General features: G+C 39.7%; 4 protein-coding genes and 1 pseudogene across 4 annotated transcripts; all 5 read left to right on the forward strand.

The window, feature by feature from the left end:
- The first annotated feature begins 19,786 nt into the window (after positions 1-19,786).
- On the forward strand, positions 19,787-20,541 carry LOC110607619 (MLP-like protein 28). Its single transcript, XM_021746768.2, has 2 exons — positions 19,787-20,038; positions 20,119-20,541. Exons 1-2 carry the CDS (start codon positions 19,852-19,854, stop codon positions 20,394-20,396), a joined length of 465 nt encoding a protein of 154 aa, XP_021602460.1. The 5' UTR covers positions 19,787-19,851; the 3' UTR covers positions 20,397-20,541.
- A 5,970-nt stretch (positions 20,542-26,511) lies between these two features.
- On the forward strand, positions 26,512-27,259 carry LOC110607620 (MLP-like protein 28). The gene is made up of 2 exons (XM_021746769.2): positions 26,512-26,756; positions 26,837-27,259. The coding sequence occupies exons 1-2, from the start codon at positions 26,570-26,572 to the stop codon at positions 27,112-27,114; spliced, it is 465 nt and encodes a 154-aa protein (XP_021602461.1). The 5' UTR covers positions 26,512-26,569; the 3' UTR covers positions 27,115-27,259.
- Positions 27,260-41,859: 14,600 nt separating this feature from the next.
- Positions 41,860-43,034, forward strand: LOC122722244 (MLP-like protein 28). Its single transcript, XM_043952440.1, has 3 exons — positions 41,860-41,965; positions 42,543-42,638; positions 42,757-43,034. Exons 1-3 carry the CDS (start codon positions 41,860-41,862, stop codon positions 43,032-43,034), a joined length of 480 nt encoding a protein of 159 aa, XP_043808375.1.
- A 955-nt stretch (positions 43,035-43,989) lies between these two features.
- Positions 43,990-44,575, forward strand: LOC122722245 (annotated as a pseudogene).
- A 2,245-nt stretch (positions 44,576-46,820) lies between these two features.
- LOC110607618 (MLP-like protein 28) lies at positions 46,821-47,607 on the forward strand. The gene is made up of 2 exons (XM_021746764.2): positions 46,821-47,055; positions 47,139-47,607. The coding sequence occupies exons 1-2, from the start codon at positions 46,869-46,871 to the stop codon at positions 47,414-47,416; spliced, it is 465 nt and encodes a 154-aa protein (XP_021602456.1). The 5' UTR covers positions 46,821-46,868; the 3' UTR covers positions 47,417-47,607.
- The last annotated feature ends 24,482 nt before the right edge of the window (positions 47,608-72,089 follow it).

Here is a 72,089-nt window from a genome sequence, read left to right on the forward strand (position 1 = left end):
GGACCCTTTGAGGTGTTGCAGAAGATCGGAAATGTGTCGTATAAGCTGAATTTACCTGCTTCGATGGAGAGGATTCACCCGGTATTTCATGTTTCTATGCTACGACAGTTTGTGTCAGATCCGAATCAGGTTCTGAGTGAGCCTGAGGTGGAGATTCATACAGATCTCACCTATATAGAGCAGCCGGTGCGGATTGTGGACACACAGATCAGACAGCTAAGGAACAAGGAGATTCCGATGGTGAAAGTTTTATGGAACCACCATAATCTAGAAGAGTGCACATGGGAGACGCGGGAGTCTATGCTCCAGCAGTATCCATATATGTTTTGAGGTTAGTTTCCTCCTTGTGTTTTTATTTTGTGTTTAGGACATCCGAGGACGAATGTTCTTAAGGAGGGGAGAATGTAATACCCGGCTAGAATCCGGCACCGGAATTCCTATTATCTGGCGGAATCCGGGGTGTTGGGATTCTATCTAAGGGTAGGAGTTATGTGTTACTAAGGGTTATGATGTGTTTACATGTTTTAAGGTTAAGGGAAGTGAGTTTTGAGTTGAAATGACCTAAGGCAGTTGAGCCAAGTTCGGCCGCCGAAAGTAAGTTCGGCCGCCGAAAGTGTTTGGCTTCCGAAGGGAAGTTCGGCCCCCGAATGTTGCATGGTCTTGCTTGTCATTGGGCAGCCGACGATGAGTTGGCCAGCCAGCTGAGTCATGGCTTTTGACAGATGTTGGCCTCAGATTCTTGCCATGAATTAGCCACGTCTTCTATGACTCATCTGCAAGTGTTTAGAGCAGCTCATGCAGGAGTTTGCTCATTCACCAAGTTTTGAGAGTTTTAGCAAAAAGTGAGTTTGAGAGAGTTTGAGAGTGTGAGAGGAGGTGATCCGTTTTTCCCTTGTTCAGAGTGTGTAGCTTCTTATTACAGGAGGTAAGTGATGTTCGTGAATATGTTTTCTAAAGGTTTTAGGGGGATTTGTGGAAGGAGATGCATGTTTAGGTTTTTTAATGATAGTTTTGATGAGTTATGCATGAATACATGTTTATATGTTATGTTTGTTTTGTTGTTTGGGGTTATTAGCTAGTTTTGGACCCCTGTGATCATATACATGAGTATATGTATGTTGAGGAGGTGAAGTTTGCATGGTTTGAGAAGTTGAAGGAAAGAAGGAGATGGTTTGCCGTTGAAACTGAGTTCTGGATGAACTCAGGTTCGGCAGCCGAAAGGTCATTCGGCCGCCGAACCTCTTGCATGGTGGCTTAGTTGCCACAGCTTGCCCCCGAGTATTTTTGCATGTTCGGCTCTGTTTGGGGGATTCGGCCGCCGAAGGTGCCGCCGAAGGTGCTTGAGTTTCGTCTCTGGAGAGGACATTCGGCCGCCGAACCTGCCGCCGAAAGTGTTCTGTCCAGCTTTTCTTTTGCATGCTTTGCATGATTAGTTAAGTGAGTTTCAGGGGATTCTTGGGGAGTTTAATAGAAGTATTGATAAGTTAGTTTGGTCCCTCATTTGAGTCCATCTGTATAGGTACAGACCAGAGGAACCAGAGAGAGCAGCAGTGAGTACTGCTCCAGAGTTTCAGAGCCTGCAGAGTCAGTCAGTCCAGGTAGCCAGAGGTGAGTGGAACTAAACTTATGACTTTTAATTGAATCACAAACTGCTTTTAGCATATCTCATGCATCATGTTTATGCCATAGGTTGATTGCATTAGTATTCACGAATATGTTGCATTGCATTGTTATTTGATGATGTGAGTAAATGCTGAATGATCCAATAGTCACAGACAGGAAGACCAGGAGCCTTTGACTACGCCCTGGCACGTATAGCAAAGACCAGGAGCCTTTGACTACGCCCTGGCAGGTATAGCAAAGTCCAGGAGCCTTTGACTACGCCCTGGCAATGGTAAGTTCACAGGTGTTATATACACATATACATATATGACAGGAAGACCAGGTGCTCGATTCTACGCCCTGGCACAGAGTTACTGGGACTATGTGGTGACAGGTTTACTCTTGATGTGGCTTGTCTGTGATATGGTGCATTCCATGAGATCATATTTTACTGAGATGTTTTACTGTTCTACTCACTGGGCTATAGAGCTCATCCCACTCCCTTAACCCCAGTTTTGCAGGTTCAGTGTTCAGTGTACAGTGTACAGGGACAGTTCAGCAGAGTACAGGAAGAGTAAAGAGATCTGTAATAGCTTAGAATGGACATGTACTATGGAAGAGATGTAATAGTTGTTGCTTGACCTAGTGATGTATATGTTGTACATAATCTGTATATGTATATATGTTTTCCTATATGTGAAAACCAGGCTTAACAGGTATGAGTTAACCCATCTAGAGCAAGCTCTAGTCAGGGATACAGAGTACAGAGTACATGAGTACAGAGTACAGAGATAGTGCATGCACAGGTTAAGCCTTGGTTCAGAAAAGAGTTTTATTTTCATTGAACATGTATGATCATGTATGAGATTTACAGGTACACAGAGAGTATAGCAGGCTTGCTACGGGTTCTGGCGGCCTTAAGCCGACCTGAATCCTAGCGCCGGTGACGGTCCGTTTTTGGGGTCGTTACAAGGATGTTCTGCTGATGTGCCATGAGTTATGCATGTGCATGTTTTTGATGTGTTGTTGATGTGTTATGTGATTTGTTGTTTTCCAGAGAGTGAAGATGCGAGGAACTCGTCGATCCGCGAGATTGACTGGAGTCCCACCTGTAAGTGAGGGTACAGCTGCTCGTCCACCTGCCTTGCCAAGGGCAAGATCTCACAGGTCAAGCAGGGAAGGAACGTCACGAGACCCTAGAAGGTCTTCTGACGAGAGCAGGAGAGGAGTAAGCAGAGGGGGAAGGTCAGTAGAAGAAAGAGGTGTGATGGAAGAGGATCAGAGTAGAGATGTAAGCATGGGTGTAGGAAGGTCAGAAGAAGGTATGGGGGAGTCCCAGGGAGGCATGCAGGCCTCGGGGTTTGGCCATCCACCCTTTCCTCAGGGCCCAGAGTATCCGATGGGAGGCACGTCGGATTACTCCAGCTTTGCTCCATATCCACCCTACATGCCATATATGCCCTATCCTTCCTTTTATCCACCATATCACATGTATCCACCCCCACCTGTTCATCCAAGTCCAGTACAGCCTGAAGTGAGGGAACCAGTGCCTCCACCACCACCTCCTGAACCAGTAGCCCCTGTTGTGGAAGCACAGCAACCCAGTTCTTCAGGGGGAAGTAAGGTGAAGATGACCGAGTACTTAAAGTTGGATGCTCCTAAATTCAATACAGGAGATGATCCCTTTGAGTATCTAAGTGCAGTCAGAATGATAACAAGTGAGTTGGGAGCTGATGATGGTAGAGCCATTGAGATGGCAGGGTTCACGTTAAAGTGCAAGAAAGCTAGAGAATGGTTCAAGAACTATGTGGACCCGAGACTTGAGAGTATGACGTGGGAAGAGTTCGCCAACGAATTTGCTGGATGGGCTTTTCCTGACAGTTCCAGGGAACTAAAGGTTGTGGAGTTTGAACAGTTGAGACAGCTGGAGGAGATGAGCGTTGATGAATATACAGATAAGTTCCTGGAATTGTTGCCATATGTCGGTCAGGCATATGATACAGATCAGAAGAAGGCAAAGAGATATGCCACAAGGCTTCATCCCAGGTATTTCTCTTTGATTCTTCATGCGGAGAAGGAAAGTTTCCACTCTATTGTGGATGCTGCTAGAAAGATGGAGGCCAGTGCCATAAGTCAAGGTGTAGTCAAGGCACAGTCTTCTGGTGTTAAACCCGGTTCCTCCTCACAGGGTACAGCAAGTGCAAGTAAGAAGAGATGGGAGAAATTCAGAGGAAAGAGAGGCAAGTTCTGGAACAGGCTTAAGTCGGGTCTGGGAATGAGTAGTGGCTCCAGTTCTGGCGCAGATTTTCCAGTGTGCAAGAGGTGTGGCAAACAGCATAGAGGAGCTTGTCAGTTGGGATCCACAGCCTGCTATAGATGTGGGCAAGAGGGACATTATGCACGAGAATGTCCTCAGGCGACTTTGGTTGCACCATCCCAGCAGATGAGTGCGGGCAGTGTAGTACAGCCAGTAGCTTCAACCCTACCACCAAGCAGTGGCAGAGGAAGAGGAAGAGGGGCAGCCTCTTCATCAGGGATGGGTTCCCGAGGTGCAGGTCCGTCAGCCCCAGCACGGATTTTCACCCTGACTCAGCAGGAGGCAGACACGTCGAACACGGTAGTGTCAGGTAATCTCATCATTAGGTGTTCCGAGGTGTATGCTTTAATGGACCCCGGTGCTTCTCACTCTTTCATTTCTTCTAGAGCTGCAGAGAGGTTGGGTCTGATGGTGTCTGAGTTAGAGTGTCCTCTATGGGTCAGTGGACCCAAATGTGATCCATCTTTGGCAGAGTTAGTCTGTCGGTTCAGTCCAGTGTGCATAGAGGGTAGATACCTTCCAGCTGACCTGGTGGTTCTAGAGTTGACAGATTTTGATGTCATTCTAGGGATGGACTGGTTATCTACGTATGATGCTACCCTGAACTGTAGAGACAAGGTAGTCAGTGTTAGAGACCAGGATGGGTCAGAGTGTGTCTTCAGAGGAGACAGGAGAGGGACACCTAGGGGTTTGATATCAGCCCTCCAGGCTCGTAGGATGTTAAGGAAGGGGTGTCAGGGGTTCCTAGCTTATGTGAGAGAGCTAGACAGTCAGGTTAGGGAACCATCCTCAGTACCAGTGGTTAGAGACTTCCCAGATTTGTTTCCTGAAGAACTTCCAGGACTACCACCGGATAGGGAAATAGAGTTCGAGATTGAGTTGATGCCCAATGCCAGACCGATCTCTATTCCTCCCTACAGGATGGCACCAGCAGAGTTGCGAGAGTTGAAAGAGCAGTTACAGGATTTGGTAGCTAAGGGTTTCATCCGCCCGAGTACCTCACCCTGGGGTGCTCCAGTATTATTTGTCAGAAAGAAGGATGGACCTCTTAGACTTTGTGTCGACTACAGACAGTTGAACAAAGTCACTATTAAAAACAAGTATCCGTTACCCAGGATCGATGATCTATTCGACCAGCTGGCAGGAGCAGGTTGTTTTTCGAAAATAGATCTAAGATCCGGATACCATCAGTTGAAGATCAGGGAAGGAGATGTATCCAAGACTGCTTTCAGAACCAGATATGGGCATTATGAGTTCCTTGTGATGCCGTTCGGGTTGACTAACGCCCCTGCAGCATTCATGGATCTCATGAACAGGGTTTTCAGGGAGTACTTGGATCGTTTTGTGATCGTCTTTATTGATGATATTTTGGTGTACTCCAGGAATGCAGAAGACCATGCCCAGCATCTGCGGATAGTGCTGCAAACCTTGAGAGAGCATGGCTTGTATGCCAAGTTCTCCAAGTGCGAGTTCTGGCTAAGGAGCATTTCCTTTTTGGGACATGTTGTATCAGAGGACGGTATAGCAGTAGATCCCAAAAAGGTAGAGGCAGTAGCCAACTGGCCTACACCCACGACAGTGACAGAGATCAAGAGTTTTTTGGGTTTGGCAGGCTACTATCGGAGGTTCATTCAGAACTTCTCGAAGATAGCTACTCCTATGACCAGACTGACCAGAAAGAATCAGAAGTTCATGTGGTCAGAGGAATGTGAGGTGAGTTTTGCAGAGTTGAAGAGACTGTTAACTTCAGCACCGGTGTTAGCTCTGCCGATCAGTGATGAAGATTTCACAGTGTTCTGTGATGCATCCCGAGTGGGATTAGGTTGTGTGTTGATGCAGAATGACAGAGTGATAGCTTATGCTTCTAGACAGCTGAAGAAGCACGAGCTAAATTACCCGACACACGATCTGGAGATGGCAGCTGTTATCTTTGCACTTAAGATGTGGAGGCATTACCTCTATGGGGTTAAGTGTGAGATCTATACGGATCATAAGAGCCTGCAGCACATCTTAAGTCAGAGAGAGTTAAACTTGAGGCAGAGACGGTGGGTAGAATTGCTCAGTGATTATGATTGTAAGATCCAGTATCATCCGGGCAAGGCGAATGTTGTAGCTGACGCCTTAAGCCGAAAGTCACTTGGCAGTTTATCCCACATTGCAGTAGAGAGAAGACCGGTGGTGAAGGATTTCTACAAGCTCGTGGAAGAAGGGTTACAGTTGCAGTTATCTGGTACAGGTGCTTTGATCGCACAGATGAGAGTGACACCAGTGTTTCTAGAGCAAGTGGCTCTGAAATAGCACGAAGACCCCGAGTTAGTGAAGATTGCCAGGACTGTTCAGTCTGGCAACAGTGCAGAGTTCAGATTTGACAGTGAGGGGATTCTTCGGCACGGTAAGAGGTTATGTGTACCAGATGATAGCAGTTTGAAGGCAGACATTATGAGGGAAGCTCATAATACGCGGTATAGCATTCACCCGGGAGCCACCAAGATGTATCAAGATCTGAGAAGGGTGTATTGGTGGCCAGCAATGAAGAGAGAAGTGGCACAGTTCGTGTCAGCTTGCGAGACATGTCAAAGGGTGAAGCTAGAGCACCAGAAGCCGGCTGGAACGCTTAACCCACTGCCGATTCCAGAATGGAAATGGGAGAACATAGCGATGGATTTTGTAGTGGGGTTACCGGCGACGTCTAACAAACTAGACTCCATATGGGTGATTGTGGATAGACTCACTAAATCTGCTCACTTCATTCCAGTCAGGAGTAACTACTCTGTGGACAAGTTGGCGCAGGTGTATGTAGACGAGATAGTAAGGTTGCATGGAGTTCCAGTGTCGATAGTATCAGATCGAGGACCTCAGTTCACCTCCAGGTTTTGGCGGAGTCTACAGAATGAAATGGGCACAAGGTTGGATTTCAGCACTGCTTTCCATCCACAGACAGACGGTCAGTCAGAGAGGACCATCCAGACCATTGAAGATATGCTGAGAATGTGTGTGTTAGACTTTGGCGGTTCTTGGAGGCAGCATCTACCTCTGGTGGAGTTTGCCTACAACAACAGCCATCATGCTAGCATAGGGATGGCTCCTTATGAAGCTCTGTATGGGAGGAAGTGCCGAACACCTGTTTGCTGGGAAGAGGTAGGAGAGAAAACTCTTGCAGGGCCAGAGTTAGTTGAGATAACCAGCAAGTTAGTGCCTATCATCAGAGAGAGGATTAGAACAGCTGTAAGCAGACAGAAAAGCTATGCAGACATCCGTAGAAAGCAGATAGAGTTCCAGGAGGGGGATATGGTATTGCTCAAGGTGTCTCCGATGAAGGGAGTGGTTCGGTTTGGAAAGAAAGGTAAACTAGCCCCACGGTACATTGGTCCCTTTGAGATCTTGCAGAAGATCGGGCCTGTGTCATATAAGCTAGATTTACCGGCTTCGATGGAAAGAATTCACCCGGTATTCCATGTTTCTATGTTGAGAAAGTTTGTGTCAGATCCAGAGAAGGTTCTTCTTGAACCTGAGGTGGAAATCTTAAGTGATCTCACCTATGTAGAGCAGCCAGTGCGGATCCTTGACACCCAGATCAGAAAGCTGAGAAACAAGGAGATACCAATGGTGAAAGTTCTGTGGAACCACCACAACCTAGAAGAGTGCACTTGGGAGACTCGGGAGTCCATGCTCCAGCAATACCCATATCTGTTTTAAGGTTAGTTTTTCCCCTTTTCTATGTGTTTATGTGGTGTTAGTGACATTCGGGGACGAATGTTCTTAAGGGGGGGAGAATGTAATACTCGGCTCGAGTCCGGCATCGGCATTCCTGTCGTCCGGTGGAATCTCGGGTGTCGGAACCCTCGAGAAGGGTAATGCATATGTTTTCCAAGGTATTTTCACTTGTTTTCATGTTTTGAAGTGTTACAAGACTTGAGTTTTGAAAGAAAAGCAACAAGGGAGAAATGCAAAGGTTCGGCCGCCGAAGGTCACTTTCGGCCGCCGAACATTGCATGGTTGCGGCTTCACGTTCGGCTGCCGAAGGTGGTCTGGCCAGCCACCTATAAAAGGGCCAAAGGTCGGTGAGAGGAGGGTATTTTCTCCTCCACTTGCAGCCAGAGGTGAGTTTCAGCCTCTCCACGTTGACTTTCATGTTTTCCATGATTTTCATCAAATCTTTCAAGAGTTTTAAGAGTTTTGGTGACTTGTGAAGGTTTTGAGCAAAAGAACCAAGTTTTGAAGCTTGGAGCTTTGGAAGAGCTTTTCTTCATATCTCCACGTTAGGATCCTTCATCCTCAAGTTGTGTAAGAGGTAAGTGAAGATCCTGAGCTTCTTTGATGATTTTGAAAGGTTTTATGAAGTTTGTATGGGTAGTATGCATGTTTAGGTTTAGGTGAGGTTTTTGGTGATTTGTGGTGTTCACACATGTTTAAGTGTTATGTGCTATGTTTGTTTGGGGTTTTAGGCTAGGTTTAGACCCCTTTGTGCATATCTATGTGTATATGCTAGTTGGGAGTAGTTGCTATGCAGGTTTGTAGGTTTTTGGGCAAAGTTTGCATGAAACAGAGCAGGGTTCTGTCCTTCGGGCAAAACCAGGTTCGGCCGCCGAACCCCTTGTGGAGGCAGTTCGGCTGCCAAAGGTTGCCCCCGAAAGCTAGGCTTCGGTGTAGACAGAGACTTTCGACCGCCGAAAGAGGGAGTTAGGCCGCCAAAAGTGTGTGAGTTTCGTCTCTGGACGAGACCTTCGGCCGCCGAAGGTGCCGCCGAACATGCATGAGTTTCGTCTCTGGAGTGGGGTTTCGGCCGCCGAACCTGCCGCCGAAAGTGCCCTGTCCAGCTTTCTTTTGCATGTTTATGTATTGGTTTTAGGATTGGTTAGAGGGGTTTTGGGGAGTTTCTTAGAGATGTTCTTGAGTGAGTTTGGTCCCTCATTTGAGTCCACCTGTGTAGGTACGGACCAGAGGAATCAGGGAAGTCAGCAGTGAGTCCAGTGTCAGAACCTGCAGAGTCAGTTCAGAGATAACTACAGGTGAGTGGAATTTAACTTAATGTTTTAATATGAGAACTGAATATTTTATCATGCTTCATGCATCATGAATATGCTATAGGGTGAGTGCATTAGTGTACACAAAGATGATGCATTGCATTTATCCTTGTACTTGGCACTGCTCCTTGTACATTGCTTATGTGAGACGGCACGGACTTCGTGAGGATTCATTAGCCCTCAGAGGAAAGACCTGGAACAGCCCTACGGGGACCAGGCACATGGTACTCCGGTACCCCAGATGAGATAGAGGGAGTTTTGATCCGTCCGGCCGAGGTGATGTGATTATGTGTTGCATTCCATGAGAGCATGTTTTATCACCTGTGTTTTTATTACTATTCTACTCACTGGGCTATAGTAGCTCATCCCTCTCCCCTAACTCCAGTTGTGCAGGTTCAGAGGTCAGAGAGAACTCAGCAGGGTACAGGAAGAGTACAGAGTATTGTAATAGCTAGTGTGGACATGTAACTGTATAGAGATAGTGTATATGTACAGTGGCTAGCATAGTGCTTGATTTATAAGCCTTGTAATCCTTTTGTGGAGACACATGATCAGTTTATGTATGTTTCTTTATTCTTGTATGCTTATGAGCAAAACCAGGCTTAACATTATGAGTTTGATCCGCCTAGAGCCATGAGGAGCTCTAGTAGGGATTAGTAGAGCACAGAGAGAGTGCATGCACAGGTTAAGCCTTGGAAATGAAGAAAAGTTTTATGTTTTTCCAGAAATGTATGATCATGTGTGGGATTTCACAGGTCTACAGACAGGATAGCAGGCTTACTACGGGTCCCGGCGACCTTAAGTCGATCTGGATCCTAGTGCCGGTGGCAGTTCGGTTTCCGGGCTGTTACAAGATGGGTCTGCTAAAGTGGCTAAGCAAGTAATTGAAACCATAGATGATGTGAATTTGTTAACCGTCTTCAAAATGATCGAAGGAGATCTGATGAAGGAATATAAGAGTTTTAAGTTTACTGTTCAAGCTACGCCTAAAGGAGAGGGCAGTGTGGTGCGTTGGACCTTAGAATATGAGAAGATCCATGAGAATATACAAGATCCTTACTCCTTGCTAGAGTTTATTGTCCAATTTAGTAAGGATGTTTCTGCTCATCTCGTGAAATGTCCGAAGAAATGATCATGAACATATTATGCTTTAATATAAGATTTGCATAATAAATAAATAAGTGCTCTATAATGAAGCACCAATGACAAACATATTTGTGTGTGAACTTATATCTACAATGTATTAAATCTTAAAACTATGTTTGTGTTTTTTTTAATGATTACGCTTCCTTTATTAACATCTATCTAAATTTTTAATGTCCGATTGATGTTGATTCGACTTGATTTAAATCTACTTCTTTAATTTTTTATTATAAAAAATTAAAAATTCAAAGCGAGCTCTAACAACTTAAAATTTAATATAGAATGAAAAATACTCATGAAAACTTATCGACATAAATTATGATATTTATATTCAGAAATCTCTTCGCCGGTCGTTTTTTCTATTTCAAACAATGATCATTAATATTGATCAAATCTAATTTTCCTAGAATTTTCAATCAATTTTAAGTTTATCAAGATGTATTGAAAAATAATTAAGTATGATACGTAAAATTAAAAGACTATCATCTTATCAAGGCACACTGATATATATCATAATTTAGAGGATGTAGCCTTTGTTTATAAAGAATAAAATTTTTAAAAATATTTATTATGAAAAATATTTTTTAAGAATAAAAATAATTTTTAAGAAAATTTTTATTTATTATTTATATTAATATAAAAAAATAAAAATATGCAGCAATCGCACAGATATATATATATATATATATATATATATAATAAAAGAAGAAAATATAAATTCATTTTTATTAGAATGAGATATATAATTATTTAAGGCATTGTAACATTTTCCATCCCATAACACAAACCCTAATTGAAATCACTCACAATAACCTCATGTTCGGCCGCCGAACATGGTGCGGTTGCGGAAGCTCCTTTGCCCCTCGAAGGTGGTCTGACCAGCCACCTATAAAAGGCTCCCTATCCGAAAATAGGCGAGTTTTCTCTCTCCATTTTCAGGTATAGGTGAGGTTCTGCCCTTCCATGGTTGATTTTATATTTTCCTTCAAGATTTTTTATAAGTTTTTGCTTTGTTTTGAAGTTTTTAAGCTTAAATCAAATTTTTTAAGCTTGGAGACCTTCGGAGACCATTTTCTCCTCATCTCCGAGTTCGGATCACATCTACTCTCAATCTTCAAGAGGTAAGTGTAGATCCTCATCTATTCTTATGTTTTAAGTAAGTTTTAAAAGGGGTTAAGGGTATATAATGCATGTTTTTTAGTAGGATATTATGTTAGGGTTTATGTTAGCTTTATGCTTAATGTGATGTTTATGTGTTGTTTGTTGGGGTTTAGACTAGTTTTATACCCCTTATGCATGTTGAAATGTGTATGCATATTTTAGAATAGTTGGATGTATGTTTTGGTGAGTTTTAGTGGCTTGGGCATGGTGGCAGAATCGGGTTCTGTCACCCAGGAAGACCCAAGTTCGGCCGCCGAAGCAAGGATCGGCCTCCGAACCTGCTAGGGGAGGCAGCTTTGGCCGCCTAAACTCGCCCCCGAAAGATGGACTTTTGGATCTGTGGGGGCCCCCGAAGGTTAGTGACTTTCGGATCTGTGAAGGCCTTCGGTCGCCGAACCTGCCCCCGAAAGTGCCTGACTTTCGGATCTGTAGGGGTTTTCGGCCGCCGAACCTGCCGCCGAAAGTCCTCTGTCCAGCCTTACTTTGCTTATTTTCTATGCATGTTTTATGATATTTTAGGGGGTTTTTGGGGAGATGTTTAGTGTCATGTTAGAGTTGGTTCGGTCCCTCATTTGAGTCCACCTGTATAGGATAGGACCCGAGGAACCAAGGAGGCCAGCAGTGAGTTAGCTGTTCCAGAGTCAGCTAGAGGTGAGTAGAACTGAACTATGTTTTAAAGTAACTAAATTTTTAAGCATGTTCATGCATCATGAATGCTATGTTATGTATTAGACTGTTTTGCATTAGAATTCACTAATATGATGCATTGCATTTTTACTGTTGATGTGGATGGATATTGGATGACTTACTAGCCCTCGAGATGATATAATATGATATGATACGAGAGTTCAGGTCGAGACCCATTCTACGCCCCTGGCACGATGTAAGAGAAAGTCCAGGTCGAAGCCCATTCTAAGCCCTTGGCACAATTGGACATGTTATGTTATATTTAAGAAGAAGTTCTGAATAGCTCCGTCGAGAGCCAGGCATTATTTGGATATGTATAGGGTTACTGGTGACAAGTCCATCCGTGATGTGAATTGTTTGTGTTGTGGTGCATTTCATAAAAGCCTATATTTATTAAATTGTTTTATTGTTCTGCTCATTGGATTTTAGTAGCTCACCCCTTTCCTCCTAACCCCCAGATTTGCAGGTCAGAGATAGCACAGGAGGTCGGCAAGGGTGATGTTTATGTTGATGTAATAGATAGTAGTGGACATGTAATATGTAATGGTTAGATTTGTGCTTTGCCCTAGTTTATGTTTTTGTAAAAAATAAATTTTTATCTTTAAAAATAATTTAATATTTTTATCAGTAAAATAATTTTTATTAATCATTTCTTTTGAATATTCTAAACATAAAAAAATTGAAAGATATTTTAGCCGCGTAATTTCCTCTGTGAAATTCATTCAAGCTAGAAGTAGCAGCACTTTTAGATTATCGTATATATTCACATTTTCATTTATTAATTATATATATATATATATAAATTAAATATGGGATTTACTATAATTTAAAATAATATATTATTTATTTATGTGTCAGATTTATATATTAAAATTTCCATGACACCCTCTTCGAGTAGCTAGAAATCTTGAGATTATAGGAAGAAAATTGTTTTTATTTTCTTGCCTCTTGTGTAGTAAGTTACAGAGTTTATATAGTACATAATATGAACAATTAGACCTTTGATTGTGCCCTCAATTATGTCCTAGAATCATGCTATGCTAAACATGGTAAGATATGATCACTGATTGATTTACAATCATGACAGAGGATTCTTTCCAACACACTGATTGATTTCCAATCATGGCAGAGGATTCTTTCCAACACTCCCCCTCAAGTTGGTTCATGTGGATCTAGCATACCCAACTTGCCCAAAACCTCATGGAATATTCGTCCAGCTACTGCTTTGGTTAGAATGTTCGCCCATTGATCCTCTGATCGAACAAACGGTAAAGATATCAGACCACTGTCCAACTTTTCTTTAATGAAATGTCGGTCTATTTCAAAATGTTTTGTTCAATCATGCTGAACTGGATTTTCAGAAATGCTTATTGCCGCCTTGTTGTCACAACGAAGTTCAGCTGCATCCTTTGATGGGAATCCAAGCTAAAACATCAACTTTCTGATCCATAGGAGTTCTGCCAGTCCTTTTGCTATTCCCCTGAATTCTGCTTCAGCACTTGACAATGCCACCACCTTTTGTTTCTTACTTTTCCACGTTACCAAATTTCCTCCAACAAAGGTGAAGTATCCTGAGGTAGATCGTCTGTCGGAGAGATCTCCTGCCCAACTTGCGTCCGTATATCCACTGATACTGAAATGACCATTCTTTTTGAACAGCATGCCCATCCCAGTTGTTCCTTTCAGATATCGAACGATTCTCAATGCTGCCTCCATATGGTCTTGTTTTGGATCATGCATGAACTGACTTACCAAACTCACAGCATATGCCACGTCTGGTCTGGTGTGTGATAAATAAATCAGTTTTCCTACCAGTCTCTAGTACCTCCCCCTGTCTGTGGGTCCTTCTTTTGAGTCCTTACTCAACTCGTGATTGACCATTACCGGAGTATCGACTGGTTTGCAATCTATCATTCCTGTTTCAGTTAACAGATCAAGAATGTACTTTCTCTGTGATATCAAAATTCCCTGGTCTGACCTGAGAACTTCGATTCCAAGAAAATATTTTAACATCCCCAGGTCTTTCATCTCAAATTCTTGGAATAAGTTGTCTCTCAGTTGTTTCATTTCGTCTACATCGTCTCCATTTATAATCATGTCATCCATGTATATAATCAAACACGTGACCTTCCTTCCTTGCCTCTTCAAGAATAGAGTGTGATCGGAGTTACTCTGCCGATATCCATTTTTCTTCATTGCTTGAGTAAATCTCCCAAACCATGCTCTGGGTGACTGTTTCAACCCATACAAGGCTCGCCTCAATCGACACACTTCTCCCCTTCTATATCCACTCATGAACCCTGGTGGGGCATCCATGTATACTTCCTCTTCTAGATCACCATGCAAGAAAGCATTTTTCACATCAAATTGGTGAAGTGGCCAGTCTAGGTTTGCAGCTAGAGAGAATAGGACCCGTATTGTATCAATTTTTGCTACTGGAGAGAATGTTTCAGAATAGTCAACTCCATAAGTTTGAGTATATCCTTTTGCTACAAGTTTAGCTTTATATCTGTCCACCGTTCCGTTTGACTTATACTTTATGGTAAACACCCATTTGCATCCCACTGGTCGTTTTCCCTTGGGTAGCCAGCATTTTTCCCAGGTCTTGTTTTTCTCCAAGGCATCCATCTCAGTCTCCATCGCCTCAACCCATCTTTTGTCCTTCTGGGCCTCTGTGGCATCCTTTGGTATCCATTCTGAGCAAATGTTTTTCTGTAGGTTGACCAACTGAGGTGATAGTCTTTCTCCTCTGGTAACATTTGCCACAGGGTATCTCGAATTTTGGATCATATCTCCTGGGTGGAATTCCTCTATTATTCCGAGGGGGTAGAACATATTGGCCTGTTTCAGGAACCTCAAGGGAAATGGGTTCAGTGGTGAGGTTATTAGGAACAGGGGAAAGTTCAGATTCACATACCTCAGTTGTGTGTTCCTCAGGATATTCTACGGTGTCAGGTTCTGGTTGTGACGTTGAGGCCGAGGACTGTACTAGATGGTCAGTGTCTCCCAGTTCTGGTGTAGACTCAGGAAGGGAAGAGTGATCAAGTTCTGGCCCCTCCTGACTAAGCCAATTTGGCAGTGGTGGTGATTGTGCAGCTGTCTCCCCCTCACTTCTAGTTGGCGAGGGAAAAAAATATTCCTCTTCCAGAAAGGTGCAGTCCATGGTGGTGAAGATCCGTTTAGAGATTGGGTCAAAACACTGATAGCCCTTTTTATGGACACCATAACCAAAGAAAACACATTTAAGAGCACATGGATCAAGTTTAGTGCGATGTGTTTTAGGAATGTGAACATAAACTGTGCAGCCAAAAATTTTAGGTGGAAGGTTGAGATGGGAAGGGATGGTGTGATGAGAGGACAAGGTATGCAAGGGAGATTGAAAATTAAGGGCGCGAGACGGAAGTCGATTGATGAGGTAAATAGACGTGGCAACTGCTTCAGACCAAAACTTAAGAGGAACTTGGGCTTCAAACAATAAGGCTCGGGCAGTCTCAAGGATATGTCGATTTTTCCTTTCAGCAACTCCATTTTGCTGTGGTGTATAAGGGCAAGTAGTTTGGTGAAGGATCCCATTATCCCGGAAAAAGGTTTAGAGATGGTTATTGACAAATTCCCTCCCATTATCAGATCGGAGGACTTGAATGGTCCTGTGAAATTGGGTTTTAATCATGCGAAAAAAATCACAGAATTTCTCAGCCACTTCGTATTTTTGTTTTAACAGGTAAATCCAAGTAACAAGAGTGCAGTCATCAATAAAAGTCAAAAAGTATCTATAATCAGGAGAGACAGTTTCCGGGGCAGGCCCCCATACATCAGAGTGTATTATTGAGAAGGGAGTATCAGATTTATTTGTGGATATATGATAAGTACTCTTATGACTCTTAGCAAGCACGCATGAAGTACAAACTGGAATGTCAATGGATCTAAACTCAAGAAACAAAGTACGAAGATAATCACTTGAGGGATGGCCAAAGCGCCGGTGCCAGAGCCATAACTGTCGAGTTGGGGACCCTTGAGCTAAATGAGCTGACCCAGTACTTGAGACCTCCTCCACATAGTACAGTCCATCTTTCTCAGTACCACGGCCCAGTACCGTGCCCGTATGAATATCCTGCAAAACACAAAAATGAGGATACATGAGTACTTTGCAATTTAACTGTTTGGTGATCTGACTGACAGAGAGTAATTTGCAAGATAAGAAAGGTACATAGAGGCTGTTGGAGACATTTAAAGTGGGGGTTATAGAAACGGTACCACCACCGATGACTGGGAAGGAGCCACCGGTAGCGTTTAGAATATTGGATTTTGAGGGTGGGGCTGACACAACAAAATCTGAAGAATCATTAGTCATAGTGTCTGTGGCTCCTGAATCAAATATCCACCCACTAGCATTTTGTACCTTGTGAGCATGACCGATAGAATTAAGGGCTAGCGATTCAGTTTTGAGATTACAAACAGACTTATCTAAAACATCCGGGACCAGGGATTTAATTTTACAAGAATTAAAACAAGCAGGGGCACATTTAGATTTATTTAAAGAGACAGGGATAGAAAGGTCATTGTCCCTCCTTTCTAACCCTAAAATACCTCCTTCCCGATCATAAGGGACACCCGTGCCTCCTCCTTTCTCGGCTCCTTGTAGCGCCGCTGCAACCCCTGAGCTCTGTCCGTTGCCCGAGTTTCCTCCGTTTGTCTGATCAGGTTGTTGCCGCAGGCAGCCTTTTGGGTGCCGCTGGTAGTGACTGCGGCCGTATTCCCTGCGCCTTGTCCCTTTCCTTTCTTCTTACGGATCTTGTTTTCCTCCCACCACTCTGGATACCCTATGATCTTAAAGCATCCATCCCGGGTATGTCGAGATCCGCCGCAATGGGTGCATTTTAAGCCTGATTTATCATCCTGGAGTGATGACTTGTCTGTGTCTGACCGGTTTTTAGCCAATAGACCGGCCCCCAAGAGGTCGAAACCTGTTGTCGCTGGTGATGGAAGAGGAAGGTGGATGGCACGGCGCAACTTCTCACCTCGGAGCCGAGAGTAGGCATTGTCCAAGGTCGGCAATGGCTCCTCGTTGAGAATTTCTCGACGAACTGGATCGAGGTCGGACTGCACTCCGGCCAAAAATAGGTACAGACGTTCCTCCTGGATTTCCCGATTTTGGATAATGATATTGTTGTCTCCTTCGATTCTGGTCGGTTGTCTTTCATCGATCTCGGCCCAGATGGCCTAAAGATCGTTGTATAAATCTTTCAGATTGCTTCCTTGTTGGGTTAATTTGTATGCTTTAGACTATAACTCGTAAATGATAAGTTTGTTGCTACCTGTATTGAATCTGATCTTGAGGGCATCCCATAGTCCTTTGCTTGTCTTGTGCTGCAATAAATTTGGACGGAGCTTCTGCTCTACCGTCTGGATTAACCATCCTCGGACAATGCTGTCATTAGTTTGCCACAGGTAAATTGCGGGGTCTGTTTCTATCGGAGGGGAGGGAGTCCCAGTCAGATGGTTTGATTTCCTCGCCCTGTGATAAACATCTCCATCATCTTTGCCCAGACAACATAATTGGAATCATTCAATTTTATGTCGGACGGTGGCTGTGCTGAATCAAGAGTGAATTGATTTGCTGATTTCTGATTTCCATTTTGGCTATTCTGAATTAACTGAAATAGTTTTTGTGACAGGTCTGCTATTGGATCAATTATTGCCTGGGATTGGTCAGCCGGGCTGGGGAGGTCGGCCATTGTTGTTTCGGTGAGAGAAAGAATTTGAGAAAGGTATCTGGTAGGCAGGTTTAGTAAGAGAAGGTCGGGAGAGGTATTGCAGGACGGCTATAATTTTAGGCCGAAACCTGCTCTGATACCATCTTGAGATTATAGGAAGAAAACTATTTTTATTTTTTTGCCTCTTGTGTAGTAAGTTGCAGAGTTTATATAGTACATAATATGAACAATTAGACCTTTGATTGTGTCCTCAATTATGTCCTAGAATCATGCTATGCTAAACATGGTAAGATATGATCACTGATTGATTTACAATCTTGACAGAGGATTATTTCCAACAAGAAATACCTAATCTTATATAAAAATAAATATTTTACTTAAACTTTAATAAAAATATTTTATTTAATTATTAAGACTAACTCGCTTTTATATATGAATTTAAATAATTTAAATTAAATTTTAACTAAATTTTAAAATAAATTTAACACAAAAAAGAGCCCATTCACAATTTATCTTATTACTTTTATTTGTAGTAATTGTTTTATCTCACAAATAATTTTAACTAAAGTGAGTGATAAACATATTTAGAGTGTGCAGTATTTAGTTCAAACTGAAAAAATTGATCAAATTTAATTAATTTAAAAATTCAGTTTGATTTTTTATTCAGTTTGGTTCAATTTAATTTTTAATTTCAAAAATTTTGATTATTTTAATTTGGTACAATTTTATCAGAAAAAAATGAAAAAAATCAAATTGAACCGATTAGTGATAATAGTATATTATTTTCAATAATATAAAGATTAAATTATATTAATGTTAAAATATTCTAATTAAATTTTAAAATATTAAAAATAAAGTGTAAAATATAAAAAATTTATTAAAGGTTCAAACCGATCAAATGAAATTGAATCAAATCGAATCATATTGGTTCATTTCTATTTGATTTTTTATTAAAACCAAGTCGATTTTTATAAATATCAAAATTTTAAATTTTATATTATTCAATTCCATTTGATTTTAAATCAAATCGATCAAATGCTCACTCCGAATATATCGTGTGAAAAAGATTGCTTAAATGTTAGATTTATTATTACTTGAGTTTCAATTGGATTTTTTAAATTATTTTATTTAGTTAAAGAACTCTATTTAATTACCAATAAAATATATGGAAGGATTTGAGATTTAGGTAAAGAAATATTATAATTCAAGAATTAAACTATTTGATTTATAAATAAAAAAATATTTTTATTAATTAATTTAAGGACTGAAAAGTTACTTTATTTAAACCATACAATAAATATTTGCCCAACTTTACATAATCTTATCACAAAAAAAAAAAAAAAAATCAATAATTTTAAAACACTTTTTTACAAATATCGTAAGAGATTAAAAGAAATCTTATCACTCATTATTATTGCTCCTTTTCTTTAAATTTTTATTATACTCAAAATATAAAGTATATTTATAAAATTTTTATAAATAATTATCATATAATAATATCCAGAAAAAAATATCACAAAAAACATTTCCCCCAAACATTTGAAAATACACTTTCACAAATATTGTCCCCGATTAAGGAATCCCTCTATATATTTAATTATTTTTATGATTTAATTATTCATATATTAAATTTATTTTGAATATATTTTTATTTATATTTTTATTGAAATATTGAAATATTTATAATTTCAAATTAGTTTATAAGTATTTATATTATCATTTTAATTTATTTTCTATTATTTAACTATTTAAATTATTAAACTTACCTAAATTATTATCATTCTCTTTTTTAAATAATTTTAAAATTAATTTTTCATTGCAAATGAAATTTAATTTATTATTTAATGAAATGTGAACTATATTACATCTTATTTTTCCTCAATCTTCTTGCCTTTTCCTTAACCAATATTTTAGGATACATTACCTTAATAATAATAATAATAATAATAATTTTAATGAAAGAAAATTATTTAAGGCATTTGCAATATTTTTCATCCCATAATACACATTCTAATTGAAATCACTCAAAATAGTCACAGCTTAATAATTGAGTAGGAAAATATCTCAAATGACAATTAAGCTCATGCCACTTCTATATATATAGAAAGCAATGCCAAAGGACTTCATGCATCATTAGATTCATCAGTGATCATAAGCATCACCAGAAACTCACTCTGTATCTTTCTTTTTTCAAAAACTAAAAATGACACTATGGGGCAAATTAGAGATACATTTTTGGATCGATGCTCCTGCAGATCAGTTTCATGATGTCTTCAGTTCCCGACCATACCTTATACCCAATATGTCCCCTCACAAAATTCTTAGTGTTGATCTTCTTGAAGGTGAATGGGGTAAGGAAGGCGCTATTATTTGCTGGAAATATTTCTATGGTAAGCGTTTAATCTTTTTCAATTGTAATTTTCTTTTTTAAAAAGAAAAATTATTAATCAAGTATAAAAATGAAAAACAGGTGGGTCTGTTCAAGTGGCTAAGCAAGTAATTGAAACCATAGATAATGTGAATTTGTTAACCGTCTACAAAGTGATCGAAGGAGATGTGTTGAAGGAATATAAGAGTTTCAAGTTGACCGTTCAAGCTACACCTAAAGGAGAGGGCAGTGTGGTTCGTTGGACCTTAGAATATGAAAAGATCCATGAGAATATACAAGATCCTTACTCCTTGCTAGAGTTTATTGTCCAATTTAGTAAGGATGTTTCTGCTCATCTCGTGAAATGTCCGAAGAAATGATCACGAACACGTTATGCTTTAATATGTGATTTGCATAATAATTAAATAAGTGCTCTATAATGAAGCACCAATGACAAACATATTTGTGTATGAACTTATATCTACAATGTATTACATCTTAAAACTATGTTTGTGTTTTTTTTAATGATTATGCTTCCTTTATTAATATCTATCTAAATTTTTAATGTCCGATTGATGTTGATTCGTCTTGATTTAAATCTATTTTTTTAATTTTTTATTATAAAAAATTAAAAATTCAAAGCGAACTCTAACAACTTAAAATTTAACATAGAATGAAAAATACTCATGAAAACTTATCGACATAAATTATGATATTCATATCCAGAAATCTCTTCACCGGCTGTTTTCTCTGTTTCAAACAATGATTAGTAGCATCAAATCTAATTTTCCTAGAATTTTCAATCAATTTTAAGTTTATCAAGATGTATTGAAAAATAATTAAGTACGATACGTAAAATTAGAAGACTATGATCTTATGAAGGCACACTGATATATATCATAATTTAGAGAATGTAGCCTTTGTTTGTTTATAAAGAATAAAATTTTTAAAAATATTTATTATGAAAAATATTTTTTAAGAATAAAAATAATTTTTAAGAAAATTTTTATTTATTATTTATATTAATATAAAAAAAATAAAAATATGCAGCAATCGCACAGATATATATATATATATATATATATATATATATATTGTTTAAAATAAAAGAAGAAAATATAAATTTATTTTTATTAGAATGAGATATATAATTATTTAAGGCATTGTAACATTTTCCATCCCATAACACAAACCCTAATTGAAATCACTCACAATAGTCAATGCTTCATAATTGAGTAGGAAAGATCTCTAAACATATATATATATATATATGACAACTAAGCTCATGCAACTTCTATATAAGGAAAGCAATGCCAAAGCAGAAACTCTCTCTCCACGTCTCCTTTTTCTTGAAAAGCAAAAATGACTATTGGGCAAATTGGAGGCAGATGTTGAGATCAATGCTCCAGCAGATCATTTCACTATGTATTTAGTTGCAGACCACACATGTATTCAATATTAGTCCCAATAAAATTGATGGTTGTGATCTCCATGAAGGTGAATAGGTAAGGAATGCACTGTCGTTTGCTGGAGTTATTCTCATGGTAAGCCTTAAATCTTCAATTGAAACTTTCTTTAGCTTTTATTTTAATTTTTTTGTAATTTTTAAAAATTATTAATTAAGTATTAAAATGAAAAATAAATAGATCTCGTAAAGTAGCTAAAAAGATAATTGAAGCCATAAATGATGTGAACTTGTCAACCACCTTCAAAGTGATTGAAGGAGATCTATTGAAGGAGTACAAAAGTTTCAAGTTGATCATTAAGCTACACCCAAGGGTGAGGGAAGTTTGATGCATTGGACTTTGAAATATGAAAAAATCCCTGAGAATATACCAAATCCTAATACATTATTGGAACTACTTATCCACTTAAGTAAAGATATTTCTGCTTATCTCGTGGAATGTCAAAAAGAAATGATCATAGATTATGTTATGTCATAACACGTGATATTTCTTTTAATAATTAAATAAGTGCTCTATAATGAAGCACAAGTGGCTGGGATATTTTGTTGCAGAAAAACTTGCCTAAAATCTATGTCATGTGTTTGTGTTACTCTATTATTATATGTCTTTTAATTTGATAAAATTAAAAAATAGAGATTAAATCATTTACTTTTTTTGAAAAAAAATAATTTAACAGCATAAAGTAAGGATTAAACTGTTAATTTTAAAATTTTATGCGGTTATATATTAATTTTGACCTAATTATTTTATAACAAGTATTTGCAATGGTCTCATCCGTAGGAAATTTGTAATTAATATATTTTATTTATTTTTATATATTTATTGTGTGTTGAGTATATTATAAAAGGGTCCAACATGCAAGTAATAATTCAAAATTTGAAAAATGTGATCTATTATTTTGTCCCAATTTGCATGCATAGAAGATTTACTCCAAACGGAAATAAGATAATTTGCATGCATAGAAGATTTACTCCAAACGGAAATAAGATTTTTTTCCATGGAATTTTTTTTTTTTTACATTCCAGAGAAAAAAATTACAATTAAACAATTAGGCGTTTCAGAGAATAGGCCTATTAATCTGAAGGCAATATTTCTCAAAAACACAAATTTGCAACAATCTCAGTAAAAGTGTTTGCGAACATAGTGGTGTTACATAACATTAGTCCAAAAAAAGTTATGAGTTGTCACTATAGAATAGGAATCACGTGATAAAATTTAACAAGCAAAAAACGTTGTCTCACTATAAGAGGAAACCCGGATACTTTAACACGCAGACTATCGTCAATACTCGCCCTCCCAGGATAGGCCGAGTCTTGACAGAGTTAATGTTATTAGGCACATTTCTACTTTGTCAGAGATCGTGGGATTACTAATCTAATTAGCTGACGTTGTTCATTATTGAGCAGTCGGCCACATTATTGCTGAATTTTCAAAAAACACTATATTTATCTTCATCCCTTACAGTATAAAATGAGAACGATTTCAGAGAAAATGTATGCTATTTCTAATACTATTCAAACTCTAAATAATCCTTCGCATTCTCTATGTTCTTCTAAACACTGATTTCAGCATCACATAGACTGTCGTGGGCACCCACCACCACCTCACGTTTTCTCTTTTGTAGGTTCTAGCCAATTACAGCTCAATTCCATTTCGACTACGTCATCAATCCAATCTTAGCAACATCATTTGGTTCCATTGTCGAGAAAGATCCATTAAACTCACTCCTGGATCAGGCCCAGTTTCCTATCGTCTTTCCTCACTCGAAATGGCCGAAAACCCTACAGTTGCTGACAATACCATTACCAATGAGGGGGTCATCATTTCCTCTATCCCAAATAACCGAGAGAACATGCATCCAGTGATCAATGAAGCAGACCTTAATAATTTGAATAATGAGCAGATAATCCAGTATATCTAAAGGTTGCAGGCCACTCTCGGGCAGTATAAGACCTAAGAAGAGGCGTCTAAGATGGACTCTAAAAGAAGAGATGAGACTTCCGTAAACACCCCCAAAGCCAAGACGGAAGCACCTAAAATGCGGCATAAAGGTATAACGACCCAAAAATCGGACCGCTACCGGCGCTAGGATCTTAAGGTCACCGGAACCCGTAGCAAGCCTAACATACATCCTGTATACCTGCTAAAATCCCATACATAATCATACATTTTCATAAAAACTTTAAATTTTTCATATACCAAGCTTGACATGTGCATGCATCATAACTGTATACATAAAATCCCTTACTGGAGCCCTCATCAAATGCTCTAGTTGGGTCAATATCTCATACATCAAGCTTGGTTCAACATATATCATCATTAAAAATATTTCATAAAGATCATGTACCAAAAGGGATTAACCATACATTAGGGCCAAGCACAATACTAATCCGCATTACATTACTGAATAATACCTTACATTACATTACATGTCATTTCATGTCCACTACTAATCTATTACATGACATAGCCATTACCCTTGCTGACTTCATGCTATCTCTGACCCTGCAAACCTGGGGGTTAGGGGAAAAGGGTGAGCTACAAAAGCCCAGTGAGTAGAACAGTAAAACACAATTTAATAAAACACATGCTTTTATGAAATGCGTCACAACACAAACAATTCACAACAAGGATGGACTTGTCACCAATAACCCTCTACATAATCCAATGTGCCCGACCCTCGACGGGGCTCCCCAGGACTTCCTCTTAAACATAATATAATGCTAGGACGCATGGCATGGGCAGCCCTGGACTTTCTTACATACCATATCATATCATATTGAGGGCTAGTGGGTCATCCAATATCCATCCACAACAACAACAAATTATGCAATGCATCATATTCGTGAATTCTAATGCCATATAAACATGGTATCCATGATGCATGAGCATGCTTAAAAGTTTGATTGCTTAAAAAAAGAAAGAGTTATGTTCTACTCACCTCTGGCTAACTCTGGAACAGCTAACTCACTGTTGATCACCTCGGTTCCTCAAGTCCGATCCTACACAGGTGGACTCAAATGAGGGACCAAACATACTCTAACATGACTCTAAACATCTCCCCAAAAACCCCCCAAAACATCATAAAACATGCACACAAAACAAGCAAAGGAAGGCTAGGCAGGAGACTTTCGGCGGCAGCTTCGGCGGCCGAAAGCCTTCACAGACTCGAAAGTCACCCACCTTCGGGGGCAGGTTTGGTGGCCGAAACTCCCCTCCAGAGTCGAAAGTCTAACTTTCAGGGGCGAGTTTAGGCGGTCAAAACTGCCTCCTCTAGCAGGTTCGGCGGCCGAACTTGGGTTCTCCAGGACGACAGAACCCGATTTCGCCTCATGTATTCAGCCATCCAAACCTAACCAACACCCATCCAACTATTCTAAAGCATGCATAAATACATATTCGAGCTTATAGGGGCTTAAAACTAGCCTATACCCCCAACAAACATCAACATAGCATCACATTTAACATTAAACTAACATAAACCCTAACATTTAGATCTACTCTAAACATGCTTTAAACACCCTTAAAACCTCCTAAAACTTACTTAAAACATAAAAAGGTATAGATCTACACTTACCTCTTGAAGATCGAGAGGAGAGGTGATCCAAACTTGGAGATTGGGAGAAATCGAGTTCTGGGGGTCTCCAAGCTTCAAAACTTTGATCTTAGCTTAAAATCTTCAAAACAAAGGTAAAAACACATCAAGACTTAAAGGAAATGAAGGAAAACACAAAATCAACCAAAGGAGGGCGAAATCTCACCTATGCCCGAAAATAAAGAGAGAAAACTTGTCCATTTTCGGATAATGGGCCTTTTATAGGTGGCTGGCCAAACCACCTTCAGGGGCCAAAGGTGCTTCCACAAGAGCCCAATGTTCGGCGGTCGAACCTGGCTTTTCCCTCCTTGGTCTTTTCTTTCAAAACTCAATTTCTTTCTTCATTAAAACCATAAAAATATATAAAAACATTTTAGAAAACCTTTATTTTACCCTTCTAGAAGGCTCCGACATCCGAGAATTTCGGATTCCAACAGAGATTCCGCTGGAAGGTAGGAATTCCGATGCCGGAGTCTAGCCGGGTATTTTAAACTCACTCTTGGATCAGGCCCAGTTTCCTATCGTCTTTCCTCACTCGAAATGGCCGAAAACCCTACAGTTGCTGACAATACCATTACCAATGAGGGGGTCATTATTTCCTCTATCCCAAATAACCGAGAGAACATGCATCCAATGATCAATAAAACAGACCTTAATAATTTGAATAATGAGCAAATAATCCAGTATATCTAAAGGTTGCAGGCCACTCTCGGGCAGTATAAGACCCAAGAAGAGGCGTCTAAGATGGACTCTGAAAGAAGAGATGAGACTTTCGTAAACACCCCCCAAGCCAAGACAGAAGCACCTAAAATGCGGCATAAAGGTAAGTGTGAATCTGAAGATAAATCAAATGAGGTTTCAAAAGAAGTGAATTGGAAGCTAGTACGAGCCATACAAAGATATTAAAGAAAACAAGAAGAGGATTATAGTTTGGATGGGGTCTCGCCTCTTTCGGAAAAAATACTAGTGAAAACTTTTCCCGCTAAGTTTAAGTTGTCCTATTTGGATAAGTATTACGGGACAGCAGACCCTTGAAGCCATCTAGCCATTTTCAGGATGACCCTGGAGTTTCAAGATTTAAATAATTGTGTTATGCCGAATGTTCCTGTCGACATTCGCAGATTTCTGAAACTTATTAATAAGTATAAAAATAAAAAATTGATGGATCTCGCGAAGTGGCAAAAGAGGTGATTGAAACTATAGATGATGTGAACTTATCAACCACTTATGAAATGATCGACAGAGATCTAATGAAGGAGTACAAGAGTTTCAAAACTACCATTCAAGCTACACCCAAAAGAAATGGCAGTTTGGTGCATTGGACCTTGTTAATATAAGAAGTTGAAAAATATCTCAAATGACAATTAAGCTCATGCCACTTCTATATATATAGAAAGCAATGCCAAAGGACTTCATGCATCATTAGATTCATCAGTGATCATAAGCATCACCAGAAACTCACTGTGTATCTTTCTTTTTTCAAAAACTAAAAATGACACAATGGGGCAAATTAGAGATACATTTTTGGATCGATGCTCCTGCAGATCAGTTTCATGATGTCTTCAGTTCCCGACCATACCTTATACCCAATATGTCCCCTCACAAAATTCTTGGTGTTGATCTTCTTGAAGGTGAATGGGGTAAGGAAGGCGCTATTATCTGCTGGAAATATTTCTATGGTAAGCGTTTAATCTTTTTCAATTGTAATTTTCTTTTTTAAAAAGAAAAATTATTAATCAAGTATAAAAATGAAAAACAGGTGGGTCTGTTCAAGTGGCTAAGGAAGTAATTGAAATCATAGATAATGTGAATTTGTTAACCGTCTACAAAGTGATCGAAGGAGATGTGTTGAAGGAATATAAGAGTTTCAAGTTGACCGTTCAAGCTACACCTAAAGGAGAGAGCAGTGTGGTTCATTGGACCTTAGAATATGAAAAGATCCATGAGAATATACGAGATCCTTACTCCTTGCTAGAGTTTATTGTCCAATTTAGTAAGGATGTTTCTGCTCATCTCGTGAAATGTCCGAAGAAATAATCATGAACACGTTATGCTTTAATATGTGATTTGCATAATAATTAAATAAGTGCTCTATAATGAAGCACCAATGACAAACATATTTGTGTATGAACTTATATCTACAATGTATTACATCTTAAAACTATGTTTGTGTTTTTTTTAATGATTACGCTTCCTTTATTAATATCTATCTAAATTTTTAATGTCCGATTGATGTTGATTCATCTTGATTTAAATCTATTTTTTAAATTTTTTATTATAAAAAATTAAAAATTCAAAGCGAACTCTAACAACTTAAAATTTAACATAGAATGAAAAATACTCATGAAAACTTATCGACATAAATTATGATATTCATATCTAGAAATCTCTTCACCGGCTGTTTTCTCTGTTTCAAACAATGATTAGTAGCATCAAATCTAATTTTCCTAGAATTTTCAATCAATTTTAAGTTTATCAAGATGTATTGAAAAATAATTAAGTACGATACGTAAAATTAGAAGACTATGATCTTATGAAGGCACACTGATATATATCATAATTTAGAGGATGTAGCCTTTGTTTGTTTATAAAGAATAAAATTTTTAAAAATATTTGATATGAAAAATATTTTTTAAGAATAAAAATAATTTTTAAGAAATTTTTATTTATTATTTATATTAATATAAAAAAATAAAAATATGCAGCAATCGCACAGATATATATATATATATTGTTTAAAATAAAAGAAGAAAATATAAATTTATTTTTATTAGAATGAGATATATAATTATTTAAGGCATTATAACATTTTCCATCCCATAACACAAACCCTAATTGAAATCACTCACAATAGTCAATGCTTCATAATTGAGTAGGAAAGATCTCTAAATATATATATATATATATATATATATATATATATATATATATATATATATATATTTATATATGGCAACTAAGCTCATGCAACTTCTATATAAGGAAAGCAATGCCAAAGCAGAAACTCTCTCTCCACGTCTCCTTTTTCTTGAAAAGCAAAAATGACTATTGGGCAAATTGGAGGCAGATGTTGAGATCAATGCTCCAGCAGATCATTTCACGATGTAATCAATTTTAAGTTTATCAAGATGTATTGAAAAATAATTAAGTACGATACGTAAAATTAGTAGACTATGATCTTATGAAGGCACACTGATATATATCATAATTTAGAGGATGTAGCCTTTGTTTGTTTATAAAGAATAAAATTTTTAAAAATATTTATTATGAAAAATATTTTTTAAGAATAAAAATAATTTTTAAGAAATTTTTATTTATTATTTATATTAATATAAAAAAATAAAAATATGCAGCAATCGCACAGATATATATATATATATTGTTTAAAATAAAAGAAGAAAATATAAATTTATTTTTATTAGAATGAGATATATAATTATTTAAGGCATTATAACATTTTCCATCCCATAACACAAACCCTAATTGAAATCACTCACAATAGTCAATGCTTCATAATTGAGTAGGAAAGATCTCTAAACATATATATATATATATATATGTATATATATTTATATATGGCAACTAAGCTCATGCAACTTCTATATAAGGAAAGCAATGCCAAAGCAGAAACTCTCTCTCCACGTCTCCTTTTTCTTGAAAAGCAAAAATGACTATTGGGCAAATTGGAGGCAGATGTTGAGATCAATGCTCCAGCAGATCATTTCACGATGTCTTTAGTTGCAGACCACACATGTATTCAATATTAGTCCCAATAAAATTGATGGTTGTGATCTCCATGAAGGTGAATGGGTAAGGAATGCACCGTCGTTTGCTGGAGTTATTTTCATGATAAGCCTTAAATCTTCAATTGAAACTTTCTTTAGCTTTTATTTTAATTTTTTTGTAATTTTTAAAAATTATTAATTAAGTATTAAAATGAAAAATAAATAGATCTCGTAAAGTAGCTAAAGAGATAATTGAAGCCATAAATGATGTGAACTTGTCAACCACCTTCAAAGTGATTGAAGGAGATCTATTGAAGGAGTACAAAAGTTTCAAGTTGATCATTAAGCTACACCCAAGGGTGAGGGAAGTTTGATGCATTGGACTTTGAAATATGAAAAAATCCATGAGAATATACCAAATCCTAATACATTATTGGAACTACTTATCCACTTAAGTAAAGATATTTCTGCTTATCTCGTGGAATGTCAAAAAGAAATGATCATAGATTATGTTATGTCATAACGCGTGATATTTCTTTTAATAATTAAATAAGTGCTCTATAATGAAGCACAAGTGGCTGGGACATTTTGTTGCAGAAAAACTTGCCTAAAATCTATGTCATGTGTTTGTGTTACTCTATTATTATATGTCTTTTAATTTGATAAAATTAAAAAATAGAGATTAAATCATTTACTTTTAAAAAAAAAATAATTTAACAGCATAAAGTAAGGATTAAACTGTTAATTTTAAAATTTTATGCGGTTATATATTAATTTTGACCTAATTATTTTATAACAAGAATTTGCAATGGTCTCATCCGTAGGAAATTTGTAATTAATATATTTTATTTATTTTTATATATTTATTGTGTGTTGAGTATATTATAAAAGGGTCCAACATGCAAGTAATAATTCAAAATTTGAAAAATGTGATCTATTATTTTGTCCCAATTTGCATGCATAGAAGATTTACTCCAAACGGAAATAAGATTTTTTTCCATGGAATTTTTTTTTTTTTTTACATTGCAGAGAAAAAAATTACAATTAAACAATTAGGCGTTTCAGAGAATAGGCCTATTAATCTGAAGGCAATATTTCTCAAAAACACAAATTTGCAACAATATCAGTAAAATTGTTTACGAACATAGTGGTGTTACATAACATTAGTCCAAAAAAAGTTATGAGTTGTCACAATAGAATAGGAATCACGTGATAAAATTTAACAAGTAAAAAACATTGTCTCACTACAGGAGGAAACCCGGATACTTTAACACGCAGACTATCGTCAATACTCGCCCTCCTAGGATAGGCCGAGTCTTGACAGAGTTACTGTTATTAGGCACATTTCTACTTTGTCAGAGATCGTGGGATTACTAATCTAATTAGCTGACGTTGTTCATTATTGAGCAGTCAGCCACATTATTGCCGAATTTTCAGAAAACACTATATTTATCTTCATCCCTTACAGTATAAAATGAGAACGATTTCAGAGAAAATGTATGCTATTTCTAATACTATTCAAACTCTAAATAATCATTCGCATTCTCTTTGTTCTTCTAAACACTGATTTCAGCATCACATAGACTGTCGTGGGCACCCACCACCACCTCACGTTTTCTCTCTTGTAGGTTCTGGCCAATTACAGCTCAGTTCCATTTCGACTACGTTATCAATCCAATCTTAGCAACATCATTTGGTTCCATTGTCGAGAAAGATCCATTAAACTCACTCCTGGATTAGGCCCAATTTCCTATCGTCTTTCCTCACTCGAAATGGCCGGAAACCCTACAGTTGCTGACAATACCATTACCAATGAGGGGCTCATCATTTCCTCTATCCCAAATAACCGAGAGAACATGCATCCAGTGATCAATGAAGCGGACCTTAATAATTTGAATAATGAGCAGATAATCCAGTGTATCTAAAGGTTGCAGGCCACTCTCGGGCAGTATAAGACCTAAGAAGAGGCGTCTAAGATGGACTCTGAAAGAAGAGATGAGACTTCCGTAAACACCCCCAAAGCCAAGACGAAAGCACCTAAAATGCGGCATAAAGGTGTAACGATCCGAAAACCGGACCGCTACCGGCGCTAGGATCCAGATCGACTTAAGGTCGCCGGAACCCGTAGCAAGCCTAACATACATCCTGTATACCTGCTAAAATCCCATACATGATCATACATTTTCATAAAAACTTTAAATTTTTCATATACCAAGCTTAACCTGTGCATGCATCATAACTGTATACATAAAACCCCTTACTGGAGCCCTCATCAAATGCTCCAGTTGGGTCAACATCTCATACATCAAGCTTGGTTCAACATATATCATCATTAAAAACATTTCATAAAGATCATATACCAAAAGGGATTAACCATACATTAGGGCCAAGCACAATACTAATCCGCATTACATTACTGAATAATACCTTACATTACATTACATGTCATTTCATGTCCACTACTAATCTATTACATGACATAGCCATTACCCTTGCTGACTTCCTGCTATCTCTGACCCTGCAAACCTGGGGGTTAGGGGAAAAGGGTGAGCTACAAAAGCCCAGTGAGTAGAACAGTAAAACACAATTTAATAAAACACATGCTTTCATGAAATGCGTCACAACTCAAACAATTCACAACAAGGATGGACTTGTCACCAATAACCCTCTACATAATCCAATGTGCCCGGCCCTCGACGGGGCTCCCTAGGACTTCCTCGTAAACATAATATAATGCCAGGACGCATGACATGGGCAGCCCTGGACTTTCTTACATACCATATCATATCATATTGAGGGCTAGTGGGTCATCCAATATCTATCCACAACAACAACAAATTATGCAATGCATCATATTCGTGAATTCTAATGCCACAACCTAATACATAAACATAGTATCCATGATGCATGAGCATGCTTAAAATTTTGATTGCTTAAAAAAAGAAAGAGTTATGTTCTACTCACCTCTGGCTGACTCTGGAACAGCTAACTCACTGTTGATCACCTCGGTTCCTCAAGTCCGATCCTACACAGGTGGACTCAAATGAGGGACCAAACATACTCTAACATGACTCTAAACATCTCCCCAAAAACCCCCTAAAACATCATAAAACATGCACACAAAACAAGCAAAGGAAGGCTGAGCAGGGGACTTTCGACGGCAGGTTCGGCGGCCGAAGGTCCCTACAGAGCCGAAAGTCAGGCACTTTCGGGGGCAGGGTTCGGCGGCCGAAAGCCTTCACAGACTTGAAAGTCACCCACCTTCGGGGGCAGGTTCGGTGGCCGAAACTCCCCTCCAGAGTCGAAAGTCCAACTTTCAGGGGCGAGTTTAGGCGGCCAAAACTGCCTCCTCTGGCAGGTTCGGCGGCCAAACCTTGCTTCGGCGGCCGAACCTGGGTTCTCCAGGACGACAGAACCCGATTTCGCCTCATGTATTCAGCCATCCAAACCTCACCAACACCCATCCAACTATTCTAAAGCATGCATAAATACATATTCAAGCTTATAGGGGCTTAAAACTAGCCTATACCCCCAACAAACATCAACATAGCATCACATTTAACATTAAACTAACATAAACCCTAACATTTAGATCTAATCTAAACATGCATTAAACACCCTTAAAACCTCCTAAAACTTACTTAAAATATAAAAAGGTATAGATCTACACTTACCTCTTGAAGATCGAGATGAGAGGTGATCCAAACTTGGAGATTGGGAGAAATCGAGCTCTGGGGGTCTCCAAGCTTCAAAACTTTGATCGTAGCTTAAAATCTTCAAAACAAAGGTAAAAACTCATCAAGACTTGAAGGAAATGAAGGAAAATACAAAATCAACCAAAGGAGGGCGAAATCTCACCTATGCCCGAAAATAGAGAGAGAAAACTCATCCATTTTCGGATAAGGGGCCTTTTATAGGTGGCTGGCCATACCACCTTCAGGGTCCAAAGGTGCTTCCACAAGAGCCCAATGTTCGGCGGCCAAACATGAGGTTCGGCGGCCGAACCTGAGGTTCGGCGGCCGAACCTGGCTTTTCCCTCCTTGGTCTTTTCTTTCAAAACTCAATTTCTTTCTTCATTAAAATCATAAAAATATATAAAAACATTTTAGAAAACCTTTATTTTCCCCTTTTAGAAGGCTCCGACATCCGAGAATTTTGGATTTCAATGGAGATTCCGCCAGAAGGTAGGAATTCCGATGCCGGGGTCTAGCCGGGTATTTTAAACTCACTCCTGAATCAGGCCCAGTTTCCTATCATCTTTCCTCACTCGAAATGGCCGAAAACCCTACAGTTGCTGACAATACCATTACCAATGAGGGGGTCATCATTTCCTCTATCCCAAATAACCGAGAGAACATGCATCTAGTGATCAATGAAGCAGACCTTAATAATTTGAATAATGAGCAAATAATCCAGTATATCTAAAGGTTGCAGGCCACTCTCGGGCAGTATAAGACCCAAGAAGAGGCGTCTAAGATGGACTCTGAAAGAAGAGATGAGACTTTCGTAAACACCCCCAAAGCCAAGACAGAAGCACCTAAAATGCGGCATAAAGGTAAGTGTGAATCTGAGGATAAATCAGATGAGGTTTCAAAAGAAGTGAATTGGAAGTTAGTACGAGCCATACAAAGATATTAAAGAAAACAAGAAGAGGATTATAGTTTGGATGGGGTCTCGCCTCTTTCGGAAAAAATACTGGCGAAAACTTTTCCTGCTAAGTTCAAGTTGTCCTATTTGGATAAGTATTATGGGACGGAAGACCCTTGAAGCCATCTAGCCATTTTCAGGACGACCCTGGAGTTTCAAGATTTAAATAATTTTGTGTTATGCCGAATGTTCGTGTCGACATTCGCAGATTTTTGAAACTTATTAATAAGTATAAAAATAAAAAATTGATTGATCTCGCAAAGTGGCAAAAGAGGTGAGTGAAACTATAGATGATGTGAACTTATCAACCACTTATGAAATGATCGTCAGAGATCTAATGAAGGAGTACAAGAGTTTCAAAGCTACCGTTCAAGCTACACCCAAAAGAAATGGCAGTTTGGTGCATTGGACCTTGTTAATATAAGAAGTTGAATGAAAATATATCAGATCTCCATACATTAATGGAATTTCTTATCCATTGCAGTAAGGATATTTCTGCTCATCTCGTGGAATGCCGGAAGAAATGATCATGGAATATGATCATCACATATTCATATCTAAGAATCTCTTTGCTGTTTTTTCAGACAATAAATAATCAATTAGTAGCATCTATCGATCTAGCTAATTTTTTGAAAGTTTTCCATCAATTTTAAATTTATCAATATGTGTTGATAATTAATTATGATACATAAAATCAGAGACCATGATTTTATTCATACATATTGTAATAGACATCATAATTTGGAGGCGGGATTTAGATTCTATTTATTTATAAAAAATAAATTATTGTCTTTAAAAATAATTTAATATTTTTATCAGTAAAATAATTTTTATCAATCATTTCTTTTGAGTATTCTATAAACATAAAAAAAAATTGAAAGATATTTTAGCCGCGTAATTTCCTCTGTGAAATTCATTCAAGCTAGAAGTAGCATAGCACTTTTAGATTATAATATATATTCACATTTTCACTTATTAATTATATATCTATATAAATTAAATATGGGATTTGCTATAATTTAAAATAATATATTATTTATTTATGTATCATATTTATATATTAAAATTTCTATGGAATTTTTCATCAAATAATGCTCAACTCCTCTATGTGTTATGGCACCCTCTTCGAATAGCTAGAAATACCTAATCTTATTTAAAAAATAAATATTTTATTTAAACTTTAATATAAATATTTTATTTAATTATTAAGATTAACTCGCTTTCATATATGAATTTAAATAATTTAATTAAATTTTAACTAAATTTTAAAATAAATTTAACATTAAAAATGAAATAAAATTATCTTATTATTTCTATTTGTGATAATTGTTTTATCTCACTAAACTTAAATAGAGTTAGAGATGTATCGTATGAAAAAACTTGCTTAAACGTTGAGTTTCAATTAGATTTTTTTAAATAATTTTATTTAGTTAAAGAACTCTATTTAATTACCAATAAAATATATGGAAGGATTTGAGATTTAGGTAAAGAAATATTATAATTCAAGAATTAAACTATTTGATTTATAAATAAAAAAAATATTTTTATTAATTAATTTAAGGACTGAAAAGTTACTTTATTTAAACCATACAATAAATATTTGCCCAACTTTACATAATCTTATCACAAAAAAAAAAAAAAAAATCAATAATTTTAAAACACTTTTTTACAAATATCGTAAGAGATTAAAAGAAATCTTATCACTCATTATTATTGCTCCTTTTCTTTAAATTTTTATTATACTCAAAATATAAAGTATATTTATAAATTTTTTATAAATAATTATCATATAATAATATCCAGAAAAAAATATCACAAAAAACATTTCCCCCAAACATTTGAAAATACACTTTCACAAATATTGTCCCCGATTAAGGAATCCCTCTATATATTTAATTATTTTTATGATTTAATTATTCATATATTAACTTTATTTTGAATATATTTTTATTTATATTTTTATTGAAATATTGAAATATTGAAATATTTATTGATAACCTCCAGATCTTTCCTAGCCCAGGAATAAGGTCGGGTCCAAACGAAGGCCACAGGTCCAAAGCCCATCAGATCATACGCTCGAGAGGCGGCTCGACTTCCGGCAACCCAGGATGATCCGGATCAGATATGAGCACAAGCCCCATAAGGGAGTAGGCTCACTCACTCACCAGCTCTACCCGCATGCTCTCTGGAGAGCATTAAATGGCCGTTACGCATGGAGCAGGTGCCTGACACGCCCGTACGTACGGGCCTGAGTGACAAGGACAGGAAGCACTATATATCGGGGGGTCTTCTCTTGCAAGGGGGATCATCTTCTTTCTTTCCTCCTGCCTAGACTCCATTTTTATTTTCTCTCTGCAACTCTTACCTGGATATACTATTCTTATTCATGAAACCTGACTTGAACGTCGGAGGGTCTCCGCCGGGGCATCCCCGGTAGACCCCTGACTGTCTCCCATTATTTTGCCGGTCCTTTCATCAAATAGAACATGGAGACCCATTTGATAGACCCATCAGGGAGCCCAAAAAGGAATCAGATCCAGATACCAGGGGACGAGGGAGAACCAGATCTATCAAATAGAGAGCCCAGGGAGAGTCAGAGTTATCAAATGGCGCCATCTATGGGAACGAAGGAGATCTTTTCGTCACCGGAGTTCCTAAATCCACCCATTGAGATCCACATGGAGGTATGAAAGTTTATACGAAAAGAAAGCTGGAGATTTATAATAACCCAGCTGAATAGCCTAGCTGAAAAGAAAGACCCAGCTGGTTCAAGAATATCTTGACAGTCTTTTAATCTTCATTTTCCTGCCCTCGTTGTTTATTTTAACATTTATTAAATTTTATTACTACTAACTTTTTCTTTGAGATCTGACGAGGTGAAACTTCAGATCGAAATGCTTGTTTATGAATATAGATTTTAATTTTTTCTATAAAAAGAAAAAAGAATCAATGATATATATATTTTGTGAGTTGGCTGTGTATATATTGCCGAGGAGAAGGGGCAGATCGGCTGTAAAATCCCAGTTTAGCAAGTTAGAAAGAAGATTAATAAATAAAAAATAGGCGAGGTAGGACTAACATTTCAGGTCGGATGGGCATGAGGTCGGAAGGGACACGATTCAGGGCCATCCAACTTGGATGCAGAGCAGCGCCCCTCAAGTATCGGGCAATCTGGAGACAATCGAAAATGATCAAATACCCAGGCAGGTCAAAGTGGATAAGCTCGGACTCGGTATGTCGTCCAGCTCGAAGACAAGGTGAACTGAGATACCCAGGTCGGCATGGTCGGCATTAGTCCGTCTGACTGTCGAGAGAACGACAGACACGACAGACTGATCAAGCACCACTAGTAGGACCGTTAATAGTTTCGCTGGTCGGAGTAGCAGAACTGAAAAGAGCTCGATTAATCCAATAATCACAGTATTGTGAGTGAAGGCACGTCGGCTTGAGAAGGAATAACTGGTGGAATTTCACTAAAATCAAAAACATCGTTAAGATATTACACGTTGAAGTCGGACCCGTGCGCGAAATTAGATCCGTACTCGAGATCGTGCTCGAGATCGGAGCCCTGTTTGAGGAAAAGAACATAGTAAAATTGCCTGGTTACAGAGGGGAAAGCGTGAGTGGAGATGCTTTCAACAAGAAGTCAAGAATTCTTAACCCGCACAGGATGGTCAGGGCTCACGGCCAATCAGCAACAACTTTTCTTTTTTCTTCTTTTTCATCATTGTTTGGAAAATCTATTGTTTGAAAGAGTGAAAATTGGGAATCTACCGCTTTGGGTTCACGATGACAGTGACCTCATGCCCAATGAACGGCGTCGGGACGGCTGGCGCTGGAAGGTGACAATCCAATGTCGCGTCCAGTCATTGGTATCACCGGCGAAGCCCGAAGCCATGCGTCGTAACAGCCGGGAAAGCTCGGTTGTCTCAAGGACGGGGGAAGACAACTACGGGAGATCGCGAGGTCTCTTGCGATGCCTTCGACTTCATACGCGCCGGCAGCGGAAAGGAAAGCAGGCGAAGCGCAAATGTTGCTCTGTCATTGGCAATCCGGGCTGGCGACAGCAGCGGGTCGGCTGTGCAGGCACTTGGGTGGAGATCGGCATCTGCTAAGGAAGAAGGAAAGAGAAGAGACACTTGAAAAAGTCAACATGGGCAATTGCTTTGGGTCTCCCTCTAGCTCCTCTTTCACCACCACCAATCCTCTCACCCCAGGGTCATCAAATAACACCACTACCACCAGCAATTTCTCAGCCTCAAGCAGCAGTGCAGGTAAGAGTCAATTCTCTGCTGCGGTAAGTGAAGTGAATGATAAGCCAAATCCAAACGGCCAAATTTTGGAAGCACCAAACTTGAAGGAGTTCACCTTTGCTGATTGGATGAGTGCCACAAAGAATTTCAAGCCAGACACTTTGTGGGGTCAAGGTGGTTTTGGTAAAGTTTACAAAGGATGAATAGATGAAAAGACTTTTACACCCTCCAAAACTGGCATTGGAATGGTGGTTGCTATCAAGAAATTAAACTAAGAAAGTATGCAAGGGCTTCAAGAGTGGCAGGTAATGATTTTTAATTTCAGTTATACTATTATCCTTAAAAAGAAAAAGGAAAATATTAAAAATAACAATTAATTATCCTGCTTATAGAGAGACCGTCATAATTTGCCATCTAGAATAATTTACATTCAATGTCATTATAAATGATTTTCTAAAACTAGCGTACCCACAATTCACTCCTACTGCAAGCAATTAATTACTATCAATCATTACAACTGGATCAAAATCGAGAGTTTTTTGCACTGCTTTCACTATATTTCTCGTTTTGCAGTTATTATTAATTACAGAATTATAAAGTGTAAATAATACTTATACTTTTCACAATATTTTACATGTTCAAGCATAGTATTTTATAAATTGTTCATCTGAAGTATGAAACTAAGTAACATGTGCGACATATTATTTATTGATGAATATTATTGAATTAACAATGAGTCTTCTCGTTATATACGTTCTGTGCAAGCTCTTATTTTGCAGAAAAATTCAGAAAAAAGAGTAAGGCCAAAAAGCCTTAATCTTACGCAAGACCTCAGTGAGGTAGGTGGCTGGGCTCCCAAAAGGCCCCCGGCACCACAAAACCGGCTGAGATGATGAAGCGACAGTAAGGCCAATGAGCCTGAATCCCATGCAAGGCTAAAGAGCCTGGAAGCGACAGTAAGGCCAATGAGCCTGAATCCCATGCAAGGCTAAAGAGCCTGGAAGCTACAGTAAGGCCAAAGAGCCCGAATCTTGTGAAAAACCTCAAGAAGGTATAAGGCCGGCGGATCTCAAAGATCTCCCGGAGTAAAAACGGCCGGTGAGGATCTTAAAAGACCTCCCGGAGCATGAAGACCAGGATCCCCTAGAACTCTCGGGAAAACAAAGAAGACCAGGATCCCCTAGAACTCCCGGGTAAACAAAGAAGACCGGGATCCCCTAGAACTCCCGGGAAAACAAAGAAGACCGGAATCCCCAGAACTCCCGGGAAAACAAAACAAAGATCACAGCGGATTCAATAGAAGACCTCAATGAGGTCCTGGCAAAAGAAGACCTCACTGAGGTCCTGGCAAAAGAAGACCTCACTGAGGTCCTGGCAAAGAAGACCTCACTGAGGTCCTGGCAAAAGAAGACCTCACTGAGGTCCTGGCATGAGAAGACCTCAATGAGGTCCTGGCAAAGAAGACCTCAATGAGGTCCTGGCAAAAGAAGACCTCACTGAGGTCCTGGCAAAAGAAGACCTCACTGAGAAGACCTCAATGAGGTCCAGGCAAAAGAAGACCTCACTGAGAAGACCTTAATGAGGTCCTGACAAAAGAAGACCTTAATGAGGTCCTGGCAAAGAAGACCTCAATGAGGTCCTGGCAAAAGAAGACCTCAATGAGGTCCAGGCAAAAGAAGACCTCACTGAGAAGACCTCAATGAGGTCCTGGCAAAAGAAGACCTCAATGAGGTCCATGCAAAAGAAGACCTCACTGAGAAGACCTCAATGAGGTCCTAGCAAAAGAAGACCTCACTGAGGTCCTGGCATGAGAAGACCTCAATGAGGTCCTGGCAAAGAAGACCTCACTGAGAAGACCTCAATAAGGTCCTAGCAAAGAAGACCTCAATGAGGTCCTAGCAAAAGAAGACCTCAATGAGGTCCAGGCAAAAGAAGACCTCACTAAGAAGACCTCAATGAGGTCCTGGCAAAAGAAGACCTCACTGAGAAGACCTCAATAAGGCAGAAGACCTCAGAAGACCTCACTGAGGCAGAAGACCTCACTGAGGCAGAAGACCTCAATGAGGCAGCAGACCTCAGAAGACCTCACTGAGGCAGAAGACCTCAATGAGGCAGAAGACCTCACTGAGGCAGAAGACCTCAGAAGACCTCACTGAGGTAGAAGACCTCACTGAGGCAGAAGACCTTACTGAGGCAGAAGACCTCAATGAGGCAGAAGACCTCACTGAGGCAGAAGACCTTACTGAGGCAGAAGACCTCAATGAGGCAAAAGACCTCACTGAGGCAGAAGACCTCAGAAGACCTCACTGAGGTAGAAGACCTCAATGAGGCAGAAGACCTCAGAAGACCTCACTGAGGCAGAAGACCTCAAAAGACCTCACTGAGGCAGAAGACCTCAATGAGGCAGAAGACCTCACTGAGGCAGAAGACCTCAATGAGGCAGAAGACCTCAGAAGACCTCACTGAGGCAGAAGACCTCACTGAGGCAGAAGACCTCACTGAGGCAGAAGACCTCAATGAGGCAGAAGACCTCAATGAGGCAGAAGACCTCACTGAGGTAGAAGACCTCAGAAGACCTCAATGGGGCAGAAGACCTCACTAAGGCAGAAGACCTCACTGAGGCAGAAGACCTCACTGAGAGGTAGAAGACCTCACTGAGGTAGAAGACCGCACTGAGGTAGAAGACCGGCGAAGATCTCAAAGATCTCCCGGAGCAAAAATGGCCGGAATCCCCAAGATCATCCGGTGCTACAAGCAAAAACAACTCATAAGAACATAGTTCTGATCTCACATAAAAGATTGGGGCACGGGACCATAAATGAAAAGCTAAACTCCGACCTCCCAAAGGAGCTCGAGTCATCAGGTAGAGAGACTTTAATCTCACATAACAGCCAAAAGTGTCAAAACACCATGACGATCTCAAGAAAATGAGCTAGGTACTGGTAAACACAATAGGCAGCCCGAATATGGCTCAACAAGAGAGTAAGAAATTAAGTTCGACTTCACAAAAGAGCTCGGGGCACCAAAGTAAAGAAAGTGAAATTCCAAACTTCAGAGCTCGCGATATAGACACCATCACAGGCTATAGGCACAAAAGCCTAAGCGAAAAGCAAAGAACCGAGCTCCCAGCTCAGATGAACTCGCAACAGGAAAACACTCAAGTAGAATAAAGCTAAATACAGAAGAAATAACAGAGAACCGAGCTCCCTCTACGAAAAGGCCCCCAAATGCAGGAACGCATAAAAGGATAAACGAAGGCGAAGGACCATGCTCACATCTCGGATTAACTCACAATAAATAGACATTCAGCAAGAATAACCCAGGAAGAGGAAAACAACAAAAGAATGAGTACTCTATCCCAGTGGAGCTCACAACTCAAACCACACCGACTACCAGAAAGTTATCTCAAGAGGAACAAGGTATTATATTCCTGAGCTCGCAACAATGACGAGATCGTGAGCCAAAAACAGAAATGCCCTCATGAGAATAAGAAAAACTCGCAAGTCAGAAGCTTAACCAGACTCCGAACTCTTAGCCCGGATCGGTTCGACCAGTAAAGACCCAGTAGAGCCGGCATGGTCATTAGTGGAGCCTAAGTATTTACCCCCTCACCAGTCATGGAATAACTGCTGAGGAGGTAAAGGGGCAATTGATAACCTCCATATCTTTCCTAGCCCAGGAATAAGGTCGGGTCCAAAAGAAGGCCACAGGTCCAAAGCCCATCAGATCATACGCTCGAAAGGCGGCTCGACTTCACGAGCCTGGGCCGGCAACCCAGGATGATCCGGATCAGATATGAGCACAAGCCCCATAAGGGAGTAGGCCCACTCACTCATCAGCTCTACCCGCATGCTCTCTGGAGAGCATTAAATGGCCGTTACGCATGGAGCAGGTGCCTGACACGCCCGTACGTACGGGCCTGAGTGACAAGGATAGGAAGCACTATATATCGGGGGGTCTTCTCTTGCAAGGGGGATCATCTTCTTTCTTTCCTCCTGCCTGGACTCCATTTTTATTTTCTCTCTGCAACTCTTGCCTGGATATACTATTCTTATTCATGAAACCTGACTTGAACGTCGGAGGGTCTCCGCCGGGGCATCCCCGGTAGACCCCTGACTGTCTCCCCTTATTTTGCAGGTCCTTTCATCAAATAGAACATGGAGACCCATTTGATAGACCCATCAGGGAGCCCAAAAAGGAATCAGATCCAGATACCAGGGGACGAGGGAGAACCAGATCTATCAAATAGGGAGCCCAGGGAGAGTCAGAGTTATCATTTATAATTTCAAATTAGTTTATAAGTATTTATATTATCATTTTAATTTATTTTCTATTATTTAACTATTTAAATTATTAAACTTACATAAATTATTATCATTCTCTTTTTTAAATAATTTTAAAATTAATTTTTCATTGCAAATGAAATTTAATTTATTATTTAATGAAATGTCAACTATATTACATCTTATTTTTCCTCTATCTTCTTGCCTTTTCCTTAACCAATATTTTAGGATACATTACCTTAATAATAATAATAATAATTTTAATGAAAGAAAATTATTTAAGGCATTTGCAATATTTTTCATCCCATAATACACATTCTAATTGAAATCACTCAAAATAGTCACAGCTTAATAATTGAGTAGGAAAATATCTCAAATGACAATTAGGCTCATGCCACTTCTATATATAGAAAGCAATGCCAAAGGACTTCATGCATCATTAGATTCATCAGTGATCATAAGCATCACCAGAAACTCACTCTGTATCTTTCTTTTTTCAAAAACTAAAAATGACACTATGGGGCAAATTAGAGATACATTTTTGGATTGATGCGCAGATCAGTTTCATGATGTCTTCAGTTCCCGACCATACCTTATACCCAATATGTCCCCTCACAAAATTCTTGGTGTTGATCTTCTTGAAGGTGAATGGGGTAAGGAAGGCTCTATTATCTGCTGAAAATATTTCTATGGTAAGCGTTTAATCTTTTTCAATTGTAATTTTCTTTTTTTAAAAAAAAATTATTAATCAAGTATAAAAATGAAAAACAGATGGGTCTGTTACCGTGGCTAAGGATCTAATTGAAACCATAGATAATGTGCATTTGTTAACCGTCTTCAAAGTGATCGAAGGAGATGTTTTAAAGGAATATAAGAGTTTCAAGTTGACCGTTCAAGCTACACCTAAAGGAGAGGGCAGTGTGGTACGTTGGACCTTAGAATATGAGAAGATCCATGAGAATATACGAGATCCTTACTCCTTGCTAGAGTTTATTGTCCAATTTAGTAAGGATGTTTCTGCTCATCTCGTGAAATATCCGAAGAAATGATCATGAACATGTTATGCTTTAATATGTGATTTGCATAATAATTAAATAAGTGCTCTATAATGAAGCACCAATAAGACACTTATTTGTGTATGAACTTATATCTACAATGTATTACATCTTAAAACTATGTTTGTGTTTTTTTTTAATGATTACGCTTCCTTTATTAATATCTATCTAAATTTTTAATGTCCGATTGATGTTGATTCAACTTGATTTAAATCTATTTTTTTAATTTTTTATTATAAAAAATTAAAAATTCAAAGCGAACTCTTACAACTTAAAATTTAACATAGAATGAAAAATACTCATGAAAACTTATCGACATAAATTATGATATTCATATCCAGAAATCTCTTCACCGGCCGTTTTCTTTGTTTCAAACAATGATTAGTAGCATCAAATCTAATTTTCCTAGAATTTTCAATCAATTTTAAGTTTATCAAGATATATTGAAAAATAATTAAGTATGATACGTAAAATTAGAAGACTATGATCTTATGAAGGCACACTGATATATATCATAATTTAGAGGATGTAGCTTTTGTTTGTTTATAAAGAATAAAATTTTTAAAAATATTTATTATGAAAAATATTTTTTAAGAATAAAAATAATTTTAAGAAAATTTTTATTTATTATTTCTATTAATATAAAAAAAATAAAATTATGCAGCAATCGCACAGATATATATATATATATATATTGTTTAAAATAAAAGAAGAAAATATAAATTTATTTTTATTAGAATGAGATATATAATTATTTATATAAGGCATTGTAACATTTTCCATCCCATAACACAAAACCTAATTGAAATCACTCACAATAGTCAATGCAACTAAGCATATATATGGCAACTAAGCTTATGCAACTTCTATATAAGGAAAGCAATGCCAAAGCAGCATAAGCATTACCAAAAACTCTCTCTCCACGTCTCCTTTTTCTTGAAAAGCAAAAATGACGCTATTGGGCAAATTGGAGGCAGATGTTGAGATCAATGCTCCAGCAGATCAATTTCACGATGTCTTTAGTTGCAGACCACACCATGTATCCAATATGAATCCCAATAAAATTGATAGTTGTGATCTCCATGAAGGTGAATGGGTAAGGAGTGCACTGTCGTTTGCTGGAATTATTCTCGTAATAAGCCTTAAATCTTCTATTGAAACTTTCTTTAACTTTTATTTTAGTTTTTTTTTAAATTTTAAGAATTATTAACTAAGTATTAAAATGAAAAACAGATAGATCTCGTAAAATAGTTAAAGAGATAATTGAAATCATACATGATGTGAACTTGTCAACCACCTTCAAAGTGATTGAAGGAGATCTATTGAAGGAGTACAAAAGTTTCAAGTTAATCATTCAAGCTACACCCAAAGATGAGGGAAGTTAGGTGCATTGAACTTTGAAATATGAAAAAATTCATAAGAATATATCAGATCCTAATACATTACTGGAACTACTTATCCACTTAAGCAAAGATGTTTGCTGCTCATCTCGTGGAATATCAAAAGAAATTATCATAGATTATGTTATGTCATAATACGTGATATTTCATGTAATAATTAAATAAGTACTCTATAATGATGCACAAGTGGCTAGAACATTTTGTTGCAGAAAAATTTGCCTAAAATCTATATCATGTGTTTGTGTTACTTCAATATCAAAATGTCTAGTAATATTTATATATCAATCTAAATATTTGATTTATAGTCGTTGCTCATATTAACTACTTTAAACTCATTTCTTCAATTTATTATTGAAAAAATATATATATTCAAATTTTGACGAGCAGAAAATAAATTACATTGTCAAAAACAAACTCTTAACAGCTCAAAATTTAATATAAAATAAATAAAAACCTCATGAAAACTTATCGGTATGAACTATTATATTTATATTTAGGGATATCTTTCTCCAAACATTGAATAATCAATTAGCATCGATCAATCCAATTTTTCTGAGTTTTTCGATAGATTTTAAGTTTTCTTAAGGTAATTGATAATTAATTGAAAAGTTATTTATTTAAATCGTACAATCGATCAATATTTGCCCATAACTTTACATCATCTTTTACAACAAAAGAAGAAAAACAATGGAGATTTCACATTTATTTGCTCCCAATAAAATATTGTGTGTGATCTTATCACCTGCTATTATTACCCATTTCGTTAAAATTTTTATTCTACTCCTCAAAATAAAAGTATATTACAAAATTCTTTTAAAATAATTATATATTATATTCATATTAATTCAAGTCGGTATACTTCCCTACATACACTTAACTTAAAATCTAAAATATTAGTAAAAAAATCTAGAAGAAAAACATAATTTTTTGCCTCATCATATTGTCTCCACTCAATAATTGAATCCCTCAATTAGTCTAATCTCTTTGAATTTTTGGATCAAACTTTAGACTAAACGTATATATTTAATAATTTAATATCTATATTTTAACTCTATTATTATATGTCTTTTAATTTGATAAAATTATAAAATAGAGATTAAGTCATTTACTTTTTAAAAAAAAAATTAACAGCATAAAGTAAGGATTAAACTGTTAATTTTAAAATCTTATGCGGTTATATATTAATTTTGACCTAATTATTTTATAACAATTAATTGCAATGGTCTCATCCGTAGGAAATTCGTAATTAATATATTTTATTTATTTTTATATATTTATTGTGTGTTGAGTATATTATAATAGGGTCCAACATGCAAGTAATAATTCAAAATTTTATTATTTTGTCCCAATAAAGGGTTAATAATTGCATGTATAGAAGATTTACTCCAAATGGAAATAAGATTTTTTTTTCGATGGAATTTTTTTTTTTTTTTTTTTTTACATCGCAGGGAATAAAATTACAATTAAGCAATTAGGCCTTTCAAAGAATAGGCCTATTAATCTGAAGGCAATATTTCTCAAAAAGACAAATTTGCAACAATATCAATAAAAGTGTTTGTAAACGTGGTGATATTATATAATATTAGCCTAAAATAAGTTATGAGTTGTCACCATAAAATATGGATCACGTGGTAAAATTTAATAAGTGGAAAATGTTATCTTAATACAGGAGAAGACCCAAATACTTTAACACATAGACTACCGTCAAGACTCGCCCTCTCCAGATAGGCCGAGTCTTGATACAGAGTTACCGTTATTAGACACATTCTTATTTTGCTAGAGATTGTGGGATTATTAATCTAATTAGCTGACGATATCCATTATCGAGCAGTCGGCCACATTATTGTCGAATTTTCAGGAAACACTATATTTATCTTCATCCCCTTACAGTATAGAAGGAGAATGATTTCAGAGGAAATATATGCTATCTTTAATACTATTCAAACTCTAGGTAATCTTTTACATTCCCTCTATTCTTCTAAACACTGACTTCAGCATTGAATAGACTGTCGTGGACCCACCAGCACCTCACGTTTCCTCTCTTATAGGTTCTAGCCAATTACAGTTTAGTTCCATTTCGGTTAGGTCATCAATTCAATCTTAGCAACATCATTTAGTTTCATTACCGGGAAAGATCCATTAAACTCGCTCCTGGATCACGTCCAGTTTCCTACCGTCGTTCCTCACTCAAAATGGCCGAAAATTATTTAAGGCATTTGTAATATTTTTCATCTCATAATACACATTCAATTAATTACTCAGCATAGTCACATCTGCATAATTGAGTATGAAAATATTTCTATAATATTAAAATAAATATATATAAAAAAAGCTTCTATATATAGAAAGCAATGCCAAAGGAATTCATTAGTGATCATAAGCATCACCAGAAACTCACTCTGTATCTTTCTTTTTTCAAAAGCTAAAAATGACACTATGGGGCAAATTAGAGGCACAATTTGGGATCAATGCTCCTACAGATCAGTTTCATGAAGTCTTCAGTTGTCGACCACACCATATATCCAATATGTCCCCTCAGAATATTCAAGGTTGTGATCTTCATGAAGGTGAATGGGGTAAGGAAGGCGCTATTGTTTGCTGGAAATATTTCCATGGTACGCGTTTAATCTTTTCCAATTGTATTTTTCTTTTTTTTTTTTTTCTAAAAATTATTAATAAGTATAAAAATGAAAAACAGATGGGTCTGCTAAAGTGGCTAAGCAAGTAATTGAAACCATAGATGATGTGAATTTGTTAACCGTCTTTAAAATGATCGATGGAGATTTGTTGAAGGAATATAAGAGTTTCAAGTTTACCGTTCAAGTTACGCCTAAGGGAGAGGGCGGTGTGGTGCGCTGGACCTTAGAATATGAGAAGCTCCATGAGAATATACGAGATCCTTACTCCTTGCTAGAGTTTATGGTCCAATTTAGTAAGGATGTTTCTGCTCATCTCGTAAAATGTCAGAAGAAATGATCATGGAACATGTTATGCTCTAATATGTGGTTTGCATAATAATTAAATAAGTGCTCTATAATGAAGCACCAATGACAATGCATCTTTGCATATGAACTTGTATCTATAATGCATATGAACTTGTATCAGTAACGTTTTAAATCCTAAAACTATGTTTGTGTGTTTTTTAATAATTACGCTTCTTTTATCAATATCTATCTAAATTTTTAATATCCAATCGATGGTTATGGACTTGATTTAAATTTATTTCTTCAACTTTTTATTATAAAAATTAAAAATTTGAATTTTAACAAGTAAAGAAGATATCATATACAAGAGTGAACTCTAGTAACTTAAAATTTAAATACTTATAAAAACTTACCGATATAAACTATGATATTCATATCTAAAAATCTCTTCACCGGTCGTTTTTCAAACGATAATTAATAACATTGATCAAATCTAATTTTTCTAGGATTTTCAATCAATTTTAAGTTTATCAAGATGTATTGAAAAATAATTAAGTATGATATGTAAAATTAGAAGACTATAATTTTATCAAGGCACACCGATATATATCATAATTTAGAGGATATAGCCTCTGTTTATAAAGAATAAATTTTAAAAAAATATTTTCTAAGAATAAAAATAATTTTTTAGAAAATTTTTATTTATTATTTATATTAATATAAAAAAATAAAAATATGCCGTAATCGCCTGTGTATATATATATATTGTTTAAAATAAAAGAAGAAAATGTAAATTTATTTTTCTGAGAATGATATATATAATTATTTAAGGCATAGTAACATTTTCCATCCCATAACACAAACCCTAATTGAAATCACTCACAATAGTCAATGCTTAATAATTGAGTAGGAAAGATCTCTACAATATTAAAAATACATATATGGCAACTAAGCTCATGCCACTTCTATTTAAGGAAACCAAAAACTCTCTCTCCATATCTCCTTTTTCATGAAAAGCAAAAATAAAGCTATTGGGCAAATCGAAGGCAGATATTGAGATCGATGCTCCAGCAGATCAATTTCACTATGTATTTAATTAGTTGCAGACCACACCATATATCCAACATGAGTCCTTATAAAATTCATGGTTGTGATTTTTATGAAGCTGAATGGGTAAGAAAGGCTGTCGTTTATTTGTTGGAATTATTCTCCTGATAAAATATTTAAAATATTAATTTAAGATTTTTCATAAATATTACATTTTATCATTATCATCATATTTTAAAAATAATTTTATTTAAATATTTTTATTAATTATTTTATATGAATTTTTTTAATCCTCTCTATAAGTCTAGATGCACCACAAATTAAACCCTACTCAATGATTGCCCCTTATTTTTTATTTCCAGATTTCGTTTTTTGCCACATCATATTGTCTCCACTCAATAATTGAATCCCTCCATTAGTCTTATCTCTTTGAATTTTTGGATCAAACTTTAGACTGAACGTATATATTTAATAATCTAATATCTATATTTTAACTCTATTATTATATGTCTTTTAATTTGATAAAATTAAAAAAATAGAGATTAAATCATTTACTTTTTTTAAAAGAAAAAAATTTAACAACATAAAGTAAGGATTAAACTGTTAATTTTAAAATTTTGTGGGGTTATATATTAATTTTGACCTAATTATTTTATAACAATTAATTGCAATGGTCTCATCAGGAAATTCGTAATTAATATATTTTATTTATTTTTATATATTTATTGTGTGTTGAGTATATTATAATAGGTCCAACATGCAAGTAATAATTCAAATTTTGAAAAATGTGATCTATTATTTTGTCCCAATATAGGGTTAATAATTGCATGCATAGAAGATTTACTCCAAACAGAAATAAGATATTTTTCCATGAAATTTTTTTTTTCTTTTTACATTGCAGAGAAAAAAATTACAATTAAGCAATTAGGCCTTTCGGAGAATAGGCCTATTAATCTGAAGGCAATATTTCTAAAAATACGAATTTGCAATAATATCTATAAAAGTGTTTATGAACGTGGTGATGTTACGTGGTAAAATTTAATAAGTGAAAAACGTTGTCGCATTATAGGAGGAGATTCGAATATTTTAACACACAGACTACCGTCAAGACTCGCCCTCTCCGAATAGACTAAATCTTGATACAGAGTTACCGTTGTTAGGCACATTTCTATTTTGCCAAAGATCGTGGGATTACTAATCTAATTAGCTGATGATATCTATTATCGACCAGTCGGTCACATTATTGCCGAATTTTCAGGAAACACTATATTTATCTTCATCCCCTTACAATATAAAAAGAGAACGATTTCAGAGAAAATGTATACTATCTCTAATACTATTCAAGCTCTAAGTAATCCTTCACATTCCCTCTGTTCTTCTAAACACTCACTTCAGTATCGGATAGACTGTCGTGGGCACTTACCACCACCTCACGTTTCCTCTCTTGTAGGTTCTAGCTAATAACAATTCAGTTTCATTTCAATTACGTCATCAATCCAATCTTAGCAACATCATTTAGTTCCATTGCCGAGAAAGATCCATTAAACTCGCTCATGGATCACGCCCAGTTTCCTATCGTCTTTCCTCACTCAAAATGGCTGGAAACCCTACATTTGCTGACAATACCATTACCAATGAGGGGATCATCATTTCCTCTATCCGAAATAACCAAGAGAACATGCATCCAGTGATCAATGAAGCAAACCTTAATAATTTGAATAATAAGCAGATACTCCGGTATATCCAAAGATTGCAGGCCACTCTCGGGCAGTATAAGACCCGAGAAGAGGCGTTTAAGATGTACCTCGAAAGAAAAGATGAGGCTTCCGTAAACACCCCCAAAGCCCAGACGGAAGCACCTAAAATGCGGCATAAAGATAAGTGTGAATCTGAAGATAAATCAGATGAGGTTTCAAAAGAAGTGGATTGGAAGTGTAATACCCGGCTAGACTCCAGTATCGGAATTCCTATCGTCCGGTGGAATCTCGAATGTCGAAAAACCTCTAGAAGGGTAAAATCATGTTTTTATGAAATATTTTAATGTATTTGATGGTTTTAAATGAGAAAGCAACTGAGTTTTGAATGAAAAAGACCATGGAGACATTTCCAGGTTCGGCCGCCGAACCTCAAGTTCGGCCGCCGAACATGGGATAGTTTAGGGGGGCGAATTAGGCTTCCGAAAGAGGCCAAGGTTCGGCCGTCGAACCTCATGTTCGGCCGACGAACTTGCATGAGTTTTGGAGGCATCTTAGGCTGCCGAAGGGTGGTCTGGCCAGCCCTATATAAGGACTCTATGGCCGAAGCGGATGAGTTTTCTCCCCATTTTCGGCCAACGGTGAGTCCATGCTCTCCCATGGTCGTTTTTAATGATTTTTCCTCCAATCTTTCAAGTTTTAACAAGTGTTTGCTTGGCTTTTGAAGATTTGTGAACTTAGAGCAAGTTTTGGAGCTTGGAGACTAAAGAGTGGATTTCTCCCCATCTCCAAGTTAGGATCGTCTTCCCTCTTGATCTTCAAGAGGTAAGCTTAGATCCTACCTCTCTTGTATGTTTTAAGCGAGTTTTATGAAGTTTTATGGGGTAGAAATGCTTGTTTAAGTTTTAGTTGAGTTTATGGGTTTATGTTGTGGTTATGAGCAATGTATGTTGTATATGCATGTTTGAGGTGTTGTAGTTGGGGTGTAGGATAGTTTGAGACCCCTATATGCTTGTTGGCTTGAGTTGCTTATTGTAGAATAGGTAAATGCATGATTAAATGGTTTGGGTGGTATTTGTGCACATAGGAGGCTGAGTTCTGCCCTTTGGAAGAACTCAGGTTCAGCAGCCGAAGGAACTTTCGGCCGCTGAACCTGCCTGTGGAGGTCAGCCTTTGGCTGCCGAACCCTGCCCCTAAAAGTGGACTTTCGGCTCTAGAAGGGAGTTTCGGCCGCCGAAGGTGCCGCCGAACATGTATGAGTTTCGTCTCTGGAGAGAACCTTCGGCCGCCGAAGGTGCATGACTTTCGGCTCTGGAGGGACTTTCAGCCGCCGAACCTGCCGCCGAAAGTGCCCTGTCCAGCCTTCTTTTGCATGATTTCTATGATTGTTTTAAGGTATTTTAGGGGGTTTTTGGGGAGTATTTTAGAGCCATGTTCATGTGTATTTGGTCCCTCATTTTAGTCCACCCGTGTAGGTTCGGACCCGAGGAACCGAGGACCCCAGCAGTGAGATAACTGCTCCCGAGTCTTGTCAGAGCTAGCCAGAGGTGAGTGGAATAACTCTATATGTTTCAAAGCCAATAATAGAAGTTTCAGCATGATTCATGCATCATAAATACCATATGATATGTATTAGGTTGTTTGCATTAGAAACCACGAATATGTTGCATTGCATATCTTGATGTTGATGTGGATGGATGTTGAATGACCCATTAGTCCTCAGTACGATGAGATATGATATGTTATGATATGGAAGTCCAGGCGTGCCTGCACTACGCCCCTGGCACAATGTAAGAGAAAGACCAGGTATAGCCTGCACTACGCCCCCGGCACAATTGGATATGCATGATATGTTATGTGTAAGAGAAAGACCAGGTGTGGCCTGCACTACGCCCCTGGCATAATTGGATTATGTAGAGGGCTATTGGTGACAAGTCCATCCTTGATGTGAAATGTTTGTGATGTGATGCATTCCATGATATCATATGTTTTAAATACAATGTTTTATTATTCTGCTCACTGGGCTCTAGTAGTTCACCCCACTCCATTAACCCTAGGTTTGTAGGTACGGGATAGACCAGGAGGTCAGCTAGAGTAAAGTCATGTTTGTGTAATAGATAGCGGTGGACATGATAAATTATTGAAATGTAATGTATTGTTTAGGAATGTAATAAACAGTTTTGAACAGTTATGCAATGTAATGATGTTATTGAGGATTAGAGTTGTGCTTGACCCTAGTTTGTATGTTAATCCCTTTTGATACATGATCTTTCAAATGTAATGGTTTAATGATGTTTTTATGTAACCAAGCTTATTGTATGTGATGTTACCCCATTGGAGCATTTGATGAGGGCTCCAGTGTGGGGATTATGATTATGAGTTGTGCATGCACAGGGTAAGCTTGGGAACTGAAAGAAAAGTTTAATTTTTTTTATATAATTGTGTGATCATGTGTGGGATTTAACAGGTGTACAGGTTGTATGTTAGGCTTGCTACGGGTCCCGGTGGTCTTAAGCCGATCTGGATCCTAGCGCCGGTAGTAGTCCAATTCCCGGGTCGTTACAGATTGGTATCAAAGCACTAGGTTCATATGGTTGGACCTATAGTGTGTCGGGCTCATAGATGTTCTAGAAGGTCAAGCACAATAGAAAAATCATGTCCACTAGGATAGGATGTAGAGTCCTGTCTTGAATGATGATGTGAAATGCCATGATTTTATGCATGTGCATTGATGATATGCTATGTATGTGATGTATGTGATGTGGGTTCATGTGTTTCCACATGAACCATTTGATGCTAATGTTCTATGTGTTGTGTGCTGTTTTTCAGTAAACAAGATGAGAGGAACTCGTTGATCTACACGATTGACTGGAGTACCACCCCAGGACGAGGGCACAGATGCCCGTCCTCCTACATTGCCAAGGGCAATGTCCTGCCAGTCTAGCAGGGAGAGAGCATCAAGAGACCCTAGAAGGTCTTTTGATGTGAGCAGAAGGGAACAGTACAAGGTGGAATGTCGGAAGATGTGGGAGATGGTATGGATGTGGATCAGAGGAGGGACGACAGTCTTGTAGTAAGTATGTCTGAAGAGGGTATGGGGGAGTCTCAAGGAGGCACTCAGGCCTCGGGATTTATTCAGCCACCCCAGTACCCACCCTTTTCACAGAATCCCAGGTATTCGATGGGAGGTACATCAGATTACCCCAGTTTTAACCCTTATCACTCACATGCCCTACCCACCTTTTTACCCACCATACTCATAGTACCCTATGTACCCACCCCCATCTTTCTACCCAGGTCCAGCAAACCCTACCCAGGGGGATGCTGCACCTCCTCCACCACCAGCAGAACCTACTGTCCAAGAAACTCAAATGCCTAAGCCTAGCTCATCTGGAGGGAGCAAGGTCAAGATGACCGATTACATGAAGCTGGATGCTCCCCAGTTTGAAACAGGTGATGACCCGTTTGTGTACCTTGAGAGGGTCAAGATGATTACAGATGAGATAGGAGCTGATGACAGTAGAGTCATTCAGATGGCTGGGTTCACTCTGAAGTGCAAGAAGGCCCGAGAGTGGTTCAAGAACTATGTGAACCCGAGGTTGGATAGCCTATCATGGGAAGAGTTTGCTAATGAGTTTGCTGGATGGGCTTTCCTTGACAGTTCAAGGGAGTTGAAGATGATTGAATTTGAGCAGTTGAGGCAGACGGAGGAAATGAGTGTGGATGAGTATACAGACAGGTTCTTGGAGCTGTTGCCGTTTGCTGGACAAAATCTTGACACAGACCAGAAGAAGTCAAGAAGGTATATCATGAAGCTTCATTCTAGGTATTCCTCATTGATCCAGTTAGAAAAGAGGAACAGTTTCCATGCCATAGTGGATATGGCTCGGAGGATGGAGGCTAGTGCCATAATCGAGGGAAGAGTTAAGCAGTCAGTGGCACAGTCTTCTGGTTCCAAGACCCCAGGTGGGGGAAAGTTGGATCCTTCTTCCTTGAGTTCAGCAGCTTCAGGCAGTAAGAAGTGGGACAGAGGCTCCCGGAAGTCCAAGAAGAACAAGTTCTGGAGCAAGATCAAGTCAGGTCTGGGATTAGAAAGTGGCTCGAGCTCAGGTGCAGATAATGCAGTATGCATGAAGTGTGGGAAGCCGCACAAGGGAGTATGTCGGTTTGGGATGACAGCCTGCTTCAGATGTGGGCAAGAAGGACACATGGCACGGGAGTGTCCTAGAGCAGCTTTTGTGACACAGTCTCAGCAGACAGCTTCTGGTAGTGTGGCTCAGCCATCAGCTCCAGCCGTGACTCAGGCTAGTGGCAGAGGTCGAGGGAGAGGGGTAGCCTCTTCTTCAGCGGGTTTCAGGGGTGAAGGTCCATCAGCTCCAGCACGGATCTTCACCATGACTCAGCAGGAGGCAAATACATCTAACACCGTGGTGTCAGGTAATCTCGTCATTGGTTGTTCAGATGTTTATGCCTTAATGGACCCTGGTGCATCTCATTCTTTCATTGCTCCGAGGGCCGTCGAGAGGTTGGGTTTGATGGTCTCTGGGTTAGAGTGTGATAGCGGTTGTCGAAGCCGTAAAAAATAAACCTATTAAACAATCAACAATTAACTTGTAGATAGTGGCAATAGGGTTGAACCACAAGGATTTGACACTACGGATTTTCCTAATAATGACTTGGACAAGTAAATAACAAGAAATTAAAAGAGGGGGTTTTGTTTTGATGATTAAAACTAAATAGCAAGAGAAAGCAATAATTTAAATAGATGAGAATTTCAATAGGAGAAGAATTCTAGTTGAAGAATGGATCTATTTCAGTTTGTTTAGAATTTATAATTGATTCTTTAACACTCCTATTTATTTCAATAAATTAGCAAGCACGGACTGGCAGCAAGGCTCTGTAAGAGAATGACCAAAGCATTGGTTGCTTCCACTTGTGGCCTTCTTCGACCGCCTTGACACCTTAATATCAAGGAACCCCCCCTCTCTTCTTCTCTTCATGTATGTGGGCTGCTTTAGGATGTGGAAGACGCTTCTCACAATCCAAATTCCTCCTTAGTTCTAGTTTGATTAGGAAATGTTCGCTTATCAAACATTAGTTAACAAGTTGCCAAGGAATGTCCTTGGGGCTTTTAGCATCGAACAACTGTTAACTGCATTAAGACTTAGAGAAACCTAATTCTAACCTTGCCAACCGCGTGGTCAAGTTTAGATTATGCAACTTGATTAAATGTGTGTTTAAATAATCTAAGCAATTACGGACCTAAATTATTCAAACAATTGTTACTCAAGCAATTAAAAGCAATAGGCCTAAATTGATTCTAAAAGCAAAGCAACAATTATAGAAAGGTCAAATAGCATAAATATTGAAAATAAATAGAAGTTTAACAATAGATATTTAAATCTCCCAAGTCATCACAAATATGAATTTTCCAACTTCAACTAGAAAGGATGGATTTAGCCACTCATGGTGGACAAAATCTGTAACGACCCGAAAATCCGAACCGCTACCGGCACTAGGATCCAGGTCGGCATAAGGCCGCTGGGACCCGTAGCAAGCCTAACATTCATCTTATAAACCTGTTTAATCCCATACATGATCAACACATACATAAAAATTTTAAACTTTTCCTTACATTCATTCATTCTTTCATCCATTCACCAAACTCAACCTGTGCATGCACTATACATAAACATAATCATAAACATTAACCCCTCTTTGGAGTCTCATCAATGCCCCAATGGGGTGATGTAATACCCGGCTAGAGTCCGGCACCGGAATTCCTATTGTCTGGTGGAATTCGGGGTGTTGGGACTCTATCTAAGGGTAGGAGTTATGTTTTTACTTAAGTAGTGTGATTTGTGTTGATGTGGTAGAATACTTGAAGTGAGTTTTGAGTTGAAATGACCTAAGGCAGTTGAGCCAAGTTCGGCCGCCGAAGGTAAGTTCGGCCGTCGAAAGTGTTTGGCTTCCGAAGGGAAGTTCGGCCCCCGAATGTTGCATGGTGTTGCATGCGATTGGGCAGCCGACATTGAGTTGGCCAGCCAGCTTTTGGACATCCTTAGTCAGCATTGTGGACAGGTGTTATGTTCCCTTTGTTGCCAGAAGTTTGGCCACGTCTCCCTTGGTTTATTTGCTGAGTTTGAGCAGCTCATGCAGGAGTTTGCTCATTCACCAAGTTTGGAGAGTTTTAGCAAAAAGTGAGTTTGAGAGAGTTTGAGAGTGTAAGAGGAGGTGATCCGTTTTCCCTTGTTCAGAGTGTGTAGCTTCTTACTACAGGAGGTACGTGATGTTCTTGAATATGTTTTCTGAAGGTTTTAGGGGGATTTGTGGAAGGAGATGCATGTTGAGGTTCTTAATGATAGTTTTGATGAGTTATGCATGTATACATGTTTATGTGTTATGTTTGATTTGTTGATTGGGGTTATTAGATAGTTTTGGACCCCTGTGATCATATACATGAGTATATGTATGTTGAGGAGGTGAAGTTTGCATGGTTTGAGAAGTTGAAGGAAAGAAGGAGGTGGTTTGCCGTCGGAACTGAGTTCTGGATGAACTCAGGTTCGGCAGCCGAAAGTTCATTCGGCCGCCGAACCTCTTGCATGGTAGTTTAGGCTGCCACAGCTTGCCCCCGAGTGTTTTTGCATGTTCGGCTCTGTTTGGGGGATTCGGCCGCCGAAGGTGCCGCCGAAGGTGCTTGAGTTTCGTCTCTGGAGAGGACATTCGGCCGCCGAACCTGCCGCCGAAGGTGTTCTGTCCAGCTTTTCTTTTGCATGCTTTGCATGGCTAGTTAAGTGAGTTTCAGGGGATTCTTGGGGAGTTTAATAGAGGTATTGATAAGTTAGTTTGGTCCCTCATTTGAGTCCATCTGTATAGGTACAGACCAGAGGAACCAGAGAGAGCAGCAGTGAGTACTGCTCCAGAGATTCAGAACCTGCAGAGTCAGTCAGTCAGTCCAGTTAGCCAGAGGTGAGTGGAACTAAACTTATGACTTTTAATTGAACCATAAACTGCTTTTAGCATATCTCATGCATCATGTTTATGCCATAGGTTGATTGCATTAGTATTCACGAATATGTTGCATTGCATTATTATTTGATGATGTGAGTGAATGCTGAATGATCCAATAGTCACAGACAGGAAGACCAGGAGCCTTTGACTACGCCCTGGCACGTATAGCAAAGACCAGGAGCCTTTGACTACGCCCTGGCAGGTATATAGTAAAGTCCAGGAGCCTTTGACTACGCCCTGGCAATGGTAAGTTCACAGGTGTTATATACACATATACATATATGACAGGAAGACCAGGTGCTCGATTCTACGCCCTGGCACAGAGTTACTGGGACTATGTGGTGACAGGTTTACTCTTGATGTGGCTTGTCTGTGATATGATGCATTCCATGAGATCATATTTTACTGAGATGTTTTACTGTTCTACTCACTGGGCTATAGAGCTCATCCCACTCCCTTAACCCCAGTTTTGCAGGTTCAGTGTACAGTGTACAGGGACAGTCCAGCAGAGTACAGGAAGAGTAAAGAGATCTATAATAGCTTAGAGTGGACATGTAATATTAAAGAGATGTAATAGTTGTTGCTTGACCTAGTGGTGTACATGTTTTGTACATGATTTGTATATGTATATATGTTTTTCCTGTATGTGAAAACCAGGCTTAACAGGTATGAGTTAACCCATCTAGAGCAAGCTCTAGTCAGGGATACAGAGTACAGAGTACATGAGTACAGAGTACAGAGATAGTGCATGCACAGGTTAAGCCTTGGTTCAGAAAAGAGTTTTATTTTCACATAAAATGTATGATCATGTATGAGTGTTACAGGTACACAGAGAGTATAGCAGGCTTGCTACGGGTTCTGGCGGCCTTAAGCCGACCTGAATCCTAGCGCCGGTGACGGTCCTTTTTGGGGTCGTTACAGATTGGTATCAGAGCCCTAGGTTCACATGATCGGACCTATAGAGACAGTGTTGGGCTCAGACAGGTTAGAAGTGGTCAAGCACAATAGGAAATCATGTCCACTAGGATAGGGTCTTGAGTCCTATCTGCTATGATATGCCATGAGTGTTGTATGTGTATGATTGATGTTTATGTGCTAAAGTGGTATGTTATATGTTGTGTTTCCAGAGTAAAGATGCGAGGAACTCGTCGATCAGCTCGATTGACTGGAGTCCCACCAGAGAATGAGAGATCAGCTGCTCGTCCTCCTGCATTGCCAAGGGCAAGGTCTCAGAGATCTAGCAGGGAAGGTACGTCAATAGACCCTAGAAGGTCTGTAGACGAGAGCAGAAGAGGAACAGTTAGGGGAGGAAGATCAGAGGAAAGGAGGGAAGCTATGGAGATTGATCAGTCTAGAGATGACAGTATGGGTATAGGCAGTTTTGAGGAAGGTATGGGAGAGTCGCAGGGAGGTGCTCAGGCCTCAGATTTTGGCTATCCATCCTTGTTTCAGGAGCCAGAGTATCCGATGGAGGGGATGTCGGAGTACTCTCGATTTGACCCATATCCTACATACATGCCATATATGCCATATCCTCATTATTACCCATCATATCCACCGTATCCTATGTATCCCTCTTCCCCTATACATCCAAGTGCAGCACACCTAGAGCCAAATGAACCAAATGAACCAGTATTACCACCAGAACCAGTAGCCCCTATTGTTGACAGACATGAACCTAGCTCATCTGGAGGTAAAGTCCAAATGACGGAGTATTTGAAATTGGATGCTCCTAAATACAACACGGGAGATGATCCATTTGATTACCTCAGAGCAGTTAGGATGATCACCAGTGAATTGGGAGCAGATGATAGGAGAGCCATTGAGATGGCAGGTTTCACAATCAAATGCAAGAAAGCCAGAGAATGGTTTAAGAATTATGTGGAGCCGAGAATGGACAGCATGTCATGGGAAGAGTTCGCCAATGAGTTTGCAGGGTGGGCTTTTCCTGACAGTTCGAGGGAGATGAAAGTAATTGAATTTGAACAGTTGAGACAGACAGACGAGATGAGTGTTGATGAATTCACAGATAAGTTCCTGGATCTGCTTCAGTACGTGGGTCAAGCCTATGATACTGATCAGAAGAAAGCAAGGAGATATACTATGAGATTGCATCCCAGGTATGCTTCCTTGATTCTTCCAGCAGAAAAGGAGAGTTTCCATACCATCGTAGATGCAGCCAAGAAAATGGAAGCTAGTGCCAATATTCAGAAACAGTCAAAGGCACAGGCTTCGGGTTCTAAGGCCCCCAGTTCAGGTTCTACAGGCAGTAAGAGATGGGATAGAGCGAGAGGAACAAGGAAAGGGTTCTGGAGTAAAGTCAAGTCAGGTCTGGGAATAGGTAGTGGCTCAAGCTCTGGCACAGCTCCAGTCTGCAGACGATGCGGAAAACCACATGGAGGAGTTTGTCGGTTGGGATCTACAGCTTGTTTTCGATGTGGACAGGAAGGGCATATTGCTCGGGATTGTCCGCAGATGACTTTTGTACCATCCCAGCAGATGAGTTCAGGCAGTGTGGTACAGCCAGTTGTACGGCCAGCAGCTCCAGTCATGCCTCAGACTAGTGGCAGAGGTAGAGGGAGAGGGGTAGCCTCTACTTCAGCAGCAGGTTCCCGAGGTGGAAATCCGGTAGCCCCAGCACGGATTTTCACAGTGACACAGGAGGAGGCTAACACGTCGAACACAGTGGTGTCAGGTAATCTCATCATTGGGTGTTCAGATGTGTATGCTTTGATGGACCCCGATGCTTCTCATTCCTTTATTGCTTCGAGAGCCATAGAGAGGTTGGGTTTGATCAGTTCTGAGTTAGAGTATCCTCTCTGGGTCAGTGGACCTAGATGTGACCCATCAGTGGCAGTGTCAGTCTATCGTTTCAGTCCAGTGTTTATAGAGGGTAGATGCCTTCCAGCTGACCTTGTGGTTCTAGACTTGACAGATTTTGATGTCATTCTAGGGATGGATTGGCTATCTGCATATAGTGCTACGTTGGACTGTAGAGAGAAGCTAGTGAGTCTCAGAGACCAGGATGGGTCAGAGTGTGTCTTCAGAGGAGACAGGAGAGGTACACCCAGAGGTATGATTTCAGCCCTTCAGGCTCGTCGTTTGCTTAGGAGGGGTTGTCAGGGGTTTCTAGCTCATGTGAGAGAGCTAGACAGTCAGGTGAGGGAACCAGCCACAGTACCAGTAGTCCGAGAGTTTCTTGATGTGTTCCCAGACGATTTGCCAGGACTACCACCTGATAGGGAGATAGGGTTTGAAATTGAATTACTGCCAGGTACTAGACCTATCTCTATTCCTCCCTACAGGATGGCGCCAGCTGAGTTAACAGAGTTGAAAGAACAGTTGCAGGACTTGGTAGATAAGGGTTTCATCCGCCCTAGTACCTCACCTTGGGGTGCTCCAGTGCTCTTTGTCAGAAAGAAGGATGGATCCCTTAGACTTTGTATCGACTACAGACAGTTGAACAAGGTCACTATCAAGAATAGGTATCCCTTACCTAGGATTGATGATCTATTTGACCAGCTAGCTGGAGCAGGTTGTTTCTCGAAAATAGATCTGAGCTCTGGGTATCATCAGTTGAGAGTCAGAGAGGCAGATGTGCCTAAGACAGCTTTCCGGACCAGGTATGGGCATTATGAGTTCTTAGTGATGCCGTTCGGGTTGACTAACGCCCCTGTAGCATTTATGGATCTCATGAACAGGGTATTCAGTGAGTTTCTGGATCACTTTGTCATTGTGTTTATCGATGATATCTTAGTGTATTCCAGAGATGCAGAGGAGCATGCCCAGCATCTGAGGATCATTTTGCAGACACTGAGAGAGCATGGTTTATATGCCAAGTTCTCGAAGTGTGAGTTTTGGTTACGGAGCATTGCCTTCTTGGGACATGTGGTATCAGCAGAGGGTATTGAGGTAGACCCCAAGAAGATAGAGGCTGTAGCTAACTGGCCCAGACCCATGACAGTGACTGAGATTAAAAGCTTTCTGGGACTGGCAGGTTACTACAGGAGGTTCGTTCAGAACTTCTCAAAGATAGCAGCTCCTATGACCAAATTGACTCAGAAGAACCAGAAGTTTATCTGGTCAGACCAGTGTGAAGAGAGCTTTGAGGAGCTCAAAAGGAGATTGACAACAACACCAGTGTTAGCTCTGCCTGTGAGTAATGAGGACTTCACAGTGTTCTGTGATGCATCTCGAGTGGGATTGGGTTGTGTATTGATGCAGAGTGATAGAGTAATTGCTTATGCTTCGAGACAGTTGAAGAAGCACGAGTTGAATTACCCTACCCATGACCTAGAGATGGCAGCAGTTATCTTTGCACTTAAGATGTGGCGGCATTACCTCTACGGGGTTAAATGCGAGATCTTCACTGATCACAAGAGTTTACAGTACATCTTAAGTCAGAGAGAGCTGAATTTGAGGCAGAGAAGGTGGGTCGAATTGCTCAGTGATTATGATTGTAAGATCCAGTATCATCCGGGTAAGGCGAATGTAGTCGCAGACGCCCTAAGCCGGAAATCACTAGGCAGTTTATCCCATATAGCAGCAGAGCGGAGACCAGTTGTGATGGAGCTTTATACGCTCTTTGACGAGGGATTACAGCTAGAGTTGTCTGGTACAGGTGCGTTGATAGCACAGCTGAGAGTGACACCTGTGTTTCTGGAGCAGATAGCTCAGAGACAGCATGAGGACCCTGCGTTGATGAAAATTGCCAGGACTGTTCAGTCAGGCAATAGTGTAGAGTTCAGATTTGACAATAAAGGGATCCTTCGCTATGGGAACCGACTTTGTGTACCAGATAGGGGCAGTGTGAAGGAAGACATTATGAGGGAAGCTCATAATGCGAGGTATAGTGTTCACCCAGGAGCTACCAAGATGTATCAGGATATGAAAAGGGTCTATTGGTGGCCAGCCATGAAGAAAGAAGTGGCGCAGTTCGTGACAGCCTGTGAGGTTTGTCAGAGGGTGAAATTAGAACATCAGAAACCAGCAGGAATGCTTAACCCATTGCCGATTCCAGAGTGGAAATGGGAGAACATAGCCATGGATTTTGTAGTGGGTTTACCAGTAGCGTCCAATAGGATAGACTCGATATGGGTGATTGTGGACAGACTCACGAAATCTGCTCATTTTCTTCCAGTACGGAGTAACTATTCTGTGGATAAGTTGGCACAGGTCTATCTGGATGAGATAGTGAGATTACATGGAGTTCCAGTGTCTATAGTTTCAGACAGAGGACCTCAGTTTACTTCCCGCTTTTGGCGGAGTCTGCAAAGTGCGATGGGCACGAGATTAGATTTTAGTACTGCTTTCCACCCACAGACTGATGGACAGTCAGAAAGAACCATCCAGACCATAGAGGATATGCTTCGACTATGTGTGTTAGATTTTGGCGGTTCTTGGAGGCAGCATCTACCTTTGGTGGAGTTTGCCTACAATAACAGTCATCATGCTAGCATTGGGATGGCTCCTTATGAAGCATTATATGGGAGGAAGTGTAGATCACCTGTTTGCTGGGAAGAGGTAGGAGAGAAGGCTCTTGCAGGGCCATAGTTAGTAGACATTACCAGTAGAATGGTACCCATGATTAGAGAGAGAATCAGAACAGCTCAGAGTAGACAGAAAAGTTATGCAGACGTGCGCAGAAAGCAGTTAGAGTTTCAAGAGGGTAATTGGGTATTGCTGAAAGTGTCTCCAATGAAAGGAGTGATTCGTTTTGGGAAGAAAGGTAAATTAGCTCCACGGTACATTGGACCCTTTGAGGTGTTGCAGAGGATCGGAAATGTGTCGTATAAGCTGGATTTACCTGCTTCTATGGAGAGAATTCACCCGGTATTTCATGTTTCTATGCTCCGACAGTTTGTGTCAGATCCGAATCAGGTTCTGAGTGATCCCGAGGTGGAGATTCATACAGATCTCACCTATATAGAGCAGCCAGTGCGGATTCTAGACACGCAAATCAGACAGCTAAGGAACAAGGAGATTCCAATGGTGAAAGTGTTATGGAACCACCATAACCTAGAAGAGTGCACGTGGGAGACGCGGGAGTCTATGCTCCAGCAGTATCCATATTTGTTTTGAGGTTCGTTTCCTCCTTTTGTTGTGATTGTTATTTATTTTAGGAACATCCGAGGACGAATGTTCTTAAGGAGGGGAGAATGTAATACCCGGCTAGAGTCCGGCACCGGAATTCCTATTGTCTGGTGGAATTCGGGGTGTTGGGACTCTATCTAAGGGTAGGAGTTATGTTTTTACTTAAGTAGTGTGATTTGTGTTGATGTGGTAGAATACTTGAAGTGAGTTTTGAGTTGAAATGACCTAAGGCAGTTGAGCCAAGTTCGGCCGCCGAAGGTAAGTTCGGCCGTCGAAAGTGTTTGGCTTCCGAAGGGAAGTTCGGCCCCCGAATGTTGCATGGTGTTGCATGCGATTGGGCAGCCGACATTGAGTTGGCCAGCCAGCTTTTGGACATCCTTAGTCAGCATTGTGGACAGGTGTTATGTTCCCTTTGTTGCCAGAAGTTTGGCCACGTCTCCCTTGGTTTATTTGCTGAGTTTGAGCAGCTCATGCAGGAGTTTGCTCATTCACCAAGTTTGGAGAGTTTTAGCAAAAAGTGAGTTTGAGAGAGTTTGAGAGTGTAAGAGGAGGTGATCCGTTTTCCCTTGTTCAGAGTGTGTAGCTTCTTACTACAGGAGGTACGTGATGTTCTTGAATATGTTTTCTGAAGGTTTTAGGGGGATTTGTGGAAGGAGATGCATGTTGAGGTTCTTAATGATAGTTTTGATGAGTTATGCATGTATACATGTTTATGTGTTATGTTTGATTTGTTGATTGGGGTTATTAGATAGTTTTGGACCCCTGTGATCATATACATGAGTATATGTATGTTGAGGAGGTGAAGTTTGCATGGTTTGAGAAGTTGAAGGAAAGAAGGAGGTGGTTTGCCGTCGGAACTGAGTTCTGGATGAACTCAGGTTCGGCAGCCGAAAGTTCATTCGGCCGCCGAACCTCTTGCATGGTAGTTTAGGCTGCCACAGCTTGCCCCCGAGTGTTTTTGCATGTTCGGCTCTGTTTGGGGGATTCGGCCGCCGAAGGTGCCGCCGAAGGTGCTTGAGTTTCGTCTCTGGAGAGGACATTCGGCCGCCGAACCTGCCGCCGAAGGTGTTCTGTCCAGCTTTTCTTTTGCATGCTTTGCATGGCTAGTTAAGTGAGTTTCAGGGGATTCTTGGGGAGTTTAATAGAGGTATTGATAAGTTAGTTTGGTCCCTCATTTGAGTCCATCTGTATAGGTACAGACCAGAGGAACCAGAGAGAGCAGCAGTGAGTACTGCTCCAGAGATTCAGAACCTGCAGAGTCAGTCAGTCAGTCCAGTTAGCCAGAGGTGAGTGGAACTAAACTTATGACTTTTAATTGAACCATAAACTGCTTTTAGCATATCTCATGCATCATGTTTATGCCATAGGTTGATTGCATTAGTATTCACGAATATGTTGCATTGCATTATTATTTGATGATGTGAGTGAATGCTGAATGATCCAATAGTCACAGACAGGAAGACCAGGAGCCTTTGACTACGCCCTGGCACGTATAGCAAAGACCAGGAGCCTTTGACTACGCCCTGGCAGGTATATAGTAAAGTCCAGGAGCCTTTGACTACGCCCTGGCAATGGTAAGTTCACAGGTGTTATATACACATATACATATATGACAGGAAGACCAGGTGCTCGATTCTACGCCCTGGCACAGAGTTACTGGGACTATGTGGTGACAGGTTTACTCTTGATGTGGCTTGTCTGTGATATGATGCATTCCATGAGATCATATTTTACTGAGATGTTTTACTGTTCTACTCACTGGGCTATAGAGCTCATCCCACTCCCTTAACCCCAGTTTTGCAGGTTCAGTGTACAGTGTACAGGGACAGTCCAGCAGAGTACAGGAAGAGTAAAGAGATCTGTAATAGCTTAGAGTGGACATGTAATATTAAAGAGATGTAATAGTTGTTGCTTGACCTAGTGGTGTACATGTTTTGTACATGATCTGTATATGTATATATGTTTTTCCTGTATGTGAAAACCAGGCTTAACAGGTATGAGTTAACCCATCTAGAGCAAGCTCTAGTCAGGGATACAGAGTACAGAGTACATGAGTACAGAGTACAGAGATATTGCATGCACAGGTTAAGCCTTGGTTCAGAAAAGAGTTTTATTTTCACATAAAATGTATGATCATGTATGAGTGTTACAGGTACACAGAGAGTATAGCAGGCTTGCTACGGGTTCTGGCGGCCTTAAGCCGACCTGAATCCTAGCGCCGGTGACGGTCCTTTTTGGGGTCGTTACAGATGACATAACATATATTGAGTTTGGTTACATAAGCATCATTAAAATCATGTACTCAAAGAGATTAACAACATACTAGGGTCAAGCACAACTATAAACCTCAATAGACATCATTACATTACATTTCTATACTATACTTTTACATTACATCACATTCATGTCCACATCTAGCTATTACATACAACATAACTCTACTCCTGCTGACCTCCTGGTCTACCTTGTACCTGAAATCCTGGGGGTTAAGGGAGAGGTGTGAGCTATAAAGCCCAGTGAGCAGAATAAATAAACATTCAATTTAAATTTCATGCTTTCATGAGATGTAACACATCACAGATAAATCACATCAAGGATGGTATTGTCACCAATAGTCCTCTACATTCCAAGGTGCCGGGACGTAGAATGGGTCAACCGGTCCTTCTCTTAAACATAACATATCATAACATTCCAACGTGCCGGGACGTAGAATGGTTCAACCGGTCTTTCTCTTACATAGTGCCGGGACGTAGAATGGGTCAACCGGTCTTCCATACCATGCCATACCGTATCATATCACATCGTATTATATTGAGGACTAAGGATCATCCAACATCCATCCACATCATCATTAAATTATGCAATGCAACATATTCGTGAATTCTAATGCAAACAACCTATAATATCTCATGGCATTCGTGATGCATGAACATGTTCAAATCAATATTTAATTGCTTTAAATACATAAGTGTTTATTCCACTCACCTCTGGCTGAAGCTCTACTGACTCTGAAGCGACTGACTTACTGCTGGGGTCTCCGGTTCCTCGGGTCCGAACCTACACAGGTGGACTCAAATGAGGGACCAAACATTCATGAACATGACTCTAAAATACTCCTTAAAAACCCCCTAAAACACCTTAAAACAATCATAGAAAACATGCAAAGGAGGGCTGCACAGGGCACTTTCGGCGGCAGGTTCGGCGGCCGAAAGTCCCTCCAGAGCCGAAAGTCATGCAGGTTCGGCGGCACCTTCGGCGGCCGAAAGTGCCCTCCAGAGACGAAAGTCCATTTTCGGGGGCAGGATTCGGCAGCCGAAAGGCTTGCCTCACAGACAGGTTCGGCGGCCGAAAGTCCTTTCGGCTGCCGAACCTGGTTTCTCCCAAAAGGGCAGAAACCTGGCTTCTCAATGCACACTTTCCTCCCAAACCCTCCAATTAAGCATCCAACTCTCTCAAATCATGCATAGACACTAGCAACAACACATAGGGGTCTCAAACTATCCTAAACACCAACTCAAACACATCAAACATGCATATCCAACACACATTGTCCATATAATCACACAAAACCTAACAAAGTTCAACTAATCTAATCATGCATTTCTACCCCATAGATCAACTTAAAATTTGTTTGAAACATACAATGAGCTCAAGATCGGCTCTTACCTCTTGAAGATCAAGAGAGAGACGACCTAAACTTGGAAACCAAAGGAATAGAGCTCCTGAGTCTTCCAAGCCTTAAAACTTGCTCTTTGCTCAAAAATCTTCTGTAATACCCGGCTAGAATCCGGCACCGGAATTCCTGACGTTCGGTGGAATCCGGGATGTTGGAATTCTATAGAAGGGTAGGATTTATGTTTTTCTAAAATATTATGTTATTTTGAAGGTTTTGAGCTTTAAATGCAAAGTTGTGTATTTTGGAGAGTTTGAAGGAGAGTTGTTTCAAAACTCCACGTTGGGATCATTCATCTACTTGATTTCAGAAGGTAAGTGAAGATCCTGGGCTTGTTTTCATGTTTTATGGAAGATTTATGGGGTTTTGAGAGAGAGTTGCATGAATAGGGTTATTTGTGAGGTTTTGGAGATTTTGTGTGAAAAGCTTGTTTGTGTGTTTTGATGTGTTGTGTGTTTGGGGTTTTTAGGTAGTCTTTAACCCCTTTGAGCATATACTTGGGTGTATGCATGTTGAGGAATTGAGGAGGTTGAGTTTGGTTTGAGTTTGGTGCTTTTGGCGTGAGGCAGGGCAAGTTTCTGCCCTGCTGATGAACTCAGGTTCGGCCGCCGAAGGTACATTCGGCCGCCGAACCCCTGAGGAGGTGTAAGGAGGTGGCTTCGGCTGCCTAAGCTTTCCCCCAAGCCTTTGGACTTTCGGCTCTGGAGGGGAGTTTTGGCCGCCGAAGGTGCCTCTGAAGGTTAGAGACTTTCGTCTCTGGAGTACCTTTTGGCCCCCGAAACTTGCCCCCGAAAGGGTTCGGCCTCCGAAAGTTGAGATTCGGCCGCCGAAGGTGCATGAATTTTCGTCTCTGGAGAGGACTTTCGGCCGCCGAACCTGCCGCCGAACCTGCCGCCGAAAGTGTCCTGTCAAGCTTTTCTTTTGCATGCCTTGCATGAGTTTTAGAGTGAGATTAAGGGGATTCTTGGGGAGTTTAATAGAGTTATTCTTAAGTTAGTTTGGTCCCTCATTTGAGTCTTTCTGTGCTTACACAGACCAGAGGAACCAGAGAGAGCAGCAGTGAGTACTGCTCCAGAGTTTACTGAACCTGCAGAGTCAGTCCAGGACCCCATTCTACGGCCTGGCAGGTATAGGAAAGTCCAGGACCCCATTCTACGGCCTGGCAGGTATAGTAAGACCAGATTTCCGGTCTATGCCTGGCAAATGGTAAGTACAGGTGTTATATACACGTATACATATACAGGACAGGAAGACCAGGACCCCAGTCTACGGCCTGGCACGGTTTACTGGGACTATGTGGTGACGGGTTTACTCTTGATGTGGATTGTCTGTGATATGGCACATTTCATAAGATCATATTTTAATGACTTGTTTTACTGTTCTACCCACTGGGCTATAGAGCTCATCCCACTCCCTTAACCCCAGTCTTGCAGGTTCAGAGTTCAGTGTACAGGGGAAGACCAGAAGAGTATCAGGAAGAGAGAAGAGCTATGTAATAGCTTAGAGTGGACATGTACTATTAAAGAGATATAGTAGTTGTGTATAAAGTTAGAATTGTGCTTGAAATAGTTGTTTTGTCTTGTAAATCTTTTGTTTATGTACATGATCTGTATATGTATATGTTTTTACAGAGTATGTGAAAAACCAGGCTTAACAGGTATGAGATAACCCATCTAGAGCAAGCTCTAGTCAGGGGTACAGGGTACAGAGTACAGAGTACAGTGATAGTGCATGCACAGGTTAAGCCTTGGTTCAGAAAAGAGTTTTTATTTTCACAAAAAAAAATGTATGATCATGTATGAGATTTACAGGTACACAAAGAGTATAGTAGGCTTGCTACGGGTTCTGGCGGCCTTAAGCCGACCTGAATCCTAGCGCCGGTGACGGTCCGTTTTGGGGTCGTTACATCTTCAAAACAAAGTAAAAACTCATGAAAATCATGAAAGATTTGAAGAAAAGGACTCAAAATCGGCGAGGGACGGCGGAGAACTCACCTTGGCCGAAAATGGGGAGAAAAGCTCACCCATTCGAACAAGGGGACCCTTTTATAGGTGGCTGGCCAGGCCACTTTCGGGGGCCTAACGTGCCTCTGCATGCATGCCATGTTCGGCGGCCGAACCTGAACTTCCCTCACTTATGCCTTCGGGGGCCTAACGCACTCCCGAAGTGCATGCATGTTCGGCGGCCAAACTTGAGGTTCGGCGGCCGAACCTGAGTCTTCTTCTCAAGGCTATTTTCATTCAAAACTTAATTTCTTTCTTGTTTAAACCCATGAAATACATTAAAACATTTTATAAAAACATGATTTTACCCTTCTAGAGGTTTCCGACATCCGAGATTCCACCGGACGGTAGGAATTCCGATACCGGAGTCTAGCCGGGTATTACATTCTTCCCCCCTTAAGAACATTCGTCCCTGAATGTTCACCAAACAAACATAGCATGGCACAAAACATAAACATACACACAAAGCACATAAAAACTCACCTTAGAAGAGATGAGGATATTGCCGGAGCATAGACTCCTGTGTCTCCCAGGTACACTCTTCGATGTTGTGGTGATTCCAAAGGACTTTTACCATCGGGATTTCCTTGTTCCTTAGCTTTCTGATCTTGGTGTCTAGAATCCGTACTGGCTGTTCAACATAGGTGAGATCCTCTTGGATCTCCACATCAGGCTCACTAAGAACCTTGCCCAGATCTGACACAAATTTCCTCAACATAGAAACATGGAAAACCAGATGGATTCTTTCCATTGAAGCAGGTAAGTCCAGCTTGTACGATACATTCCCAACCTTTTGCAAGACTTCAAAGGGTCTGATGTACCGTGGAGCTAGCTTACCTTTCTTCCCGAACCGAATCACCCCTTTCATTGGAGACACTTTGAGCAATACCAAATCCCCCTCCTGGAACTCTACTTGCCTTCTGCGGATGTCTGCATAAATCTCCTGTCTGCTTGCAGCAGTCTTGATCCTTTCTCTGATTATGGGCACCACTCTGCTGGTGATCTCTACTAGCTCAGGCCCTGCCAAGGCCTTTTCTCCCACTTCTTCCCAACAGACAGGCAACCTGCACTTCCTTCCATACAAAGCTTCATATGGGGCCATCCCTATGCTGGCATGATGGCTGTTATTGTAGGCAAACTCCACTAAAGGTAGATGCTACCTCCAAGAACTGCCAAAATCCAGCACACACATTCTGAGCATATCCTCTATTGTCTGGATGGTCCTCTCTGATTGTCCATCCATCTGTGGATGGAAAGCAGTGCTAAAATCCAACCTGGTACCCATAGCGTTCTGCAGACTCCGCCAAAACCTGGAGGTGAACTGGGGCCCTCGATCAGCCACTATTGAAACAGGAACCCCATGCAACCTGACAACCTCATCAACATACACCTGCGCTAACTTGTCCACAGAATAGCCACTTCTGACAGGGATGAAGTGAGCAGATTTGGTGAGTCTGTCCACGATCACCCATATGGAGTCCAATCTGTTGGACGCCATCGGTAGCCCCACCACGAAGTCCATAGCTATATTCTCCCATTTCCACTCTGGAATAGGTAGTGGGTTAAGCATTCCAGCCGGCTTCTGATGTTCCAGCTTCACCCTCTGACACACTTCACAGGCTGACACAAACTGTGCCACTTCTCTTTTCATAGCTGGCCACCAATACACTTTCTTCAAATCTTGATACATCTTGGTGGCTCCGGGGTGAACGCTGTATCTGGCATTATGAGCCTCTCTCATAATGTCTCCCTTCAGCCCTACGTCATCTAGTACACACAATCTGTTTTCATAGCGGAGGATCCCCTTACTGTCAAATCTGAACTCACTATCCTTGCCTGACTGAACAGTCCTGGCAATCTTCACTAACTCTGGGTCCTCATGCTGTTTCTGAGCCACCTGCTCCAGAAACACGGGTGCCACTCTCATCTGGGCAACTAAGGCACCTGTACCAGACAACTCCAACTGAAGACCTTCATTGATGAGCTTGAAGAACTCTCTCACTACTGGCCTCCTCTCTGCTGAAATATGGGACAAACTGCCAAGTGATTTCCGGCTTAAAGCGTCTGCCACAACATTTGCCTTACCCGGACGGTACTGGATCTTGCAATCATAGTCACTGAGCACTTCTACCCATCTTCTCTGCCTTAAATTCAAATCTCTCTGACTTAGGATGTACTGCAGGCTTTTATGATCTATGAAGATCTCACATTTTACCCCATAAAGGTAATGCCTCCACATCTTGAGTGCAAAGATTACCGTTGCCATCTCTAGGTCATGTGTAGGGTAATTCAACTCGTGCTTCTTCAGCTGCCTAGAAGCATAAGCAATCACCCTTTCATTCTGCATTAGTACACAACCCAGTCCCACACGGGACGCATCACAATAGACTGAGAAGTCTTCATTACTAGATGGCAGAGCTAACACTGGTGTTGAAGTCAACCTCTTCTTGAGCTCCTCAAAGCTTTCTTCACACTGGTCGGTCCACACAAACCTTTAGTTCTTCTTAGTCAGTCTGGTCATGGGAGCTGCAATTTTAGAGAAGTCCTGAACGAACCTCCTGTAGTAACCTGCTAAACTAAGAAGCTCTTGATCTCTGTCACTGTAGTGGGTCTAGGCCAGTTAGCTACAGCTTCCACTTTCTTGGGGTCTACCTCGATTCCATTTTCTGACACCACATGCCCCAAGAAAGAGATGCTCCTCAGCCAGAACTCGCACTTGGAGAACTTGGCATACAAGCCATGTTCCCTCAAGGTCTGCAGAACTAACCTCAGATGATGGGCATGCTCCTCTGCATTCCTGGAATACACTAAGATATCATCTATGAAGACAATAACAAAGTGATCCAGGTATTGACTAAACACTCTGTTCATGAGATCCATGAATGCTGCAGGGGCATTGGTTAACCCGAACGGCATCACAAGGAACTCATAATGCCCATATTTGGTCCTGAATGCTGTCTTGGGCACATCCTCTTCTCTTATCCTTAGCTGATGGTACCCCGATCTCAGATCTATTTTGGAGAAACAACCTGCTCCGGCTAGCTGGTCAAATAGATCGTCGATCCTTGGCAACGGGTACTTATTCTTGGTAGTGACTTTGTTCAACTGCCTGTAGTCGATACAAAGTCTGAGAGATCCATCATTCTTTTTCACAAATAGCACTGGAGCACCCCAAGGTGAGGTACTCGGTCGGATGAATCCTCT

The sequence above is a fragment of the Manihot esculenta genome, chromosome 17 (assembly GCF_001659605.2).
Source record: "Manihot esculenta cultivar AM560-2 chromosome 17, M.esculenta_v8, whole genome shotgun sequence".
Taxonomy (NCBI): Eukaryota; Viridiplantae; Streptophyta; class Magnoliopsida; order Malpighiales; family Euphorbiaceae; genus Manihot; species Manihot esculenta.

Coding starts and splice junctions, on each gene's coding strand:
- LOC122722244 (XM_043952440.1), top strand. CDS start 41,860: ATGGAGACCCATTTGATAGACCCATCAGGGAGCCCAAAAAGGAATCAG. Junction 41,966..42,542: donor AAATAGGGAGCCCAGGGAGA/GTCAGAGTTATC, acceptor ATTGATGCGCAG/ATCAGTTTCATGATGTCTTC. Junction 42,639..42,756: donor TCTTCTTGAAGGTGAATGGG/GTAAGGAAGGCT, acceptor AATGAAAAACAG/ATGGGTCTGTTACCGTGGCT.
- LOC110607619 (XM_021746768.2), top strand. CDS start 19,852: ATGACACTATGGGGCAAATTAGAGATACATTTTTGGATCGATGCTCCT. Junction 20,039..20,118: donor TTGCTGGAAATATTTCTATG/GTAAGCGTTTAA, acceptor AATGAAAAACAG/GTGGGTCTGTTCAAGTGGCT.
- LOC110607618 (XM_021746764.2), top strand. CDS start 46,869: ATGACACTATGGGGCAAATTAGAGGCACAATTTGGGATCAATGCTCCT. Junction 47,056..47,138: donor TTGCTGGAAATATTTCCATG/GTACGCGTTTAA, acceptor AATGAAAAACAG/ATGGGTCTGCTAAAGTGGCT.
- LOC110607620 (XM_021746769.2), top strand. CDS start 26,570: ATGACACAATGGGGCAAATTAGAGATACATTTTTGGATCGATGCTCCT. Junction 26,757..26,836: donor CTGCTGGAAATATTTCTATG/GTAAGCGTTTAA, acceptor AATGAAAAACAG/GTGGGTCTGTTCAAGTGGCT.